At 42.0% G+C, this 72089-nt stretch overlaps 1 protein-coding gene and 1 long non-coding RNA gene across 2 annotated transcripts; one reads left to right on the top strand and one right to left on the bottom strand.

Moving 5' to 3' along the window:
• Nucleotides 1-17166: 17166 nt before the first annotated feature.
• Nucleotides 17167-38199, top strand: GLUL (glutamate-ammonia ligase). The gene is made up of 6 exons (XM_082265228.1): nucleotides 17167-17370; nucleotides 19994-20155; nucleotides 29350-29496; nucleotides 31392-31519; nucleotides 35139-35338; nucleotides 37663-38199. The coding sequence occupies exons 1-6, from the start codon at nucleotides 17205-17207 to the stop codon at nucleotides 37979-37981; spliced, it is 1122 nt and encodes a 373-aa protein (XP_082121354.1). The 5' UTR covers nucleotides 17167-17204; the 3' UTR covers nucleotides 37982-38199.
• On the bottom strand, nucleotides 37879-40128 carry LOC309561358. Its single transcript, XR_014225561.1, has 2 exons — nucleotides 38536-40128; nucleotides 37879-38493 (listed from the first exon to the last, which is right to left on the bottom strand). It is a non-coding gene; the product is annotated as an uncharacterized lncRNA (long non-coding RNA).
• Nucleotides 40129-72089: the final 31961 nt, after the last annotated feature.

Below are 72089 nucleotides of genomic sequence, written 5' to 3'. Positions count from 1 at the left end.
TAACTCATGGAAGAGGCCAGCAGAGTGCTGTAAATAACCTCCTTAATATATATTAAAAAAATCCTGTCTTAGCACTCTTCTCAACAACCCTCAACCCTGACATTAGCAGTGGGTTTGGCTTTTGGGAGGAGTTATCAAAATATCCAAATGCCTTAATGGATGGGTGTAATTCTTGAGGAGTGGACATTCCTAGGCAGGTTGTATTTGCATGTACACTGCCCTAGGTAATGCTGTATGTGATTTTGACCTTCCATTACGGAAATACAAAAAAAGAAAGGGGCAGGTCAGGAACAGTAGAGCTGGAGAGGAAAGGGCTAAACTAGGTGATGCTGGATGTTTTCTAACCAGGAAATGAGACGGGCTCTACCTGAATTTCTGCAGCTTACAATGAACATACAAATCAGACTAAGCAATTTCAGTACAGGAGAGGAGTCTGTACAAGTGTGCAAAACTAAACGCAAGGCTGGAGTTTAGCTTTCAAAACTTTAGGTGGGCTTTACTTGGGGGCTTGGCCAAACTGGGCTTTTTGTAAACCCTAACCCACAATGTCTACAGGCCAAATTCTGCTACCTACTGTACGAGTTCCTGCTTCTCCAACAAGCAGAATGGCACCCAAACAACTCAAGCAGGCCAAAGACGTTGCTGCTAAGTTAGGGCAATTTCCAAGACCCCAGCTAAGGATTCACCTTGAGACTCTTCTACTACTGTTTACATTGCGCAGCATTCTTGAACATTCTGCACTGAGTAGGAGGAAATACTGCACCAGCATCGCAATCCTCTAACCCCGGTGCTCTTGATTGCATTGAAAGTTAGAGGCATGGAAAACCCTCATAAGCTCTCTGATGTTCATCTTTTACAAAGATTTCAGCCTGTTATCTACTGTCTACAAAAAACTCAAATGATGTCAAAACATTCGCACTAACTGCAAAGACTGTGGATCAGTCATGTATACAGTGCTTTGAAAAAGTATTCATACCCCTTGAAATGTTCCACAATTTGGCAAGTTAAACCAAAAACTTATGTATTTTAATGGGACTTTTGATAGACCAACACAAAGTGGCACATAATTGTGAAGTTGAAGGAAAATGAGAAAGGTTTTCGAAATGTTTTACAAATAAATATCTTAAAAGTGTGGCGTGCATTTGTATTCAGCCTAGGGATCGACCGATTATCGTCGAAGCCGATATATCGAGGTCTCCCATCCCACAGGGAGACCCGGGCAACCAGCGCGCACGGCCGCTGAAGACCCGATCAAAGCTGCATTCGGCTCAGATCGGGTCTCCATGCAAAAACCCGGACGTGATGTCATAATTGACTTCACTTCCGGGTACTGGCGCCAGATTAAAAAAAAAAAAAATGACAACATTCAAAACAGCCAAACTTGGCGTTTTGGATGCTTTTAAGTGAAGAGGAGGGGTTTGGGGTCTTTTAGACCCCCAGATCCATCCACAAGAGTACCTGTCAAGAAAAAAACATAAATACATTTTTTAAATGTACAAAAATATCGGCGCATATCGGCCGATAACGATATGTATTGGCCAAAATATTGGTATCGGTATCGACAACGAAAAACCGATATCGGTCGATCACTAATTCAGCCCCCTTTACTCTGATACCCCTAACTAAAATCTAGTGGAACCAATTGCCCTCAGAAGTCACCTAATTAGTAAATAGAGTCTACATGTGTGTAATTTAATCACTGTAGATGCTATATTTAATTTAAATATATTTCTCGATAGCCACAATAGATACTGTATGAATCTACTGCAAATGCCTTTAAAGCGGTTCTTCAGTCATTCTGCTAAACCTTAAAGTCAGTAGCTACAAAAACTGTAGCTGCTGACTTTTAACCTCCCTGGCGGTATGATTCTTTTGGATTTTAGGTGCTGAAAGCGGTACCATTATTTTGCATGTAATTCTTGTGAATGAGCAGCCCAAACCAACTGTATACATTTATTATATATATTATATATATATATATGTAGCATATATTATGTATACATATATTATATATATATATATATATATATATATATACGTATATATATATATATATATATATATATATATATATATATATATATATATAATGTGTACAGTTGGTTTCGGCTGCTCATTCACGTATAAGAATTACGTATATATATATATATATATATATATATACGTATATATATATATATATATATATATATACATATGTATATATGTATATATATACTGTGTATATATATATATATATATATATATATATATATATATATATACATAAAAAGTACAGTAAAACTGCAGGAAAGGGCACTGGGGGGCAATGTAATGTGCTTTTATTTTGAATGGTATCAGTGTGTTTGGTGTGTTTAACATTTGAATTTGCCGCCGGTTCCACCCCCCTGCGAACGTCACGTCACCGGGGACGGAAGTCGGGGCTCGCAGACGATCATCAGGAGGAAGCTCCGCCGCCGCATACAGCCCGCATTCTTCGCTGGATCCCGGAGAAAAGGTAAGTAAAACCTCTACCAGGATCCAGCGATCTTCCTAGCGCTACCCCGAGTGTGGCTCGGGGTTACCGCTTTTGGCTCTAAAATCTAACCCCGAGTCACGCTCGGGAATACCGCTAGGAAGGTTAATAGACAAACACTCACCTTTGCAGCGATCCAGCGCTGTTTTCACCCGAGCCAGTTTTTTCACAGGCCTTCCGATCCAGGCTCCGGCATGTTAATTGTGGGCAGCTGTCTGTGACTCATTGAAAACCATTTATCATTTTCCTTCAACTTCACAATTATGTGCCACTTTGTGTTGGTCTATCACATAAAATTCCAATAAAATACATTTACGTTTTTGGTTGTAACATGACAAAATGTGGAAGATTTCAAGGGTTGTGAATACTTTTTCAAGGCACTGTACCATGCAGTAAAATCTAGGTACTCTTGTGCGGTATCAGTCCTAATACATAAATCCATTGATTTTGAATTGTATGATGCTCTTGCAGATAGTTTGATGCTTTGGGATCAACGGCTCTATGTCTGAAGTTGCCTGGCTCATAAAACACCAATGAGACCCCGACCAACAGGTACCCCATCATGCCTGATCCTTACACTGTAGAATATTTGAATAAAAATGTATATTGGCCGAAGTCCCCTTTCCTCCGCCTTTCTCTTTACGTATTTGGAAAAGGTTTTTGGCGTACCTCCTAAACAAACCAGACCTCCCATTTTTAGTCCTTTGAGACTTTATTAACCTCATAAATCCTGTCCTTGACAAATTTGCAAACACCACCCCCTACTTAGACATACAGTAAAACCACTCCTTTTAGTGACACTCCTAAGGGAGATGGCATGGACAGATATTTGGAGACATCTACGCCCTACTAAAGGCAGTTTTCATGTTTTTCCAAAACACGTGTATCACTATCCCGCATGGGTCTGGACGCGGTTTACTCTTTACTATTACCCTATGTTCTTATGGGAGAGTATTTTCAAGAACCTCTTGGAAACTTAATTCCCCAATTTTATTATATGTCAAGAAAATACTCAAACCAGGAACGCAGAGGTTTTTTTTTTTTTACCTATAATGCTAATTATAGGGCTTATGTGGAAACATGGAAAACCTCTAAAGTGACACTAAACTATATCCCTATTCTCCAAACATAATTCCTACACATCCACTACTTAATGGCTCTGTAATCATTTTTTTTTCTTAATATGTTTATCTGCCTCTTTGTAAGGAACTCCTGAACCTCTCCTTTTCTCTCTTACTTCCATTGGTTTAGAAAGAGCCGTGCACGTTAGTTTCGGTCATGTGCACTGCTCTATGCACACAACAAATCCCAAACTCCATAGTCCATTGCAGGAGTGAGCAAGAGAGGGATTTTATGTTCCTACATACTGTGGGACCATCGAGAATGAACATAGCCAATCTCTAACAGTAAGTTGGGCCACAACAGAAATAAAAATGTGTATATGAGTAGGCTGAGAGTAATAGAAGGTACTTTTTGAGCTCAAAATACATACTCCCGTTAAATTGCTTTTTAAACCCGAGTTTAGTGTCAGTTTAAGGGCTAATTTACAACAGCCACTGGTGTGCGATGTGATCTGGCGGAATCGATTTAGTGCCAATGTTCCGATCTCGCACGGATCACTTTATTTTTTAAACAAACTTTATTAAAAAATGTAACACACGTAACATTAGATTCAGTTGTGCAGTGCAAAGCAGTGGATTGCCTTGTACCACCTGAACCTGAGCCTTGAAACTGAAAAGTTAATGCTTAAAATGTCCAAAAAAAAGAGGCATACAGGATTCTCAGCATGACAGATAAGAGCGAAAGGGGAGACCTCACTGTCAGAATCAGGCTCAGAAAATTGTCCTGTAGAAAGTAGCAGCACACTGACAGCTAGCTCGGACAATGGTGAAGAGGTCCCTGCCTAAATCAGGTATATCCGACCCCATGTTGCGCTAGAACCACATGATTATGCTCAGATGCAGCAGGCGCAAGTACTAGTGCTGCACTATTTTTTGTGATCTGGCAAGAAACAGCAGCATAATACATCCGGGCCTTTTACAGCACTGCAGTATTTCATGGTGAGGTGGTGAGCACCAGCAGTGCTTACAAGCTGGTGAGGTGGCTAGATTTAAAAGAAGTATAAAAAAGAAAGTTGTTGTTTTATTGAGTTAAGGTTATATTATTTCTGTGTGTTATTGTACAGAAATGCCAGTCAGCTGCAGCATTAACCACTTGCCGACCGCTGCACGACTATTTACTGCGGCGGTCAGCCCCTCACAGGCAGAGTGACGTGGGTCTAGGGAGCGAGCGCGCGCCCCCGGAGGCGCGCTCTTGCTCCCGAGTGGTCACGGACCCCCCTGCGCGTGTGACCGGCGGACCTGATCGTCCGCCGGTCACTCGCGATCGTCGGGGGAGAGGGAGAAAGGCAGGCGGCTAGTGTAAACAAGCCGCCTGTCATTCTCCCCGGTGTATGAATGATGATCATACGGTTCTACTATGTAGAACCGTTGATCACTGTTCATACATCTGAAGCCACAGCCAATCACAGTTAGAATCACGCCCCTAGGGACACACATAGCCCCTCCCTCTCATAAAAAAGTTAACCCCTTCACTGCCCGTGTCATTTTACAGTAACAGTGCATATATATAGCACTGATTACTGTAGAAATGTCACTGGTAACCCCAAAAGTGTCAAAAATGTCAGTCAAGGGTCCGATCTGTCCGCCGCAATGTCGCAGTACCGCAAAAAAAAACGCAGATCGCCGCCATTACGTGTTAAAAAAAAAAACAACAAAAATTACAAAAATCTTTCCCTTTGTTAGTAAACGCGATAACTTTTGCGCAAACCAATCAAAATACGCTTTTTGCGATTTTTTTTACCAGACATATATAGCATAAAACAAATTGGCCGAAAATGTTAAAAAATTTTGATTTTTACATTTTTTTGGGGGGAATTTCATATAAAAAAATGTGAAAAATATTGTTATTTTTGCAAAATTGTCACTCTTTTTTTGTTTATAGCGCATGATCAAAAAATCGCACAGGTGATCAAATACCACCAAAAGAAAGCTCTGTTTGTGGGAAAAAAAGGACGTCAAATTCGTTTAGGTACAGCGTCGCACGACCGCGCAATTGTCCGTTAAAGTCACGCAGTGCCGAATCGCAAAATACCCCCTGGTCGGAATGGGGGTAAAATCTTCCGGGGCTTAAGTGGTTAACCTGTGTATTCTGACAGCAGTGGGGTCTTGCTCTCAGAATACATGATTCAGTCCCTGCAGCGCTGCAGGGGGTTATTTCTCCATCAGCAGTAAAGAAAAAAAAAAAATTAACAAGTATGCCCAGCATTAGGAGCGTGGGGTGGTCAGGTGGTGGCAGCTCCTATGCTTGGCATATACTTTCCTGGCAGAGATTTCTTTATCCCACATGGATGATCAGTGTGAATAGAGGAATCTGAAATGTTATTATTTTCAAATATTACATGTATGGCCAAAATTAGAAGCCCTGGGTGAATGTGTGGCAGAGGTTTCCAATATTGGGCATACATTTTTTCTGGCAGATATTTCTTCATTCACATCGATTACATGTATGCCCAACTCCTAATGCTGGCCATACTTGAAATATTTGTAGAAACAACCCCCATTTGGCCCTTTTTGGAAAATAGACACCCCAAGGTATTTGTTGAGAAGCATGTTATTTTGCAGATCTCATTTGTTGCCACAAGTTTTAAAAAAATGAAAATGGAATTGAAGGATGATGAGAGACACAAGACCCAACAATGCAGATGAGCTGAAAGCCGTTATCAAAGCAACCTGGGCTTCCATAACACCTCAGCAGTGCCACAGGCTGATCGCCTCCGTACCATGCCGCATTGATACAGTAATTAATGCAAAAGGAGCCCCGACCAAGTGTTAAATGCATACTATACTGTACTTGGACATACTTATAAGTAAGCCAACATTTCTGTATTAAAAAACATTTTTTGTATTGGTCTTATGTAATATTCTAATTTTCTGAGATACCAAATGTTGGATTTTCACTAGCTGTAAGCCATAATCATCAAAATTAAAAGATAGAAATGCTTGAAATATATCACTCTGTGTGTAACGCATCTATATAAAATATAGGAGTTTCACTTTTTGAATTAAATTACTGAAATAAAATAACTTTTTGATGATGTTCTAATTTTAGGAGATGCACCTGTATGCGTAGCTCCCTTTGCGCTGGCAGCGCGCCACACAGCATGCTCCCAGCATAGAGACCGGGGTCTCACCGAGAGCCTAAGACCCCGTACTAACTTTTGGGACCCAAAACTCCCCATTCTGGGTCACCTGATCACAGGGGTAACCTCTGATTGGTCACTGTGAATCCCTGTTTCTCTCTCTCTCTCTCTCTCTCTCTCTGTATGGAGAGGAAAGATACAATGTATCTTTTTCTTTCTTTGCAGAGAGAAAAAAAAAAATAAAGAAATAAATAAATAATAAAAAAATAAAGACATACTACCTAGATCAAAGTTTGATCTAGGTTAGTGCCAGGGTTAGTATTTGGGTCAAAGGTCAAGGTGGGTATATTTTGGACAGGATTTATTTACTTTTTTTAAATTAGTATCAGTGTCAGTGTGTTTTAGGTACGACAAAGAAAAAAAAAAGCAAAATGTGCACTATTGCTTCTGGGCTGTACTACGAGTACAAACAACAAACACATATGTGGTATTGCTGCGATTGTCAGGAGCAGGGGAATTTATTTTGGGTTTTCTTTTTTTTTTTACACAATATGTGCCAAATTTTTTTTAATAACAAAAAAAAATAAATCAGGAGATATTCATTAACATTTACCACCAAATTAAAGCCCAATTTGTGCTAAAAAAACAAAAAAAAAACAAGCTGTAATCCACCTGGAAGCAAAAAGTAGTTATGATGATTGAGTGCCAGTTCACACATATGCGATGTCAGAAAATCGCATGTGATTCACACTGCACTGCTCTGCAAATCACATGCAATGTCTGTGCAATGCAAATTCAGCCATGCAGATTGCATGGCAGAATTTGCATCGCATTCGGACCAAAGTCGCACAGGACCCTTTTTTTGGTCTGCACCAGAATCAGATCACATGGGTATTCACACCTATGCGATTCCTAACTCGGACTGACTGTGATATGTGAACTGATGTGGGGGTGTTGTTAACTTTGTATTGACACCCCCAGCAGTTCACATATGAACTGCCTGCGAGTCGGGTGCAATGTGGGAACCCGCAGTGGATTCGCATCGCACCAATGTGAACTGGCCCTCATAGGGTTTTACTAACACATGCCAAAGTTGCAAAACTATGCTTAGGCATTAAGATTGTTTTTACCCTTAGGCTTGAAGTAGCGCAGTGCGGAATAGCAAAAAATGATCCTGGTCATAAAGGGGGGAAAACTTTCCGGAGGTCAGGTGGTTAACAAAACTTTATAATGGCCACTACTTCAGCATGGCAGCCAGGCAACAAGCATTTTCATGAGAAATCAGCAGGTGCATCCTCCATATTCCTGTCCACATAGAAATGTGTAGTGCATAGAGGTGACAGGAGCCCTGATTATGTAATATGTTCTCACACAGACCAATGCCATGACTGAGCACTATTGTCACAGCACCTGACACCCAGCCCCTGCCCTCCATGTTCTCTGGATGTTTCCCTGTGCCCCCTCTTCTCCCTGGTGTGCCCCCTCTTCTCCCTGGTGTGCCCCCACCACCCTATGCCCCCTCTTCTCCTCGGTGTCCCCCTCTCCTTCGTCCCCCTCCTCCTCCTCTTCTTGTTTTTCTCAGTCTGCGAGAAGTGTGCGCCCCTTCCCCTCCACGGCCAATGGCATAGAGCCACGAGGGCGTGGCTAGCATGGCATGTAGCGATCACGTTTGCTCGAAGCCAATCAGCCTGCTGTGGGCGGTCCCTGCACGCCTCAATATATGTACAGGTCTAAGTAGCCAGCAGCAAAGCTGAGAATGGGAGCTTCTTAGTGACACCTAGCAACAGAACTGGGAACACCCACCGAGCCTGGACTGTCCTTGTCACCTCCATCCTCCTCTGACACAGGTAAGCACACATCTCCATACTTCATTATACCATACAATCTATATGTGTCCAGCTTTACTCCCCATCAGTGATTGGTCAGCTTCTATAGAACTACAGAGAGGATGCTGTGCCTGGATCAGTTATATGAGGCATCCAGAGAGCTCAGTGTGTTCTCTATTCTCAGGGATCAGGTCTGCTCACAAAAGGATACAATGTATACAATGCACAGTGTAGGGTCTGTTCACATTGGATGTATTTGTGATTGCTTTCCATGCATAGTCAGTCCACAATCCAGGTTATTCTATGGGCACAGTTCACATCATTACAGTGCAGTGAAGAAAAATCACAGCAAGCAGCATTTTTCCACAAAAACGCATCACAGGGCACAGAAAAGCCCAAAGAAGAAGGAAATTAGCTCAAAACACAAATGCTTAGGGACAATGTGCGTTAAAAAAAATGCATGCCAACGCACAAGCAAAAATGCGCAGTTTATGGTGTGAATGAGCCTGCAATGTCCAGGGAGGTATCATAGGTGCCAACATTTTGGAAGAATCACCGGGGACACTTTGTTACTGATCTGGGGACATCAAAGCCTGACCCCCCAAATATAGGAGAAAGGAACACGGTACAGGGCATTATTTTGGGAATATTTTATCTTATTTGTCTGATTTCTAAATGTCATGAGAGTGATGATGTGTGATAATGATTCACCCCAGTGTGTAGAAACGAGGGGTGTCATTAAATATCTGTAAGATTCACATTTCCACTGATTGTGCACGGAAATCTAGAATAGTTGGAGACAATAGGTTTATAAAATAGTTGACTGATAGAGAGAGAGTTAGAGAGAGAGAGAGTGAAAGAGAGTAAGATATATATATATATATAGAGAGGGAGAGCGAGATAGAGAGACTGATCAATGGAGAGAAAGATAGACAGTGTGAGAGAGAGAGAGATAAATAGAGAGAAAGAGAGAGAGTGATAGATAGAGAGTGGGATATATATATAGATACAGTATATAGATAGATAGATAGATAGATAGATAGATAGATAGATAGATAGATAGATAGATAGATAGATAGATAGATAGATAGATAGATAGATAGATAGATAGATAGATAGATAGATAGATAGATAGATAGATAGAAAAACTGATCATTCAATAGATAGATACACAGAAAGAGAGAGAGACTGATCAATCAATAAATAGAGGAAACTGATCAATAGATAGATAGATAGATAGATAGATAGATAGATAGATAGATAGACTGACCAATCAATAGATAAATACACAGAAAGATAGAGAGACGGATCAATCAATAAATTGATAGAGCGACTGATAGATTGATTGATTGATAGATACATCAATAGATCGATAAACAGATAAATAGGAAGGCTGTTCTTTTAATCTTCTGGTTATTGTATCGCCAAGACAATTACACTCAGCCCCCAATCACACCTGAGCTGAGCGTATTTCATGCGTTTTGGAAGCATTTTTTTTCAGGTTTTTGTGCGTTTTTAAATGTTTTACAAACATGTTTTGCATGTGTTTGCAAGCTCAGGTGTTTTTGTGTTGGGGAGGAGAAGAGAACAGGTGTTCAAGCGCAAAAACACAAAAAGCGCAATGTTTTTTACATTTATAGGCGCTTCTATTACAATAAAGGCTACGAGGCTAAAAACATGCAATACACCTCCACCAAAAAAAAGCAAAGGTACCTTCGGAGCTTGGAGAGGCTGAGTGCAGAGATGTGAACAGCCACAATAGAAAAGAATGGGATTCTTGATGTTGAGCGTTGTCGTGCTTTGGAAAAAAGCACAAGAGTGTTGCCATCATGCATGACAATGCACCTGTACTATGTGTGTGTGTGTGCTATGTATGTGTGTGTGTGTGTGCTATGTGTGTGTTATGTATGTTTGTGTGTTGTGTATGCTATGTATGTGTGTGTGTGTGGTGTGTCTGTGTGTGTGTGTGTGTGTGTGTGCTATGTATGTGTGTGTGTGTGTGTGTGTGTGTGCTATGTATGTGTGTGTGTGTGTGCTATGTGTGTGTGTTATGTATGTTTGTGTGTTGTGTATGCTATGTATGTGTGTGTGTGCTATGTATGTGTGTGTGTTGTGTGTGCTATGCATGTGTGTGTGTTGTGTGTGCTATGCATGTGTGTGTTGTGTGTGTGTGTGCTATGTGTGTGTGTGTGTGTGTGTGTGTGCTATGTATGTGTGTGTGTGTGTGTGCTATGTATGTGTGTGTTGTGTGTGTGCTATGTGTGTGTGTGTGCTATGTGTGTGTGTGTTGTGTGTGCTATGTGTGTGTGTGTGTGTGTGTGTGTGCTATGTATGTGTGTGTGTGTGTGTGTGTGTGTGCTATGTATGTATGTATGTGTGTGTGTGTGTGTGTGCTATGTATGTGTGTGTGTGCTATGTGTGTGTGTGTTGTGTGCTATGTGTGTGTGTGTGTGTGTGCTATGTGTGTGTGTGTGTTGTGTGCTATGTGTGTGTGTGTGTGTGTGTGTGTGTGTGTGCGTGCTATGTATGTGTGTGTGCGTGCTATGTATGTGTGTGTGTGTGTGCTATGTGTGTGTGTGTGTGTGTGTGCTATGTATGTGTGTGTGTTGTGTGTGCTATGTATGTGTGTGTGTGCTATGTATGTGTGTGTGTTGTGTGTGCTATGTATGTGTGTTGTGTGTGTGTGTTGTGTGTGTGTGTGTGTGTGTGTGTGTGTGTGATATGTGTGTGTGTGTTGTGTGTGCTATGTGTGTGTGTTGTGTGTGCTATGTATGTGTGTGTGTGTTGTGTGTGCTATGTATGTGTGTATGTGTGTGTTATGTATGTGTGTGTTGTGTTTGCTATGTGTGTGTGGGTTGGGGGGGGTGGTTGGGGTACCAACGCACATTACTGTAGAGTTCAGCGCATATTGTGCGTTGTGGTGCGCTGCGTTTTAAAAAAATGGTCAAGAACTTTTTTCTTGTCCATTGTGGATCTTTGGCACAATGAATGGGCAACACACATCACCACAGAAACATGTATTAATGTGAATGGGCCCTCAGACAGTGACACCTGTTTTGTTCTCGGACTGTGCGTTTTCGGACGCAGTGACTGACACGGTCCATCTGTTTGTCATATTATTGTCCTGCACCTGCTTCCTGGTGTTTATCTTTAGTCTGTGTATTTGCACGTTAATCTGACGGTACTTATTGAAGCTATTTTATTTTGCTGATACATTAAAACTGATTTGTCACAAGGTTGCATAAGTGGCCATAATTACGGCGGAATACGAAATCCTATAGCAACCAATCACAAACCAGCCACTGATTTGGTGTCAGTGCAAATCATGAGCCTTTGACTTTGGCTCCATACCTCTTATACATTGTATTGGGTAGGTATGGGGGGCGTTGCATCCCCCCGGGGATCTCTCCTGTATAGGTGAGCTCCTGCTCCTAAGCTCTGTTATGTAATGTTTATCGGTGTCTCCTGGTTGCTCCTTTTTTTTGCATGCCATGTTGTTTTTCTCATGTCTCCAGCCTCAATGTATTCTTCTGTATCTACGGAGTGTATCTCTCTATGGAAGTGTGCAGCTGCCGTACCTCATTCATTGTATGTTCCTGTGGTGGGGGCAGCCATTTTGAGCAATGTTTTCCTAACTTCGATTTGCAATTTAAAACAACACTAGCTGCATAAGCAGAATAAACATTTCCATATGTGCTTTTATTCAGTGCTATTTTTTCCCTAATTTTTGAGGGGATCTTTTATTATCAAGTGAGAGAATAGTCTTCTTTTGGACTTCTTTTGACGTTGGTAGCCAAAACATGTGACATGAAGATTGGCTTCACTAGTCCTTACTAACCCACAGTGATTCTACTAGTAATGTGTGGGCTGAAGGTTAGTTTAGTCCACCAAGTAGAATGCTCCTCTGTGTTCGAGTGACAGGTTCTCTTTGAAGGGACTCTGATGTGACTGATCATGTCTGACAAAAGCACCTTAAGTGGGCCTACAGTTGTAGCCACCCTCTAGTCCCCGGGCATTATAATAGTTAGGGGCATTCACCCTCAAACTCCTAGTATGCACCTCAGGGAAGGGGGAGGCAGAAAATGTCTGCCGCCATGGGGGAATGAGAGTGGCTTCTTCCTTTGGAACGTAGAAAAGTCACATATTTGGCAGAAGGGATGGTTAGCCTCCAGCTTTTCAACACAAAGGAACACCTGAAATAACATTCAGGTCTCATGGATCCCCTGACAATATTTATCATGGCCACAAATCACAGTACATTACCACAGTGGTCAGTGGGAACATTGCTCCTTACATTGGTGGTCTGTAAGAACATTGCTCCTTACATTGGTGGTCAGTGGGAACATTGCTCCTTACATTGGTGGTCAGTGGGAAGCTTGCTCCTTACATTGGTGGTCAATGGGAACATTGCTCCTTACATTGGTGGTCTGTGGAAACATTGATCCTTACATTGGTGGTCAGTGGGAAGATTGTCCCTTACGTTGATGGTCAATGGGAAGAATGTCCCTTACATTAGGTGTCAGTGGGAGGTATATCCTTATATTAGGTGTCAGTGGGAAGAATGTTCCTTACATTGGTGGTCAGTGGGAGGAATTTTCTATCATTGGGTGCCAGAGGGAAGAATGTCCTTTACATTAGATGTCAATGGGAAAAATGTCCTTACATTGGAGGCCAGTGGGAAGAATGTCCCTTACATTGGGGGTCAGTGTGAATAATGTCCCTTACATTTGGTGTCAGTGTGAAGAATGTCCCTTACATTTGGTGTCAGTGTGAAGAATGTCCCTTACATTAGGTGTCAGTAGGAAGAATGTCCCTCAAATTAGGTGTCAGTGGGAAGTATGTCCTTATATTGGATGTCAGAGGGAAGAATGTCCTTACATTGGTGGTCAGTGGGAAGAATGTCCCTCAAATTAGGTGTCAGTGGGAAGTATGTCCTTATATTGGATGTCAGAGGGAAGAATGTCCTTACATTGATGGTCAGTGGGAAGAATGTCCCTTAGATTATGTGTCAGTGAGAAGAATGTCCTTGAATTGGATGTCAGAGGGAAGAATGTCACTTACATTTGGTGTCAGTGGTAAAAATGCCCCTTACATTGGTGGTCAGTGGGAAGAATGTCCTTACATTGGGTGTTGGTGGGAAGAATGTTCTTTACATTAGTCCTCAGTGGGAAGAATATCCTTATATTGGGTTTTGGAGAAAAGAATGTCAGGTGTGAGTGTGAAGAATGCTCCTTACATTGGTTGTCAGTGGGAAGAATGTTCTTTACATTGGGGGAAAGAGGGAAAAATGTCCCATACATCAGGTGTCAGCGGGAAGAATGTCAATACATTGGATATCAGAAGGAAAATGTCTCTTCCTGTAGACTTCAGTGGGAAGAACATTGGTACTCGGTAGGGGCAATGTCCTTTTACAGATAGCTAAAATCATAATTGAAGTCATTGGTAACGTATCTGAGAGAAAGAAATTGCTCATTGCTCAAAGAACCCCTAGAAACCTTTGAAGGAACCCTTAAAGCGGTAGTATACCACTTTTTGAGACTTTTAACTACAGGTAAGCCTATAATAAGGCTTACCTGTAGGTACAATTAATACAGTGGGTACGGAAAGTATTCAGACCCCCTTAAATTTTTCACTCTTTGTTATATTGCAGCCATTTGCTAAAATCATTTAAGTTCATTCTTCTTCCTCATGAATGTACACATAGCACCCCATACTGACAGAAAAACACAGAATTGTTGACATTGTTGCAGATTTATTAAAAAAGAAAAACTGAAATATCACATGGTCCTAAGTATTCAGACCCTTTGCTGTGACACTCATATATTTAACTCAGGTGCTTTCCATTTCTTCTGATCATCCTTGAGATGGTTCTACACCTTCATTTGAGTCCAGCTTTGTTTGATTATACTGATTGGACTTGATTAGGAAAGCCACACACCTGTCTATATAAGACCTTCCAGATCACAATGCATGTCAGAGCAAATGAGAATCATGAGGTCAAAGGAACTGCCTGAAGAGCTCAGAGACAGAATTGTGGCAAGGCACAGATCTGGCCAAGGTTACAAAAAGATTTCTGCTGCACTTAAGGTTCCTAAGAGCACAGTGGCCTCCATAATCCTCAAATGGAAGATGTTTGGGACGACCAGAACCCTTCCTAGAGCTGGCCGTCCGGCCAAACTGAGCTATCGGGGGAGAAGAGCCTTGGTGAGAGAGGTAAAGAAGAACCCAAAGATCACTGTGGCTGAGCTCCAGAGATGCAGTCAGGAGATGGGAGAAAATTGTAGAAAGTCCACCATCACTGCAGCCCTCCACCAGTCGGGGCTTTATGGCAGACTGGCCCTAAGGAAGCCTCTCCTCAGTGTAAGACACATGAAAGCCCGCATTGAGTTTGCTAAAAAACACCTGAAGGACTCCAAGATGGTGAGAAATAAGATTCTCTGGTCTGATGAGACCAAAATAGAACTTTTTGGCCTTAATTCTAAGCGTTATGTGTGGAGAAAACCAGGCACTGCTCATCACCTGTCCAATACAGTCCCAACAGTGAAGCATGGTGGTGGCAGCATCATGCTGTGGGGGTGTTTTTCAGCTGCAGGGACAAGACGACTGGTTGCAATCGAGGGAAAGATGAATGCGGCCAAGTACAGGGATATCCTGGACAAAAACCTTCTCCAGAGTGCTCTGGACCTCAGACTGGGCCGAAGGTTTACCTTCCAACAAGACAATGACCCTAAGCACACAGCTAAAATAACGAAGGAGTGGCTTCACAACAACTCCGTGACTGTTCTTGAATGGCCCAGCCAGAGCCCTGACTTAAACCCGATTGAGCATCTCTGGAGAGACCTAAAAATGGCTGTCCACCAATGTTTACCATCCAACCTGACAGAACTGGAGAGGATCTGCAAGGAGGAATGGCAGAGGATCCCCAAATCCAGGTGTGAAAGAATTGTTGCACCTTTCCCAAAAAGACTCCTGGCTGTATTAGATCAAAAGGGGGCTTCTACTAAATACTGAGCAAAGGGTCTGAATACTTAGGACCATGTGATATTTCAGTTTTTCTTTTTTAATAAATCTGCAACAATGTCAACAATTCTGTGTTTTTCTGTCAGTATGGGGTGCTATGTGTACGTTCACGAGGAAGAAGAATGAACTTAAAGGATTTTAGCAAATGGCTGCAATATAACAAAGAGTGAAAAATTTAAGGGGGTCTGAATACTTTCCGTACCCACTGTATCTCCTAAACCTGCACGGTTTAGGAGATATTTGCACCGCATGCGCTCTTAAGGTCCGGGGGGACCTTCAGAGTTTCCTTGGCGAAAAGTGCCGGAAAGTGACGTCATCGCGGCTCTGGCCACTCACAGCGCCGGAGCCGCCGAACCCGGAAGAGACGCCGAGGGATCATGTCAGCTCCCACAGCGGTGCCTGGGGGTCCGTGTCGGGGCTTCGTTCTAAGGTAAGTGTTTCATAATGAGCTAGTATGCGATGCACACTAGCTCATTATGCCTTTGTCCTGCAGGGTTTTTTTTTTTTTTTAAGTATACAACCGCTTTAATGAGAAACACTGGTCTACAAGAGGAAACGCGTGTGTGTGTGTGTTGGCTATAGCAAGCATCATAGTCTTCTAGCCATGTCTTCAGTGCAATTTAATAATAATTAAATAAAAAAATATAATAAGAATAGATCTGGTTGCTATAGGCAATACAAAACAGTTTTTGCATATAGTGGTCATGTCTATCTCTCCATTGCACACCAAAAGTGGAGTTCATGAAGCAATGAGTGGATGTTGTCACAGCAGGCAGAAGGAAATATGCTGCCATAAACCGCCTTTATTGACGATAGTTGAGCTCGTCATACAGGAAACATGCAGATATGGAGTCAGCTAATCACCGTTGTGTGTTTGTCTTCATTGCTCACCAAACTGGATTCCCGGAGTGTGGAGTACATGAAGAAACCGGTGGATGATGCCACAGCAGGCAGAAGAAAACTTGTTGCCAGCCTAGCTCAGCACTTTTTTGTAAAACTAACTGAACAATCGGTAATACAGGTGGTTTATTGTGCTGTGCTGCCAGCATATTTTCTTCCTTATCATACAAAGGTGACAAAAGTGATTCATGAAGAATAGGACTAAGGAAATATAATACTGCTATTCAGGATGTACATAACATTCGGTAAACAAGGAACCTGACCGGTTGCCATGGCCAACATCCCTGCTTATCTTTGCTCTTTTTTTTTTTTTTTTTTTACAAAACTTGGATTTTTTTTTAACAATGTTAAAAAAAATTTAAAAAGGAATGCTTTTATGGGTAGCAGCTTCATTTTTTGCTCCAGCTGACTTCCAAATCTGATAATAGCTCCCGTCATTCAGTCAGTCTTACCATGCCAAATGCATCCATATAGTTGCTGGCTTTATCTGTGTAATAAAAAGAGCTGCCACACTATCAGCGATCTCTATCAGATTGTGGAGGAAAGCTGGAGCTTTAATTAATTCCACATTGCTTATTCTGCTCCTTCCCACTATGGACCTTTCTGGAAAGCCCTGCATTGTTCTTACAGAATCCGTGCTGCTCCGCTTGTCAGACTGTTAGAATACTAATACTTAGCTTCCACCAGCGTTAACTACTTGTTTGCTTTTATTCTCTTTGCAGTGTCTAATTAACCTGCGACCATGGCACTGTCAGCCAGCTCAAAGCTATGCAAGGAAGTGAAGAAGACCTACATGGAGCTGCCACAAGGGGATAAAGTCCAGGCTATGTATATATGGATAGATGGGACAGGAGAAGGTCTACGGTGCAAGACTAGAACACTGGACAGCGAACCCAAGTCTGTTGAAGGTATGCATTCTATCTATGAAGCTCTTGAAACAAAAACTTTCTGCCCTTCAATGCATTGCACCCCTACAGTCCAAATCTGGTACTACAACATGGATTGTCAACTGGCACTTTTCCACTGCAAGTACCGGCTCGGCTCTACTCGGCCCTGCTTGGCCCGGTTTGCTTTTCCACTGCTGGTACCGCATGGTACGGTGTTGGAACAGTTCGGTACGGTATGGTTTGCTTTTCCACTAAAGTAGTACTAAAGTTAAGTGGGTGGGATAACAACGGGGTGGGTGGGATTCTCTGACCAATCAGTGGCTAGTAGTGACTGCATGCAAAGGATTGTGGGATATGGTACCGGGTATGGTACCTGTTGGAACCACAATCGAGTAGGTACTGTTTTTGAGAGCCGTACCGTTCGGTTCCATGCAGTGGAAAAGCGCCACCATACTGTACCGAACCGTTCCTACACTATACCATGTGGTACCAGCAGTGGAAAAGCACAAAAGCGAGCCGAACCGTTCGGTTCCATGCAGTGGAAAGCGCCAAACGTGTACCAGCCATTGCCTGTTCAACAGTGGCAACAATTTTGTGGGCTTGGCCAATTTTTGATGAGAATGGAATTTGGGGACTCCACATAATATCAGTGATAGAAGTTGGGAATTGTTGATCTATTTAATCTCTGCACTGAAAGTCAAATACTGGTAGTTGTCAAGCCAGGTACAAATTTTGACCTAGCTTGGGGTGTTTGAGTTAAAGTGGTTCTAAACCCCAACAGTTTTTTCCCTAATGCATGCCCTGCTCTATAATAATTGTAAAGTCTCATTTATTATTTTTTCTATTAAACTAACAAACATGTTATACTTACCTGCTCTTTACAGTTGGTTTTGCACAGGGCAGCCCAGATCCTCCTCCTCATGTCCCTCTTTGGCTCTCCTGTTGATTGCCCCCACAGTAAGCAGTTTGCTATGGGGGCACCCAAGCTGAGCTGCAGGTCAGTGTATCCATTCAGACACTGAGCTGCCGTTCGGCCCTGCCCACTCTCTCTCCTGGTTGGCTAACTGAGTTTGATTGACAGCAGCGGGAGCCAATTGCTGTGCGAATCAGGAGAGAAAGTCTGAGGCACTCATGGACATCGCTGTATAGAGAGGGGGCTCAGGTAAGTATTAGGGGGGATGCTGCAAACAGAAGGTTTTTTTATCTTAATGCATAGAATGCATTAAGATAAAAAAACCTTCTGACTTTACACAAAGTTTACAATCCCTTTAAAGTAACGACCCCCCACTACCTGTTCTATTTCCCCTCTCATTTACCAGAGTGCTGTCACCCATCCAGCGCCATCCCAGCTTCAGCCCCGCTCTGCTCTTTTTCTGGTCTCACAGGAGAGACTAAGAACTAAAATGCCAGTGGGGGGGGGGGGGGGTGGCTTGCCAGCACTGTGTGTTTCTATGGACACACACAGCCTGGCTCCGGAGCGTGCCAGCACTGGTGCCCCCTTAGCACCTACTAAGGAGTCGACAGCGCCAACAAGGAAGAAGGGCAATATTGTCCCACAGAGCAGGTAAGTATAGCATCTTTTTTATTTTATTAAAAAAAAAAAATAGCCTTTAGAATCACTGTAACTAGAGATGCCAAAGAAGGAAACCATTGTATTTAATGTCTCCTTTACCACATGCCTCAAATTTAAGACAATGTTGGACATTGCTGATTTTCGCTACTCATATGCTGTATTCATTTGTCAGCTAGATTGGAAAGAAGATTGGGATATTGCAGTGAGTGAAATAGGAAAGGACGGGTCATTGTCAGGGAGAGATTGGCTTGTCTATGGGAACACCAACACATTCACAGCTAAAATATACATAAACTATACCCATAAAATGCTGATGTAAACTTAAAACCTATTACATACAGTATCACACAAAAGTGAGTACACCCCTCACATTTTTGTAAATTTTATTATATCTTTTCATGTGACAACGCTGAAGAAATGACACTTTGCTACAATGTAAAGTAGTGAGTGTACAGCTTGTATAAGGGTCCTTTCACATGGGCGTTCCGTTTTTTTTGTCCGTTTAGTCAATTTTTTTTTTACAGACACTTGTGTCATCCGGTCCATATGTCCGCATATCATCCCATCCATTTGTGGATGATATACGGACATAATGTATGTCTATGGGGATTGCGGATGTCAGCGGATGACATCCGATTTTGCGTCCTGTCCGTTTTTTTTAAACGGAAGAAAAATAGGGTTCTGTTCCGTTCCAAAAAACGGAACAGAACTGAAAGGACGAAAATCAGATGTCAGCGGATGGTCATCCGCTGACATCCGCAATCCCATTGACAAGCATTATGTCCGTATATCACCCACAAACGGATGGGGTGATATACGGACATACGGAACGCCCGTTTGAAAGAGGCCAAACAGTGTAAATTTGCAAGTTCACACAGTTATACAAGCTGTACACTCACTACTTTACATTATAGAAAAGTGTCATTTCTTCAGTGTTGTCACATGAAAAGAAAATAATAAAATATTTACAAAAATGTGAGGGGTGTACTCACTTTTGTGAGATGATGTAACTGTTCTTTAAGAAATTATTAGACTTTTTAAATGTGTTTCAATGGCTGTCATTATTTACAGATTTGCCAGAATGGAACTTTGATGGCTCTAGCACCCATCAGTCCGAGGGATCAAACAGTGACATGTTTCTGATCCCGGTGGCCATGTTTAGAGATCCTTTCCGGAAAGACCCCAACAAACTGGTGTTGTGCGAAGTGCTGAAATACAACAGGAAAATAGCAGGTAAGCTCAATATTTCGTCCTGACAATAAACTCGGATGCAGATTGTTTCAGACACCTAATTATGTAATAAATCTCATGATTGGATTATATATATATACTGTGTGTGTGTGTACATATATATATATATATATATATATATATATATATATATATATATGTTACTCTAGAAGGCATTGATATTATTATTATTATTTAGGATTTATATAACACCAAGAGTTTGCACAGCGCATTACAAAATAAAGGGAGACATGACTGCTGAGAAGCATAGGCGCGTTTTAACCAACTATTGTACTATTGTATCAAAACCTTGCCCCCCAAAAAAACGCAGAGGCTAATTTTGGTTGGAAATAGGGCAAGGCCACAGCTTTATTGAACTTACCAAATGTAACAACATTTAAAGTACCAAATAACAATGCCAGTTGCAGTTATACCTTTTGCATCCATAACAAAACACAGATAGTCCAGGGCTCCTTTCACACTTGTGCGACTTGTCATGCTACTTTGGACATCAAAGTCTCATGACAAGTTGTTCCCAATTTTTTTCAATGATAACCATTAATATATGTGCGACCTAATATCGCAACGAATTCAAAGTAGTTCATGCACTACTTTAGTAACTTGAGGGCCATAGACCTCAATGTTAACCCTCAAAAGTTGCATTAAAGTCATACCTGAATGTTATTCAGTGCAACAGTTGTCAATTATAATGAGTCAAAACCAAAGTCGTATCCAAGTCACACTCATCCAAAGTTGCACGCCACAATGGTGCAACTTAAGAATCGTACAAGTGTGAATGGAGCCTATGAGGCCTGTCTACACCATCAGTGCCAGACAGGCATTAAAGCGTTTGCTACCCCAACACTTCATATTCCTTATATGTGCCTGCTGTACCATATACTTGTATGAGAAAGTGTCATGATCTTTTTGTATTGCTTCCTTTATGTGAAATCACTGGTGCTCCTGCCAGTCCTTCTGCTTTCTTTTTCAAAAACTGACAACACTAAGCAGGAGAGCACACCATGGTCAGTTCTCTATCTATGCTGGCAACTCAGTGTACTCTCCTCCAATGATCAGACTTGTCCTGACACATCTCTCCTGCACAGCCATTCACTGGCAAGATCAGTGTGCTGCTGCTTCTCCTCCTCCAGCTTATGCAGCTGAGAAAAAGGGAATGTGTTCATTTATAAAAAAAAGGGGAAAAAAGCTATTTATAATGTTTTTTTTCTATACATAGATGTTTTGACTTTCATTTCTATTTTAAACTGAATGGGTTGTTTTACAAGGTGATCGTTTACAATCTCTTGAAACTGACCCCAGAATTAAACTTGAGGGCATAGCCCATAAAGCAATATCAATCGCTGGCAAGGTAAAAACCGCCAATAAAGCTGTGACAAAACTCACAACGGGCAGGTGGGTGGGACACTCTTGTGATGTCAGAATCTCCTTAGAGTAGTGGGACATGCCCCTGCTTAGCCTTTTCTAGAGTTCAGGCTCCAGTAAGTCACCTCATGCCTTAGTGACCAATCCCAACAGAGCCACTAGACCTCCCTGTTTTAGTTTGATGCCCACGTAGATGCCAAGCTTCCAGCAGTCAAGACTCCCTTTCCCTGGGGGGGGGTTCCAGGGGCCTTCAATACAAGTAGGATACAATCTACCTACAACCTAGAAGGAAGAACAGATGTTTACCAAGATGTTAACTGAAGGCATAGGTTACTCTGTACAACCTGCATCAGTGCTACTGCATGTCTGGTACCAAGAGCTTGTCTTTAGCAGTCCTGAGGTGCTTCACCTTGTCGTTTCCTTCTCTGTGCTACCTCTCCTTTTCTTTCTTTTCTCTTTTTCTTTTTTTTTTTTTCCTTTTTTTTTTTTTTCTTTCTTTTCTCTTTTTTTTTTGGGATGGATATTCTCATCTGTCCCTTGGTGATTTCTTGGGGATCCAATCACCCATATGGACCCCACATATGGCAGAGCCCTGCGACAAGTGGGGTGGGACTCCAAGAGGGTCTACATTGTGATGCTCATCGATTTTTGGCTATGGTTACACCCCCCCCCCCACCTTTGTATGGCCCTTCAATGCTTTTGAAGATAATTGGTTTTACCGATGTTATGGTTCCTTTTTCGGCTTGATTCATATTGCTCATATGTATGCTATGTTATGATATGAAAACTTTAATAAAAAATATTGAAAAACAAAAAGATATTAACAGTGGGGAGGGTGAGTTGTTAGAGAAAGTACAATTCAGTTGTTCGGTAAAGACGGCATAGGCTTCCCTGAAGAAATTATTTTTCAAGGATAACATAAAAGCAGCGTAGTGTAGGTGATAGCCATACAGGCTGGGGTAAGGTGTTCCAGAGGATGGGCGAGGTACTGGAAATATCCTAGAGGCGAGCATGGGAGGAGCTGACAAGAAAGCTAGAGAGCAGGGGGTCCTGCCTGGGAGGAGCAAAGAGGATAGTTTGGGTGATATTTTGAAATGAAGTTGGTGAATAGCTGGGGTAGAGTTGTGGTTGGCTTTGTAAGTCGTTGTAACTGTTTTAAATTTTCTTCATTGGGTGATCATGAGCCAGTGGAGTCATTGGCAGAGAGTCTTGGTAAACACAGTGCGTTTGGAAAAGTTGTTGAGTCTTGGGCCGATTTATAAAATGTTGAATCTAATATATTAAGCAAGCATTCTCTGCAGGGGAATCTTACAGGGTCCTGTGTTTTGATTCTCCACCAGAGAATGTTTGGTGAAGATCACATCCACTGCTTCATAAATAGACCTCCATCAAGCAGCAGGTTGGATAGATTATTAGGTAGTTGGAAATGAGAGGATTGACCGCCATTGCACCACTCTTCTTTGGTTCCGTAACCACGTTTTACAAGTCACCATTTTCTCATATTCTGCATTTATTGTCTTGGCTGTGTTTGAAATATTTAGTTTCATTACTGCAGAGTCTTAAAATCCCAGCTTTATCAGTTTTTGGACATCTGGCCGTCCAGATTGTGTTCTGTGCCACTAACCCAAGCGTTGTGTGTTGTCTGTTGTGCTCAACAGATGGGCTAAGCAACTCATAGAGGTGGAAGAGTATTACAGCTCAGAAAAAAGGATGTGAGCTTTTTAAATTACAGAGTACATAGCACAAAGAGAACTAGTGTACAGTAATGCAAAAGAACCAATCAGGAGTCAACTGTCTGTAGTCTCACCACTTTAAACATAAAATGTTGGTTTTGATTGGTTGCTACAGATCCATACCACTGCTTTTTGCACTGATTGTCACATAATCTGATTACTAATCCCAAAGGTGCCCTGGAAACATACTAACTGTCTGATATTCCTGATTCTCAAGAATAGCAGATATCTGCTCAGATGCAAAGTTTACAGATAAGGGCAAAACTCAGGCTAAAGCTAAATTGTTCAGATCAGGTTGTGTATGGATGGTCAACATAAAGGCAGAAATTAGAGGACGGTCAATTGCCATTTGACCACTTTAAGGCCTGTGTTGGCTTTCACATAAATTGGGTTTTGCATTCCAGTTGAAGTCTATAATAATGCAACATCCACTTGAAGAAGGTAATCTGCAGTCCAAAGTAAGTAAATAGCTGGTTAAAAGCAGCTGTTATTGAGTTCATGACCTCAAACTGATGTCATCAATGCAACCCCAAAGCCCATTCACACAGGTCTAGCAAATCACACATCTGAATCATATAGAGGGGTGGCACAGGCATACTGTTAGCATCTTCAGATAAAGCTTATCGGGAGGAAAAAAAGACAACTCCCGATAATTTTTTAAGCCGATCTATTTGCTTCTACCTTTACCAAGCCTGGGATGGCGGCATATTCTGGTGCCCAATAGACATTATATAGTACAGTGTTCATTTTAGATGATAAGGTCTGCCAGTGACAGTCGCTAATACATAAGTACCATAGAATAAAGTTGAACTTCTAGGCAATATCTAAATACACTGATGAAATACATACAGTATGGTGGAACCATTTTATCTGTAAAAGGCTTTTTACTATCCATCCAGTGCTTGATTTATACAGCTCTGCCACACAGAACAGCCCTATCTGACAGGGCAGGAGATCTGACTTTCCTCTGCAGTTTCTTAATTCCCTCAGGTCTTGTCCCTCTCCTAGCCTATGATAGGACAGTGAAAGGAAAAGGAGCAGACTGATAAGCACATCTTTTTTTTCTATCAACCTGCTCCCTGTACAGTGGATTGCAAGGCTGATATCAGGTCAAATTCTGGCACTTAGTCCTGGTTCACACTGGTGCGATGCAGGAAACCCTGGGAATCAGTGCCCATTCCCGCATCGCACCAGAATCGCACACTGGTTCACACTGAGATCTGCGAATCGCTGGGGGTGTCAGTGTAAAGTTGATGTCGCCTCCAGATTGGTTGGCAGATCGCAATGCGAACTGTGAAATAGTGCAGGAATTGGATAAAATAGGTGTGAACACCTATGCGATCTGATTCAAGTACTAATCAAAAAAAGGGTCCTGCTCCATTTTGGTGCGAATGCGATTTCAGCCATACATTTTGGTGTATGGTTGTAATTGCATCGCACAGACATCACAGGTGATCTGCACAGCAATGCAGTGCGATGCGATGTCTGGCATCGCACTAGTGTGAACCGGCACATGCACTGCTTGTGTTTTAAAAAAATACATTCTATGATAACAAGTTGCATTCCATTAAAGGATGAATTCACCTTTAAATAAATAAATAAATGCACATTTTTTTGCAAGTAAAAAAAGACGTGCATTTATTATTATTTTTTTTTTTCTAGGAGCCTGGGAAGCATTGCATTGCCATGCAGGACTCCTGCAGACTTGTCTGTGTATCTGTGTGATCATACCTCGTATGGGCAGGCAGTTATACAGTGACAGAAAGAGACAATGAACCACCAGAGTGCTCAACAATGCCATGGTCATCCATTGAGAACTACAATCTGACAGCCACAAAGGCTGCCGATACTTGTCATTTCCCATTCACTGAACTCTGTGAATGAACGACGCGGCAAGGCGGGCAGAGCCCCGCATGGCTGTTTTATTTTTTAAATAGTTACAGCAAGCAGGGGGAGAAGATCCCCCCACATACTGTCACTAGATGCAGCAGATTGGAGCAGAAGAGGGTGCTTTCTGTGCAACATCATTTTCAATCATTTTTTTTTTATTAGACATTACTATCACTTTTATATAAAGAGTGTGTTAATACAGATCCCTACAACAACATTATAGCTTGCAGGAACATTAATTACTAGAGGGAAAAGCTTGAATCATGTGATTCTTGATACAAAGTCATACTTTTAATGGGCAAACTTGGTAAAAAAGTGGGTTTCTTGCAGAAAGAGAAACAAGTTAGGCCTTTATTTATTTTTTTTTGCATAATTTTTTATTTTTTGTTCCTGGAAAATAAGAATAAAGAACTATTTATGACTTCTGCTTCTAGCAATTGAGACATATCCGCATAACCAGACATTGTCCTTGAGGCCAGCTGTGACCTTAATGTTTAAGGGGTAAACTAAAAAGAAGAAGACAGTCAATTAAATAGTATACATAAATGTTAAATAAAACATATAACTGTTATTCATGTTGTGCTCAGTAAAGACTTTATTTGCAAGTCTTATGCAGAAAATGCTCAAATGTAAGAACATATTTTTCAGCCATACTGTCTGCTCTGACCTAGATATCTTAGCCTTAGGTCAAAATAGGTGCTGTGTAGGCAATGTTGAATACTTAGAATTCTTTATACGAAGCAAAGAAGTCCGGGGCTTGACTCCCATCATGCTCTTTATATGAAGCACAGAAGTCCTGGGATTAACTCCCATCATGCTCTTTATATGAAGCACAGAAGTCCTGGGATTAACTCCCATCATGCTCTTTATATGAAGCACAGAAGTCCCTGGGCTTGACTCCCATCACGCTCTTTATATGAAGCACAGAAGTCCTGGGATTAACTCCCATCATGCTCTTTATATGAAGCACAGAAGTCCTGAGCTTGACTCCCATCACGCTCTTTATATGAAGCACAGAAGTCCTGGGATTAACTCCCATCATGCTCTTTATATGAAGCACAGAAGTCCTGGGCTTGACTCCCATCATGCTCTTTATATGAAGCACAGAAGTCCTGGGCTTGACTCCCATCATGCTCTTTATATGAAGCACAGAAGTCCTGGGTTTGAATCCCATCAAGCTCTTTATAGGAAGCACAGAAGTCCTGGGCTTGACTCCCATCACGCTATTTATACAAAGCACCAAAGTCCTGGACCTGACTCCCATCGTGCTCTTTATATGAAGCACAGAAGTCCTGGGCTTGACTCCCATCATGCTCTTTATATGAAGCACAGAAGTCCTGGGCTTGACTCCCATCATGCTCTTTATATGAAGCACAGAAGTCCTGGGCTTGACTCCCATCATGCTCTTTATACAAAGCACAGACATCCTGGGCTTGACTCCCATCATGCTCTTTATACAAAGCACAGACATCCTGGTCTTGACTCCCATCATGCTCTTTATATGAAGCACAGACATCCTGGGCTTGACTCCCATCATGCTCTTTATATGAAGCACAGAAGTCCTGGGCTTGACTCCCATCATGCTCTTTATATGAAGCACAGAAGTCCCGGAATTCACTCCCATCATGCTCTTTATATGAAGCACAGAAGTCCTGGGCTTGACTCCCATCATGCTCTTTATATGAAGCACAGAAGTCCTGGGCTTGACTCCCATCATGCTGTTTATATGAAGCACAGAAGTCCTGGGCTTGACTCCCATCACGCTCTTTATACAAAGCACCGAAGTCCTGGGCTTGACTCCCATCGCGCTATTTATACAAAGCACCGAAGTCCTGGACCTGACTCCCATCGTGCTCTTTATACAAAGCACAGACATCCTGGGCTTGACTCCCATCATGCTCTTTATACAAAGCACAGAAGTCCTGGTCTTGACTCCCATCATGCTCTTTATATGAAGCACAGAAGTCCTGGGCTTGACTCCCATCATGCTCTTTATACAAAGCACAGACATCCTGGGCTTGACTCCCATCATGCTCTTTATACAAAGCACAGAAGTCCTGGTCTTGACTCCCATCATGCTCTTTATACGAAGCACAGAAGTCCTGAGCTTGACTCCCATCACGCTCTTTATATGAAGCACAGAAGTCCTGGGATTAACTCCCATCATGCTCTTTATATGAAGCACAGAAGTCCTGGGCTTGACTCCCATCATGCTCTTTATATGAAGCACAGAAGTCCTGGGCTTGACTCCCATCATGCTCTTTATATGAAGCACAGAAGTCCTGGGTTTGAATCCCATCAAGCTCTTTATAGGAAGCACAGAAGTCCTGGGCTTGACTCCTATCACGCTATTTATACAAAGCACCGAAGTCCTGGACCTGACTCCCATCGTGCTCTTTATATGAAGCACAGAAGTCCTGGGCTTGACTCCCATCATGCTCTTTATATGAAGCACAGAAGTCCTGGGCTTGACTCCCATCATGCTCTTTATACAAAGCACAGACATCCTGGGCTTGACTCCCATCATGCTCTTTATACAAAGCACAGACATCCTGGTCTTGACTCCCATCATGCTCTTTATATGAAGCACAGACATCCTGGGCTTGACTCCCATCATGCTCTTTATATGAAGCACAGAAGTCCTGGGCTTGACTCCCATCATGCTCTTTATATGAAGCACAGAAGTCCCGGAATTCACTCCCATCATGCTCTTTATATGAAGCACAGAAGTCCTGGGCTTGACTCCCATCATGCTCTTTATATGAAGCACAGAAGTCCTGGGCTTGACTCCCATCATGCTGTTTATATGAAGCACAGAAGTCCTGGGCTTGACTCCCATCATGCTGTTTATATGAAGCACAGAAGTCCTGGGCTTGACTCCCATCACGCTCTTTATACAAAGCACCGAAGTCCTGGGCTTGACTCCCATCGCGCTATTTATACAAAGCACCGAAGTCCTGGACCTGACTCCCATCGTGCTCTTTATACAAAGCACAGACATCCTGGGCTTGACTCCCATCATGCTCTTTATACAAAGCACAGAAGTCCTGGTCTTGACTCCCATCATGCTCTTTATATGAAGCACAGAAGTCCTGGGCTTGACTCCCATCATGCTCTTTATACAAAGCACAGACATCCTGGGCTTGACTCCCATCATGCTCTTTATACAAAGCACAGAAGTCCTGGTCTTGACTCCCATCATGCTCTTTATACGAAGCACAGAAGTCCTGGGCTTGACTCCCATCATGCTCTTTATATGAAGCACAGAAGTCCTGGGCTTGACTCCCATCATGCTCTTTATATGAAGCACAGAAGTCCTGGGCTTGACTCCCATCACGCTCTTTACCTAATGGGCCTAATGGGATAATTTATGTCAAAGGATGTTTCATTTAACATTTCACATAAATTCTAACTTGGCAATCAGTTCTTCCTATTTTGACCATGAAAGCCCATTCATTTTTGTAATATTTTTTTGACATTTTGTTCTCCTTTGCTAAGTCTGACCACAAGGCTGAGTTTGTTCCTATTTCTTGCTCAGATTTCAGCCAGCGGGAAAATATCGTTTTCTGTGTAGAGTTTGCATTGCAGGTGTTTCTCAGAAATACTCAAGTTCGTATTGAAAGTCATGCTTATCTTTTTTAATGGCCTCTCAGCAGATATGAGAAATGTCAATCACAAGGCATAACATTAACCATTTGGCTTTCAGAAATACACATTGGGGGGGATTTACTAAAACTGGAGAGGGAACAATCTGGTGCGGCTTTACATAGAAACCAATCAGCTTCCAGGTTATTTTGTTCTAGCTTAGTTGAACAAGCTGAAATTAGAAGCTGATTGGCTACCATGCACAGCTGCACCTAATTTTGCACTCTCCAGTTCTAGTTAACCCCATAATGTATGTTCTGTAATGATGTGAATGTATAATAAATATGTGTAAAGCACTGCGTAAATTGATGGTCTATATAAGTACCTGTAATGAATAAATAAAGTAATTTATTAATAATAATGCAGAGTAATAAAAAAAACATGCAATCAGAAGTGTTTTTGCAATTATATCAAAAAACATCACCTGAATTATTTAGGAACCTTAGTCTTTGAGAATGGCTGTATTGTATGGTGGCTTGACCACAGAACATGACATGATTATTTCAGCTAACATGCCCTACTAACTCCTGACATTTCCCTCTGCAGAAACAAACCTGCGAAAAACATGTAAGCAGATCATGGATATGGTGACTGATGAACATCCATGGTTTGGCATGGAACAGGAATACACCTTGCTTGGAGTGGATGGACATCCCTTTGGCTGGCCCTCTAATGGCTTTCCAGGACCTCAAGGTAAAGTCATGTTTTTTTTTTTTTCAATTGCCGCGTATAGGTGCCCATATATAAGTGCGTATCAGTGCCCAACAGTGCCGCCTATCAGTGCCCATCATTGTTGCATATTATTGCCTGCTCATCATTGCCACCTCATCAGTGCCGTCTCATCAGTGCAGTCTATAATTGCCCATCAGTGCAACCTCATCAGCGCACATCAGTGAAGGGGAAACATTATTTACAACATTTTCTACCAGAAACTAAAAACGTATTTATTTATTTTTTTTTTTAAATTTAGCAAAAAATAAAAAACCTAGCTCTCAGAGGTCAGGGTTAAGGGCAGGAATTGCGAGGTACAAGAGGGACTGAGCCTAACGAGACCTAAATGTAGCAGAGAAGGATAGGAGGGGACTTGGTGCTGTTTTTTTTTTTTTTGAGGGGTCTTAATATAGGAAGTTTATTTGTAATGCTTATACATGTTTATTAATCTGTATAATGAGACTGGAAATAGGAGGGGACTTGGTGCTATTTTTTTTTTTTTTTGGGGGGGGGGGGGGGAGACAAGGGTTATTAATATAGGAAGTTTATTTGTAATGCTTATACATGTTATTCTGTATAATGAGACTGGAAATGGAAGGGGGACTTGGTGCTTTGTTTTTTTTTTATATATATTTTTTTGGGGGGGAGGGGAGGGAAGGGTTAATACTATAGGAAGTTTATTTGTAATGCTTATGCATGATTATTAATCTGTATAATGAGACTTGAAGTTTGATTATTATATGTTTATTGAAACTTGAATAAAATACTAATATTTATAAAAAAAAAAAAAACAGTGGCGGTTGAAGCACCCGTTCACATGCAAGCGACGCTACTTCGCACCGCGACCTCGGAGGTCGCGGTGCGAGCAGCGCGCCGCGACCTCGGAGCGGCCGCCACGGACTTCATAACATTGAAGTCTATGGCGGTCGCCTCCTGGTCGCCCCAAAGAAGCTCCGGACCCTTTTTCTAAGTCGGACAGGTCGCCTTAGTGTGAACGGGGGCTAATACTACCAAAAGAAAGCTCTATTTGTCACAGAAAAATGATAAAAAGTTTGTTTGGGTACAGCGTTACATGACCATGCAATTGTCACTGAAAGTGCGACAGCGCTAAAAGCTGAAAATTGGCCTGGGCAGGAAGGGGGTAAAAGTGCCTGGTATTGAAGTGGTTAAAGAAGAATGAGCAAGACAGGGGCCATGGGCAAAATTATAAAGTATTTAATGTAATTGTAACAGAAATGGCTGCAGCTGACTTTGTAGCAAATTGCAGTGTCTGCAGGAGGACACTGATCTGTAGATGACAAAATGGGGCCTCATTGGGGGGTGATTTACTAAAACTGGGGAGTGCAAAATCCGCTGCAAATCTGCACAGAAACCAATCAGCTTCCAGTTTTTTTTTTTTTTTTTCAAAGCCTAATTGAACAAGCTGATGTTAGAAGCTGATTGCCTCCATGCAGAGCTGCACTAGATTTTTCAATCTCCAGTTTTAGAAAATCAAACCCATTGTGTGCCATTTCAGTTAGTTGCTGTTGCTAACATTTGCTTAAAACAACAAAAAACGTATGTAGTTTTGGACTGCCAGTAAGGTTTAGCCTAGTTTTTTTTGTTCAGATATAGTAATATAATTTTATTTCCAGATACGCATATTTCTAAAAAAATTCTGTGTTAAAAGTGTTGTAAGCAAGTGGTTATGTAATGTATAATTACCATTAGAGCAGCTGTCTGGAAGCAGTTTTCCACTATTCAATCAGGATGATTCAGTTCAATGAGCTATGCCAATGCTATGGTCTCCTTTTCTTTGCATAAAAGACTTTTTCTTTATTAAAGAAGCCAGTGTGCTCCCTGAACCTAAATACCTAAATCATTCCACTTTTCTCCAGGTCCATATTACTGTGGAGTTGGGGCAGACAAAGCCTATGGACGGGATGTTGTGGAGGCTCATTATCGGGCATGTCTGTATGCCGGTGTGAAGATTGCCGGAACAAATGCAGAAGTGATGCCAGCACAGGTGAGACCCTCACAGGGTGGAGACTCTATACATGGCTGGATTCCCTGTTTTGGACGTTCGGTGGAAATAGCAGATATATCCCCTGAGGGGAGCTTACATTGGGGTTGATTGCAAAATCTAGTGCAGTTTTGCATAGAGACCAATAAGCTTCCAGGTTTATTGTCAAAACCTTAATGAAACAAGCTGCATTTTGCATCTGATTGCCTACCATGCATAGCTGCACTGAATTTTGCACTCTCCACTTTTAGTAAATCAACCCCATAGGGCGGGGATCCTCAAACTACGGCCTTCCAGCTGTTGCAGAACTACATGTCCCATGAGGCATTGTAAAACTCTGACATTCACAGACATGACTAGGCATGATGGGAATTGTAGTTCCTGAACAACAGTCTGAAGACCTCTGCCATAGAGTTTGAATTATCAAAATGTTATTAATAAGAATGATTTCCACATGGTAAAAGAAGAAGGATTTCCCTACGGCCAACAAATGGCGCTTTTCCACTGCATGGAACCGTACCGGTTCGGCACCCTTTTGTGCTTTTCCACTGCTGGTACCGCATGGTATAGGGTCGGAACGGTTCGGTACGGTACGGTATAGGTTTGCTTTTCCACTGCATGGAACCGAACGGTACGGTACGGTACGGCTCTGAAAAAACAGTACCTACTCGATTGTGGTTCCAACAGGTACCAAACTGGTACCATATCCCACAATCCTTTGCATGCAGTCACTACTAGCCACTGATTGGTCAGAGAATCCCACCCACCCCGTTGTTATCCCACCCACTTAACTTAGTACTACTTTAGTGGAAAAGGAAACCTATACCGTACCGTACCGAACCGTTCCGACCCTATACCATGCGGTACCAGCAGTGGAAAAGCAAACCGGGCCAAGCAGGGCCGAGTAGAGCCGAGCCGGTACTAGCTGGTACTTGCAGTGGAAAAGTGCCAAAAGTCAGATTTTCAGGGTAGGTTTCAGCCTGGTTGGGGGTTTAGGAGAAGTAACTCCAGTCCTTTATAGGAAAAGAATGATACAGAAAGCCAAACCTTTTTGGTTCCCTTATTTTATGAATATTGTATGGTAATAGAAAATAAATATTTAAAAGCCCACAAGGTAAACCAAAAAAAAAAAGTTATATATGCATTTTATGAAAGGAATACTAATTATTTTACAAATATATATCCATAGGTTCTCATACCGGTTTAAAAATGAGATATCTGACATTTTAGCTGTCCATTGCTATGTATAATCTGCCATTAGATGCCATTGGATGACTGTTTGTGTATTTTGTATTGGTGATCATTATCCCCATTCTCTTCTGATCTGATAATCTGAAGCGTTTCATCTCTCAAAAAGTGCAGCGCAACATATACAAATTACATCCCATGCTTATATCCTCCCTCTTAAATACCTCCTTCTATAGTAAACAAATGTACTATATACAGTAATTCAAACAATTTGGGTCTTATGCACACTGTTTGTGAAATGTATAATTCAATACTAATAAAGTCCTCCAAATCAAGTCCTTTGTGATCATAAAGTACATCCACCATAGCTCCTGCGCATGCAGTATTTTCCAAGTGAGTCCCACCACCATTCACAGTGCGCTCACCTCAATATATTGACCTATCAGATAAAATAGGGCACTGTGCGCATTCCCCTTCAAGGGGTCTCATTCAGCTCCTTAAAAGAGGAGAAGTTCTGGAATCTAAAAAAAAAAAATCCTACTCACCTAGATGGCTGCAGCACCGATCTGATGCTGGAGCTGTCCCCCGCCGCCTCTAAGACTGAGAACTGAGCGATCAAACACCGCTGATCACTCAGTTTTTTGACAAGTAGAAGGCAAATACATTCATTGCATATCAGGAGTTTGATATCTTGGACAAAATGGAATACTTAAAGCAAAACTAGAGGCACAAATACCTATGCTTCAATGATCCAATGCCCACAAGTTCTTCTTGGTGCCAGTCTTTGATCATTTTGATTGGTTGAGGCAGGATGACATCACTCCTGCGCATGTATGGGAGTGCAGTCATCCCAGCATACCAGAAGTGTGCCATAATGTAAACTCTGCTGTACATGTGCAGCTCAGTGTACATACTGTAAGGGAGTGAGAACAGGCAGGTAAGTGTATTTTATTGCAGAAGGGACATTGCATGCAATAAAGAGGCTGCCTATTCACTAAATTTTATTTTTTTGCCTTCAGTTCCACTTTAATATATGATGTGCCTAGGTAGGTACTGACTTGTGAGACAAACATCCCAATTAAAGAGCAGATTAGATACTATGACAAGCTAATTATTGGGTTATTTTAATATTGTTCCTTTACTGAACTTGATGAACCATTGAATAAATGGATAAAGTTAACGAGAGTTGGTAATTAGAACTTTAACCTTAAAGTGGAGCTCCACCCAAAAGGGGAAGCCCCGCTTATCTGCCTCCCCCCCCCCCCCCACCCCTCAGCTATGAGACAGGAAGTTAAGGTAATTCTCCCCAATAGGGCATACGGCATGACAAAAAATTTACCAACAGAAGTTATAACCCTCCCTTACTTTATCCAAAATGAAAAGAAAACGTTTTGCCTATAGTTCTACTTTAAAATAAACCTGTTATCTTTTTGGACATCACTGTCATAGTGAGTCTGTGGCACTGCCGCTATAACACTGCACAAACACATAAGTTAGGTTAACACTATTGCATTTTGTGTGGCTCGTGTTTGCACGGGCATTGAAGGACACGTGCAATTTACATGTTGTCCTGCAAAACCCAGGGATAATCATGATGGGAAAATTCAAAGATTGCAATGTATAAAAAGGAACTGAACTTTACTTAAACTCTACATTAAACAGAAAAAAGCTCTTTAAAGAGGTTGTAAACCTCAGAATTTTTTTTTTTTTTTAAAACTAACACCTGAAAGACAAACACATAATGAGCTAGTATGCATCAAATACTAGCTCATTATGAAATACTTACCTTAGAACGAAGCCTCGCAGTGCCGACCGCTCACCTGTCTCATAGGTGACATGTTCTGTCGACCTTCTTCCGGGTTTGCGGCATCCGGCCATCTGATTGCCAGGAGCCGCGATGACGTCACTCCCGCGCATGCGCGTGGGAGCCGACGGTCATGGCATGGGGCTCTGAAGGAACGGCACGAGCAGCCATTCCTTAAGAGCGCATGCTCCAGTGATGTCACTGGCTGCATGCAAAGAAAATATCTCCTAAACCGTACATGTTCTAGGAGATATTTACAGTACCTATAGGTAAGCCTTATTATAGGCTTACCTATAGGTACAAGTTGCAGAGGAGGGTTTACTTCCTCTTTAAAGGAGTGTTATAGACTAGTCACTGACAGATATAAAAACAGATTCTCCTAATTGCACACATTGTATCTGACATACTGTATTGTGTACTGAAGAGGACAAGACTGGGCAAATATAGTTTAATAGCTTTTAACAGTGCAAATGTACAGTTTTATTTTGCACTGACAAGTGTGTGCAGCATTATAGCTGCACTGCCTTATTAGGATATTTTTGGGAAAAGTGAAAGTTCCATTTGGAGGCATAATATCACAATATCACATGCCTATAAACGTAATAAAAAAAAAAACTTTTTTTGTTACAGTGGGAGTTCCAGGTTGGCCCATGTGAAGGAATTGATATGGGAGACCATCTGTGGATCGCTCGCTTTATTCTGCATCGAGTCTGTGAGGACTTTGGACTCGTAGTTTCATTTGACCCGAAACCCATTACAGGAAACTGGAATGGAGCTGGTTGCCATACCAATTACAGCACAAAGAAAATGCGAGAAGACGGAGGCCTCAAGTAAGTAAAGTCTTTGTAAAGGAGGGTGCATGTATAAAGCAGCTTGTACTTAGGTGTAAAGTAATTATAAGTGACATGGTAAAATAAGAAACAGAGGCGTGCATTTAGGGATGAATTTATTTTTTTGCTTTGTAGCAAGGATATTATTTTGTATTGCTCCCTATAGTAACCAAACAGCTGTTAGAGTGTATGGTTTAGCCACTACTAGAAAAATTACATTTGTATTGCATTAAAGCGGAGTTCCACCCATATTTGCATCTTTACATAAATTGCTGCAATCCCACAAGTAGAAACAACATTATGCATGTTTCTTGCTCTGTTTACCTTGTTGCTATGGTGTATGCTTTATTCTTCCTCTTTCGGCGCCTCGGCGAGGTACATCATATCCTGCGGCGCAGGGGCTCCCGGGAGATGTGTGTCTGGAACTCTGCTTTAAGAAGCATTGCTTCATTAGATGGCATATTGAAGAAGCAGTGCAAGTAGCAAAGACCAATATGCAAAGAGCAATATTTCATAGCAATCAATCAATCATAATTTATCTAAGTCAAGATAAATTCAGGGTATTGCATTTTGCACTTACACTGTAAGTCCACCCTAACACTAAAATCCCTGCATCTATAGATATACACGCTCTAAAACTAACCTATCTAGCCCTCTAAAGAATAAATCAGTATACATACCTTTTTTGAAGCTGATCCGACCCGATCTTCAGCTGCGGAATCTCTGCAGAGGACACGGTCGACAATGGCTGTGAAATGAATGGGAAGTGACATCACCCATAGACTTACTATGGGGCTTCCGTTGTGGGCTGTGCCTCCTGTAGCATGTAATTAAATGAAAAAGTATCCTGTTCGCTTTGTATTGCCAGTTTCTCTAGTTTACTATTAAAAACTGATCACGCTAGGCATGAGAGCAGAGCATGGTCCGTTTTCTTGCTGTGCTGGGAACTCGGCCTGCTCTCCTCCAATGATCAAACTTGTCCTGACACCCCCCACCTACACAGCCATTCACTGGGAAGTTTATTGTGCTGCTGTTTCTCCTCCCCCCACCTCCCTAAGCTTCTCTATGCAGCTGAGAACAGAGGTTATGTGATCACTTCTAAAACAGGAAAAAAAGTTATTTATAATGTGTTTATATGTATACACAAACGTTTTGCCTTTCATTTCTATTTTAAACTGAATGGGTTGTGTACATGGTGAGGGTTCACATATACTTTAACTCTTTGTGCCTTGATGCATTTTATATTTGTTCAAGGTAGTATTTGAAATGCCATGTTTTTGCTTCTATGTAGCAAAGATGCAGATTTTTCATTCACAATGTGCACAGCAGCAGAAGGCAACAGAAGGGATACCAGGCATATGTTAGCTGTAAAGGGTTTTCTTTTGCCCTATGGTAGAACTCATTTTATGGAATATAATTTGCTATACAAAATGAGGTAATGAAAGAAGGTCGGGCATTACTGTTATATCTACCATGCAGCGTTATTTCACATAAAACTACTTTGATGGGAACAGCAACATATCTTGTGTGAACTATGGGATTGCATTAGGGCCTGTGTTGATTGGCTTCTGGCTTGTGTCTGATGGCATCAGTTTGCCATGCTTATAGGCTTCATTGACAGGTGCATTAGACTTTCTGTCAATCTCCTTCTAAACCTGCATTTCACCTGTTTTGAAGCAGGACTTGCATTCTCATAGCCTTTGCAATGTAATGCAAAACCTGTGATAAGAACAAAAACATTTTTATACAGACCCCCCTTATATTGACTGTGTTGTACATAGTAACCTGTAGGCCCCTTTCACACTGACTTTCCGGTCCGCCTGTCAGTTTTTCAGGCGGACCTAATCGGATGCTCCATGTACCCCTATGAAGCAGCGGATGTCAGTGGACACATGTCCACTGACACCCGCGGCTATCCGATCTGATCCTGACCGTGAAATCCGTATGGAAACCCTATTTTCCATCTGTCTGGAGGATAGGATCGGATAAGATCGAATGAAAACGGACAGGCGGTCCGTTGTCATCCGATCTCCCACAGAGGAGAACATGGCTCTGACAGCTCCATCTCTGCACACAGAGCGGAAACGGAGCTGTCATCCGCTTGCTCAGTGGAGATCGGCGGATCAATCCCCGCTGAGAAAAACCAAGTCCGTTTTTCCCTTTTCAAAAGCTTCAGTCTCAAAGCCAACTGACCTGACTGCTTCACTGACATAGATCAGTATTTAGTGCGCAGCACACAAATGTTACAGTGAAATGATAGACTCAGGAAGTGTAATATGTTAGATACAAAGGACATGTCTCAATTTTTTATGCTTCTTCCACAGGCATATTGAAGAGGCCATTGAATTCCTTAGTAAGCGTCATGGTTACCACATTCGGATCTATGACCCCAAAGGAGGATCAGACAATGCACGCCGCTTAACAGGCCACCATGAAACTTCCAACATCAACGAGTTCTCTGCAGGAGTGGCAAACCGCTCTGCAAGTATCCGTATTCCACGTCAGGTCGGGCAAGACCAGAAGGGATATTTGGAGGACCGCCGTCCATCAGCCAACTGTGACCCCTATGCTGTGACAGAAGCCGTGGTTCGAACCACCATTCTGAAAGAAACTGGAGATGAGCCTGTGGACTATAAAAACTAAAGGAAGAAAGGAAGACAACGATCAAACCTTCTTTATTAGCCAGTTCTGTTTCTCGTCTCTACACCTATGCCTAAGGCATGTCTAACTCCATATACTGAGATCATCTAGACATATTTAGTAAAGGGGGTAGAGTAGGATGTAGGATTCTTATCAATTCTTTATAGTCTGATTCTGTCATGAACTACCTCAGTTCATTCTTAAAACATTGATCTTTGAAAAATGTTTTTTTTTTTTTTTAAAGTAGACCGAAAAACAAACGCATAGCAGGTACTTATGCCTTTTGCTCCCTCAAAAGTTGAAATGAATCAGACATAAGAAACAGGACTGGCCCTATCTCTTTCCTGCCAGTGGGGCCAAAACTTAAAAGCTAGTCAATACAAAATGTAGTGTAGAGTAGAAGTGCCACTATCTGGAAAAGGTTTTTACAGGTCAAACACATCCTAATGGGCTGTGCCCTATGTCAGGATCAACTAAAAGTTTGATCAAACTCAACGTCTGGAAAAAAAAAAACACTACTCTATGAACAAATAAAAATTAATTGTAAAAAAAAAAACACTACTCAAGACTAGGCATAGATCAAAAGAACCCCTTGTCTTACTAGTCTATTCAATAAAGCAGTGCAAAGTTCAGTAAACGATTGGCACCAATTAGATTTCAGTTTTCCGTCATCAGACCAGTAAAAGATTAATCTGATTGCTCATTATTGCTCTTGGTATTGCTTCACTGAATAAACCCAATGTGGACTTGTTTAATAAGGCAATACAAGGTGTAGAAATCTATAGCAGCCAATCAGACTTCCATTTACTGTAGTCACATTAGTAAATGAATTGCTTCTGATTGGTTGATTTGTCATTGCTCTTTGCAAATAATTGATGCTGTTGGCTTATTAAATAAGCCTTCTTTATCCCTTAAAGGTACAGTAAGGTGATAGGGGAAAGGAAAAGAGACAAAGTCGAATGAGCAACTGAACTTCGCCTCACTGTGCCCTATGATAACCACTGATCAAAAAAAAGGGAATATCCTTTTACCCTTAAACTTTAAATAGGTTGTCAGTCATTTGACATGTTCTAGGCGTATCCCGTTATCCTGTGTAAAGTATACATATAAAGCAGGATACAGTCTGATCCTTCAAGTGACCACAGGGTCATTGTATCTGTCTAGATGTCTTTGAGGCTGCTTTTACATGGATGTCTCCATCTTAGTAATGTTGTCATTTGGGTCCATTGGTGTAATATTTTTCTATTTACATGTAATTTTAATCTACAGATATGGAGAGAGGATGATCAGGAGATCTATCATATCTATAGTATCTTTCAAGGTGTTTGGAATATAATATAGTAATAATAATATAAAACTGTCAAGGTTTATGTCGGTGCTAATTAGAATTGTGGAGGAGAGTAATGCAAAAATTATAGAACACTATATTTAAGTAAGGCATCTCAGCGTGAAGTAGAGTGGTGGTCTTCTATAAACCTTGACAGATCAGTGTTCTGGAATCATCATTGGACTAACTGAAGAAGAGTCCTGCTAAAATTAACTTGAAGACTGTCTGGACGTAGATCATGTCTAGAGGACAGCTTGAACTTTCTCTCCTGTGGCATTCAGAATGGAAACGGGACATAAGCACCAACCTGTGATGTTTGCAGTCCTGTTTTGTGCATTTTTTGTCAGCCGAACTTTTATTGTCCTGTTTCCTTTGAATAAGGGATCTAACTTTTTTGAATTTGTGATAATTGTATGTCAGTTTCATATTGTACAATGATGGATCATGTTTCGATGTACTAAGAAACGCATCCAAAGGTTTTAGAGTGGTAAGAGCTGGGCTAATATTTAATCTTTGCTCTTAAGTTATGTATAGTAGGTCGCTAACTAATGTGCACTGATCACTTCTGTACCAGCAAATAATTATACTCAGTGCTCTGTGAAGAAAAAGAAGAATTTTATTTTTTGCCCCCCGTGAATCTCAGAATTTCTACGATTTGTACGCACACACAGAATAAACCACTTACTCGTCATTGGTGAATGGGTCTCGGGTGTTAATGGCAGGGTAGAATTTACTGCTTCTGACTCGCATCTCATTCTGACATAGTCTGGTTTTTAAAATAGATTTTGTTTTTTTCTTTTTGTAATAAAAAAAACTAAATCTGAATATGTATTCTGTGGATTTATTAGTTTAACTTTCTTGTTAGATTACTAAAGAAAAAAGCAAAGCAAAAACAGGGAAATATGTAGATGACATACATATATGGGAGCTGTTTTACTAGCCAAAGAATTTGTATTTCTGTCCATCCAGTCTTAAGATAAACACAGTTTTTGCACACAGCACAGCCCTGCCTGAAAGGGCAGAAGACCGGATTTTTCTCTGTTGCAGTTAAAGAGGAGCTCCAGTCTCTCCCAGAAAAATTAAGTCAGCAGCTACAAACGCTGTGTTGAAAAATCTGTGGATAAAGTGCTGCGCTCAAATATCAGTGGTTCAATGAAGGGAACCACAGAAGTGTGATCAAAATTAAGAACGTGCAAAATGTACATAAGTACTATTTGAGGTTACATGTATTACATATAAACCAATATAATGAACAAGTGTTACAATAAAATAGCTAAATAAACATGTGAAGAAAAACATCCACACTTGTGGACGTAAAGTGCAACATGCATGTACTCCAAGCAGGGGTGGTGTTAATCCCAAATTATACAGTGCAAATAGTCCAGTGCTGAATCACAAATATATACAAAAGGGTGTTCTTGTCAAACCAATCTGTTAACATTCTAAGAGGAGGTGAGCTGTGAGCTAGATAGGGGGAGACCTGTGGATGTGGTGTACCTGGATTTTGCTAAGGCGTTTGATACAGTCCCCCACAAACGCTTAATATATAAAATAAGGTCTGCAGGCATAGACCACAAGGTCTGCTCTTGGATTCAGAACTGGTTAAAGGGGCGTGTCCAAAGGGTGGCAATAAATAACGTATAGTTAGGCTGGGGTGGAAAGTGGGGTCCCCCAAGGCTCAGTCCTGGGACCAATATTATTCAATTTATTCATAAATAGCATTGAGGACGGGATCAGTAGCTCGATTTCAGTTTTTGCAGATGACACAAAATTAAGCAGGGCAATAACTTCACATCGTGAGGCAGGAATCTTAGAGTGACCTGAAAAAATCGTAGAGTGGGCAACTACATGGCAAATGAGGTTTAATGTGGAGAAGTGTAAGGTGTTGAATTTGGGGACAAAAAACATAAAAGCAAAATACACTTTAGGGGGGAAACCTCTGGGAGAATCAAAAATGGAGAAAGATCTGGGGATCTTAGTAGAAGATAGACTTAGCATTAGCATGCAATGTCAACCTGCAGCTGCCAAAGCCGGCAGAATATTGGCATGCATTAGGAAGGGGATGTATTCCAGAGATAAAACTATAATCCTACCACTTTATAAAACACTGGTCCGACCACATCTGGAGTATTCTGTACAATTCTGGTTGCCAGTCCTCAGAAGGGATGTGTTGGAGCTGGAGAGAGTCCAGTGAAGGGGAACTAAACTGATTAGGGGATTGGAGGACCTAAATTATGAAGAGCACTTACAAGGGCTTGATTTATTCTCCCTGGAGAAGAGACGCCTGAGAGGGGACATGATAACAATTTATAAATACCTCAATGGTGATATCAACATAGAAAAAAAACTATTCAGTCGCAAAGAATGTATGAGGACACGAGGCCATACAATGCGATTAGAGGAGAAGCGTTTTAACCTCAGGCTACACAGTGGGTTCTTTACAGTAAGGGCTACTAGACTGTGGAATTCTCTACCACAAATGGTTGTTACTGCAGGGAGTACGGCTACTTTTAAAAGACTCTTGGATGTACATCTCAAGGATCAAAACATTCGGGGGTATGGGAAATGAATACGTCCACACACACCTACACAGGTTGAACTGGATGGACTATTGTCTTTATTCAACCTCAACTACTATGTTACTATATATGAATCCTCATAAATTTGAAGAAATTCCATGATGGTAGAACGCCAGGGACAAGATATCCACCACCAAGAAATATATATACACTTACCAGAAAGCTTGGACTCAGAAACCTTCTGCCAAGCTGTAGTTGAAATTCCACTTTCTCTGTAATATATAATCCAAGCTTTCAAAACAACAAAATATCTCCACATAGTGTAAAACTAATATAACAGAATTTATTGAAGAAGTACAGAACACGTACATTCCATCAATAGATTTAGCGCTTTAAATAAAAAATCCATCAATCTGTCAAACATGTAGTTTGCAATGACCTGGCTGGGACTCAATTCGACACGTTTCATCTATCATCTGGAGTGAAAGTCCATGTTCAGTCATTGTGAATTTATAATTTCAATCACAGTGTTTCCTGTCAATACCGCAGCAACCAGACAATAGTTTTAGCTGTGACAAGCAAGATGGCGCTGAGACTTGCATTCCAAGCCTCACCCTCATTCCGGAAGTCACACTGAATTATGGCAGTAAGATAAGACCAAAATGGCATCAAGGCTTGCACCCCAAGCCTCGCCTCCATCTAAGGAATCATACTGACGTCATCTAGATGAGGACTCATCAACGACGACCGGCTATGCTCCCTGAAAGATGGAAGCGGTCCCACAATCAAGCCTCTTTACGGAAGCCATAAAAATACCTTTGCCAATTGAAAAAAGGCATGTATATTACATACATTAGACATTACATCAACCCATATTAAAAATAAATATTATTAGCAACCTTACATAATCTATAACGATATTAGCAAAATACATATAAAAAATGGAAAAATTCAGAGAAATAAAATTCCTGGGTTCAATTGAAAATTACATCCCCATTACAGAAAATGTATTACACATAACAAGGGGAAAACACTAATATATCTCTTATGTCTAACATGTCTCATATGCTAATGGAGATATTCAATTACCTAAAAAAATGTAGAAACCATATAATAAAATGTATATTAACAAAAATTGCCATTCCGTAGGTCTATATGGCCCAAATAAAAACTACAGAAAAAAACTAGGAATATTGCTATAGGTCCATATGAACGGTATAAATCCACAGAATAGCCTATATCCCAGTGTCCTAAGATGGCAATAAAGGAAATATATGTCGTAATTAGGGAACCACCATTACATGGACACCTCTATGTTGTCCATGAACAATCAATATGTATTTCTCAGCCCCCTATATAATAGTAATTCATGCTTTATTGATAAAAGAGTTGATGTCCGTCTCCACATTCATTCCATGTGGGAAGTAGGACTTCAACTCATCGATCCAAAAAGGTACAAGTCGTGAAACACCCTTTTTACATGATCCTCCTCTCCAAGGGGGAATATATTTGTCAATAATGAGGAATTATACACCTTTAGGATTTTTGTGATGTTGTAAATAGTGTTTCCGAACACTATGATTGGTTGCTTTCCCAAAATGTTTATTGATCCTCCAAGAGAAGGGGCGAATGGTCCTTCCAACATATTGCTTCCTGCAAGGGCAGGTCAGCAATTATACTATATTCATAGTGGCACAAGTAGTAAAGTACCTCATAGAATATGCACAATTGGTAACTGTAGATTTAATTTTCTCAGTTTTACTCTTGTTACAGGAATTATGACTACAGACATTACATCTGCGACAATGGTAGTAGCCCTTCAGATTGTGGAAAAATGGGGGTCTAACAGGGAATTAATAACATTAGTAGCAATCATACTCAGTAAGGAGGCTTCCCCCCTGTAAATTACCTTGGCTTTATCTGTCATGATTGGGCCTAGCATAGGATCATAGTACATCCCAATGTTTAACAAAGATGTTCCAAATCTGTCAGTTTTGGACAGAAAAGGAAGTAAAAAAAGACCACTTAAATGTATCTTTGTTCATTTGATGAGGTTTATCTGTCAAGAGTGAACTTCTCTCTATGTAAATGGCCTTTCATGTATGTATTTCATTGTCTACCTCTCTCTCAACGTAACCTTTCTCAAGGAACCTTTGTTACAAAGTTATAGCCTGTTCTTCAAAGTTGCATAAATTGTTGCAATTCCGCTGCAGTTTTAAAAATTGGCTGCAGGGAACTGAAAGCAACCATGCTCCGTGTTAGCTGCTTTCTATGGGAATAAATCCATTGTGGTCAGTGGGCTTAAAATAAGTTTTGGTCATAAGTTGTTATTTACTAAGTTCTATCTCTAGTTAAAATTAATTTGTCTTTGCTAACTTCATAGGATAAAGAAATACTCCTATCATTGTTGTTTAACTGTAGAAAATACAGATTAAGAGACTACTGATCCCCATTCCATAGGAGGAGGATGTCATCTATGTACCTAACCCAAAGGACAAATTCGGGTCTCTTCTGGGCATAGACAATATCCTGTTCTCATTTGGCCATTTGTAAGGTAAACTGGATTTCCTCCACCAGAAGGCCAGTACGGACCTTCGCTCACACCCATGCACATTGCACACCTGCACTCACCAATTAGCATTTGGCTCCCAGTGGCCTATTTAAACTGCTCTAGTACTGTGAGCAATTGCTGAATGGTCTTCAGCTTGTTCCCGTGGTTCTGAGACCTGATCTGTTGTTACTTCTCACCTGTGTATGACCCGGCCTGCCTTTGGACTTTGCCTCTGCCTGTGCTCCTGCTCTGTTGCTTACTACCCTGACCTTGGCTTGCTTAAACAGATCTGATCTGCCTGCTTACCCTGTACCACGCTGCTCGGCTGTTATCGACCTTGGCTTATATTCTGGACTTGCTTGCTTGCTGATTCTGTACCTCACTGCCCGGTTTCCGCTGGCTACTGCTCCCACGCTTTGGTGCCAAGCTGCCACTGCACCCTGTTCCAAGGACTGCAACTACCAGCTGTACCCACCTACGGAGTGAACACCACCAGATAGCCGCTACGGCACTCATGCCACTCCTTGCCTTACACTCTCTGTTCCCACCTTCAGGAGTGTCAGGCGGGAGGAGCAAGAAAGGCCTCCACAACATTCCAGTCTTCACCTGGTACGTGATAGTACCATTCAGACATGACTGAGACTGGAGGAGGCTCCTCTCTGCTTGAAGCGGTGTGCCAACAAATCACAGCCTTAGTCCAAGTGGGGACCGGACTCCAGGAGAATTACTTCCGGATTGAAGGTAATTTACGCTCCCTGCCCATTGTATCTCAAGCTTCTGTATCTGGCACTTCAGCTACTGTTCCTGCTCCAGCTCCTGCATCTACAGTAATGGTTCCTCCCCCGGAGCCTCGGGTACCTACCCTGGAACGCTTTTCAGGAAATCGCTATAAGTTTCGGGCCTTCCGCCATGCCTGCCAGTTGTATTTCGAGTTACAACCACAAACTTTCTCCCTTGAATTTACTAAGGTGGGCTTTGTCATTTCTCTCTTGCGTGAGGAACCACAGTCATGGGCTCATCAGCTTCTGGAAAAGGCCAGCCCAGTTCTTGCATCAGTCTCTTCCTTCTTTGAAGCCATGGCCCAGATCTATGATGATCCCCAACGGACCTCCACAGCAGAAGCTATTCTACATATACTCCAGCAAGGGCTTCAGCCTGTGGAGGATTATGTTGTTAAGTTCCGCAAATGGAGTTCTGACACTGCCTGGAACGATGCAGCCTTGCAGTACCAGTTTCGTTTGGGTCTTTCAGAGGCTCTTAAAGATGAACTTGCCAGACTAGATACACCAACTACGCTCTCAAACTTGATCCAGCTTGCTATTCAGCTTGATCGCAGAATCCGAGAGAGGAGGGCAGAAAAATCTGGCAACATTCCACCTACATGGACACCAGCACCTGTATCCCCAGCTCCGCCACCATCCTCTTTCAAGGTTGAGTCTGTTCAGTTGGGATTTTCTCGTTCACCTCTGTTAGCCAAGGAAAGACTTAGACACAAGCAGAACAACTTATGCCTTTACTGTGGGGGCATTGGTCACTTTCTGCGTGACTGCCTGATAAGACCTTGTTTCTGATACTTCCAGATATCCTCTGAAGAGCATCTGCTCTCACCTTTTGCTGACTCTCTCTCTGCAGCTACCTGGAGGGAGCATCCAAACTCAAGCCATTATTGACTCCGGGGCCTGCAGTTGTTTTATGGACTATTCATTTGCTGAACAACACAAGGTCCCACTGCAAGCTAAAATGCAGCATCTGAAGATTCATTTGGCGGATGGCTCGAATCTCAAGTCAGGTCCTATCACACAAGAAACTTGTCCGCTACTGGCAGTAACCTCCTCTAATCATTCAGAATACCTAACCCTGGACATTATCCCATCACCTTTGTTCCCCATCATCCTGGGCATTCCATGGTTCCAGGCACACAATCCCCAAATATACTGGGAGTCTGGAGCTGTTTCATTCCCTACCACCTACTGCCAGCAACACTGTTTTCCCAATACTGCAACCAGAGACTTCAGTTTCACAATATGTTCCATTAACTTACCATGATTTCTTAGATGTTTTTGATAGGAAGAATGCTGAGACCTTACCGCCCCATCTGCCATACGATTGCCCAATTGAACTGTTACCCGGGGCCAAGATTCCATTCGGACGTATTTTTCCCCTATCAGAACTTGAGCTCGAGACATTGCGCCTATACATTAATGAGAACCTAGAAAGGGGATTCATCCGTTCATCCACATCCCCCGCTGGGGCTGGAATATTTTTTGTTGAAAAGAAGGATCACACCCTGAGACCCTGTATGGACTATAGAGAGCTAAACAAAATAACAATTAAAAACATATACCCTCCTCTTGTTCCAGAACTTTTCCAGCGGTTCAGAACAGTGAAAGTGTTCACAAAGCTTGACCTTCGAGGTGCATATAACCTAGTAAGGATCCGTAAGGGGGATGAATGGAAAACAGCTTTCCGGTCCCGCTTTGGGCATTTTGAGTATTTAGTCTTGCCCTTTGGACTGTGTAATGCCCCAGCAACGTTCCAGCATTTCATCAATGATATCTTTAGGGACTTCCTTGACCTTTTCATGATTGTGTACCTTGATGACATACTCATATTCTCCCCTTCCATTGAAGAACACCGGCTGCACCTTAAAAAGATCCTCAACCGTCTCCCGGAACATCGGTTATACGCAAAGGCTGAGAAGTGTGAATTTGAGAAAGAAACAATCCAGTTTCTGGGGCTTATTATCGCAACATCAGGCATTGCAATGGACCCACAAAAAGTTAGTGCCATTCTTGAGTGGCCAGTGCCAGCAGATAGAAAAGGAGTCCAGAGATTTGTTGGATTTGCTAACTTTTATTGTAAATTTATCAAGAACTTCTCAGCTATCATCAGCCCCATCACACAGCTTACTAAACAAAACACCCGATTTCAGTGGACTCCGGCAGCGCAACTCACCTTTGATAAATTAAAAGCTCTCTTTACATAAGCACCAATTCTGCAACATCCTGATCCTGCATTACCTTATGTCCTGGAGGTCGATGCTTCGGAAAATGCAGTTGGTGCTATCGTATCTCAGCAACAAGGCGCTAAGTCTCTTCTACATACCGTGGCTTTCTTCTCAAGAAAACTCAGTCCATCAGAGAGAAATTATGATGTGGGAGACCGTGAGTTACTCGCCATCAAGTCCGCTCTGGAGGAATGGCGTTATCTGCTTGAGGGAGCAAGTCATCCAATCCTGATTTTCACGGATCACAAAAATTTAGAGTATCTCCGTACAGCTAAGCGTCTAAGACCCCGTCAGGCCAGGTGGGCCTTATTTTTTTCAAGATTCTCATTTCACATAACCTACAGACCTGGTTCTAAGAATGGGAAACCTGACGCCCTGTCACGTATGTTTATGGAAGAAAAGGAAGCTACTCAACCTGACACCATCCTATCCTCGCAAAATTTTCTGTTACTGCAAGGAGCTTTTGTGTCACAGCTCAAACAAGCATCAAAGGAGGAAGGTCCACCGTGTGATTCACAATTGCAAGAACGGGATGGATTGTTCATCCACGAGCAACAAGTTTTTATACCTTCAAGTCTTCGCCAGTCAGTCTTAAATTTGTGCCATGACCACCCTTTGGCAGGGCATTTTGGGATGCGCAAGACTCTGGAACTTTTACAACGGTCTTTTTGGTGGCCTAGCCTGAGGTCGGATTGCCAGGATTACATAAAGACTTGTGAAACCTGTATTTGAAGCAAAGGAGACAAGACTAAAGCTTGGGGCCTATTAAGGCCTTTGCCCATTCCTACCAAGCCCTAGGAGATGATTAATATGGACTTTATTGTTGAGCTCCCACTATCTGAAAACTTTATAAAAAAAAATAAAAACAGAATGGTGTAGCGCTAAATTATGAATGACAAACACTTATACTGAATCAAAGTATGATGTTAACATATGGACCAACCCCCAGAGGACATGAGTTATCACGAAACATGTAGTGGTTTATCCTGACGGCGCGAGAGTTCGTATTGGTCCCTGGTGTTTAGATGGATCAGTGTTACGACCCACGATCTGAGGAGGAATGTTCTGCAGGAACGCTGCGGCTGCATGTCATTGTTTGTTCCGCTGACATACAAAGTTTTTACATGTGAGTGCATCCCTTTTTATTTATTAAAGTTATACATTGGTAATGCACTATGGGAGTGTTTCCCCTTTTTATTTCCATGGTTATACACTGGATATCCCTGTGACCTTTGATTGGTTGTCCCCGGAGAGAGTGGCCTATGCTCCTGCCTGCCTGGATCTCTCTTTCATATCAGCGTTCAGCCACCTATAATCTAGTGGCAAGAGCTATTTGGTAAGGAGCCATCTCTCACTATATTGTCTGGTGGATTCATTTCTACTCCTGGGCACACCTGATCTTTACCTTTCTTCATTTGTTTGGAGCTTTTCCTTTCCTGGGAATCTGTTTCAGCCAGTACCTTCCTTTGTGGACTTCAGTGTTCATTTTTTGGACTGTATATGTTAACATCATACTTTGATTCAGTATAAGTGTTTGTCATTCATAATTTAGTACTACACCATTCTGTTTTTATTATTTTATTTGGAACTTGTACTATTGTTTCAGGTGTTAGCTGCTTCTCCTAAAGCGCAGTTTTTTTTCTGTTTTTATATATATCTGAAAACTTTACTTCTATTTTTGTGATCATTGATAGGCTATCAAAGATGGCACACTTTGTACCAATGATTGGAACACAATCTGCTCCGGAGACTGCAAAAGCATTTGTCAAAGAAATAGTGCGGTTGCATGGGGTTCCTTGGAGCATAACGTCTGACCGAGGGGTCCAGTTTATGTCCAAATTCTGGAAAGAACTTTGTAAGGCACTTAAGATTGAGACATGGTTTTCTTCAGCATATCATCCCCAGACGAATGGTCAGACGGAACGAACCAACCAGACCCTAGAGCAATACCTTCTGTGTTTTTCTTCTTTCTCGCAGGATGATTGGGCTTCGCTCCTTCCTCTAGAAGAGTTCGCTTACAATGATTCTGTCCACTTGGCTACTGGTCAAACTCCATTCTTTGCGAACTTCGGATTCAATCCTTCTTTTTTACCTGATGCAGTCTTTGATTTACCTGTTCCAGCGGTCCAGGAGCGACTGAGGTTTCTACAAAGCAACAATAAACTTCTGCAGGAAGCTATTGCCAAGGCTCAACAAGACAACAAGAAATTCTTTGATAAAAAGAGAAGGGGTGATCTGGATCTCAAGCCAGGGGACAGGGTTTGGTTATCAACCACTAATTTGAAGATGGCCTGTCTTGAATTTGAAGATGGCCAAGTACATCGGTCCATATGCTGTAAAAAGAATGATAAATCCGACAGCTTATGAACTTTTTCTACCTGAGAAGTACAAGATTCACCCAGTTTTTCATGTGTCCCTGCTAAAGCCTGCTGTACCAGATCCCTTTCCTGCCCGTAATCCGGACCCTCCAGCACCAATCATGATTGACGATGAAGAGGAGTATGAAATTGAGGCCATTGTGGATTGTAGGAGAGGGAGAGGAGGTACCCAATATTTAATCAAGTGGAAAGGTTATGGTCCTGAGGAAAACTCGTGGGAGACTGAAGCTAATGTTCATGCCCCAAGACTGGTGAAAACTTTTTTCCAAGCTCATCCTGGAAGATGTCTCAGATGGGCATCTGGAGGCTGCCCATTGGGGGGGGGGGGCAATGTAAGGTAAACTGGATTTCCTCCACCAGAAGGCCAGTACGGACTTTCGCTCACACCCGTGCACATTGCACATCTGCACTCACCAATTAGCATTTTGCTCCCAGTGGCCTATTTAAACTGCTCTAGTACTGTGAGCAGTTGCTGAATGGTCTTCAGCTTATTCCCGTGGTTCTGAGACCTGATCTGTTGTTACTTCTCACCTGTGTATGACCCGGCCTGCCTTTGGACTTTGCCTCTGCCCGTGCTCCTGCTCTGTTGCTTACTACCCTGACCTTGGCTTGCTTAAACGGATCTGATCTGCCTGCTTACCCTGTACCGCGCTGCCCGGCTGTTATCGACCTTGGCTTATCTTCTGGACTTGCTTGCTTGCTGATTCTGTACCTCACTGCCCAGTTTCCGCTGGCTACTGCTTCCACGCTTTGGTGCCAAGCTGCCACTGCACCCTGTTGCAAGGACTGCAACTACCAGCTGTACCCACCTACGGAGTGAACACCACCAGCTAGCCGCTACGGCACTTGCGCCACTCCTTGCCTTACACTCTCTGTTCCCACCTTCAGGAGTGTCAGGCGGGAGGAGCAAGAGAGGCCTCCACAACATTCCAGTCTTCACCAGGTACGTGATACCATTAATAGGTTGGCTAAACTGGGGGCGAACATCGCCCCCATAGCAACACCCTTTTGTTGCAAATATAATTTGTTATCAAACCAGAAAAAATTGTGTCTGGTGGCAAATTGCAAAAGGTCCATAATAATATTCTGTTGTAGAGGAGGTATAGAATCATCCTGAGAAAGGAAATATTCAACCGCCTCACTCTATACATGCATGGGGAATGCACGTATAGAGTGAAGCCACATCTGTTGCAGCTAGCAGGTAACTATCCTGTACCTCTATGTTCTCCAATAATTTAATCGTATCTTTAGTGTCCTTCAAAAAGGATGGCATATCCTCACCAGGGGTTGTAGATAGAAATCTATATAGAATCAGAGAGGTTATTGAGTCAATACTGTGCACGATTGGAGGACCCGGGGGATGTACAGGATCTTTATGTACTTTTGGAAAATAGTACATCACAGGAATTCTGGGGGCTATAGGGATATGTTAAGCTTTTTCTTTTTTATCTAGATTGTGGTCTTTGAAACCCCTCTCTATCATTTTATTAAGGTCCTTTTTGAACGACAAATACAGTAGCTACTGTCTTTTAATATAAGTACACTTACCTATCCAGGGATCCAGTGTTGTCCTCACCTGAACTGATTCATCAACCGGCTTCGGGTCCTGGCACCGGCATCTTAAGTAAGGAAAACCGGTAGTGAAGCCTTGCAGCTTTACAACCAGTTTTCCACTGCACATGCGTGAGCCACTATGCGCTTTTTAAATGGTCCTGCAGTCTTCTGGAATCTGTGATGTGTCCCAGAAAACTGCAGGGAAAGGAGAGGGGAGCCTAACTTTTGCTCAAATTGCCACAGCGATCTGACCAGAAGTGGGAGTGGGTGCCTGTCAAAACCAGGTACCTACACCTCACTCCCCAGAGAGTATCAATAATTAAAGGGGGGATGCAAAGAAATGGAACTTCCCCTTTTGGGTGAAGTTCCACTTTAAGTAACACTAAACTGACAGGTCTTGTCCCTCCCCTACCTTGTGACTGTACAGTGAAAGGAGAAGCAGCAGACTGATGGGCGCACCTCTGTCATTCTGCTTTCCCCACAACTGTGAAAAAACAAAAAGGAGAAGCAAAAGTGCAAACTCCATAGTGTAGCATAAAAAATGAACAGCTATATATTAAATAATTAAAATGCTCTCACAAAAGTGACATATACTGTAACAGCAGGGGTTGTCTGAGGACCAGAAAAAGCAGGATAGTGGCCAGAAACCTTAGCCTTGGCCACTAGCATAGGGATAGAGTGTGCTGTGATGGAAGGGAGCCTCTGTCACTGAGCTGTGTGGAACAGGTGCTTGAACCACAAATGGAAGCTGCCCAATGTCCCTGGTTAGAACATGCGCAGTACAGTACAGGAATGTGTTTCAAATCCGTCAAGCTTCTTCCTCAGCCTGAGCCAGAGGCTGAGGAAGAATCTTGACAGCTTTGAAATGCATTCCTATACCATACTGTGCATGTGCTATCCAGTGGCTACGTATGTCATTTCATTGCAAAGATTGTATCTACCTAGTTTGAGACAATAATTGTCCTATCAGCATGTTATTTTCTGGTAAAAGAAATGCAGCATAAACAATTGTCTCCTCATGCTGCTTCTCCCACCCCCAGCCTGAGCTCTGCTGTATAGGTGATTGCAAAAAGCTGATACAGATTTCAAAGTAGGTATTTACACCACTTTAAAAATATATTAATTGTATTACTGAATATAGAGCTGCATCCATTTGTGTATTTTATAGTTGTGCTTTGAAGGAGGATCCAGCCACTGTGGAAAGCCATAAAACACAGATTACATAATGAAGTATAAAAAATACAGATCACTTCATAAAGTATCCATTTTTTTTTTTTTTTTTTTTTGCAATAAAAAGCTTTATTGAGAAAATTCAAGCAACAATATCCATTTTTATGAACTGTAGGTAAGAAAGCTAAAAACATTTTTTTGAAATAAGTTCCTGTAAGATGTTGTTTCATTTCATATTATTAGAAGTAAAACATATTGCACTAATATAAAATGGCCATGCTTTATTATCAGCAGCCTAACAACCTCCAGTCTATAGGCCTACCATTCATCTTTTGGTGTTTTCAATGGTCCCTTCTCTACTGTTCATTATATCTTTAACCACTTCTGGACTGGAAGGTTTTACCCCCCTAATAACCAGGCCATTTTTTGCGATACAGCACTGCGTTACTTTAACTGACAATTGCGCGGTTGTGCTACGCTGTACCCAAAAAATTGATGTCCTTTTTTTCCCCTCAAATAGAGCTTTCTTTTGGTGGTATTTGATCACCTCTGCGATTTTTATTTTTTGCGCTATAAATAAAAAAATAGCGACAATTCTGAAAAAAAAAAAACAATATTTTTTACTTTCTGCTATATAATATTCCCAATAAAAAACAATGTTAAAATCAATTTTTTTTTTCATAATTTTAGGCCAATTTGTATTCTGCCACATATTTTTGTTAAAAAAATCCCAATAAGTGTATACTGATTGGTTTGCACAAAAGTTATCACGTCTACAAACTAGGGGAAAGATTCATGTAACTTTTTTTACTAGTTATGGCAGCGATCAGCAATTTTTAGCGGAACTGCGACACTGCGGAGGACAGATCGGACACCTAACTAACATTTTTGACACTTTTGGGGGGACCATTTTTATCAATCAGTGCTAAAAATATGCACTGTTACTGTACTAATGACACTGGCAGGGAAAGGGTTAACACCAGGGGCAATCAAAGGGTAAATTTGTCCCTAGGGGGTGCTTTATTTACTGTGGAGGGGATGCTTTCTGCATAAACAAAGAGACCTGTGTACCTAAATAAGAGGAACACGGGATCCCTGTGTTCATAACTGACAGAACAGCGGTCTGCCATGTTTACAACGGCACTGCCGTTCTGTCTCCACAGGGAGCAAACACGGCTGCCCGGACCCACTGATCGTCTTACCCTGTGGCGAATGGGCGCACACGCTCCCCTGCTCCGCCGCTAGCAGCCCTGCGAAGCAACGTACAGTTACATCGTCTCGCGGGACAGAGCCGACCTGCGGCAGCGGTCTTTAACCACTTAAGCCCCGGAAGATTTTACCCCCATTCCGACCAGGGGGTATTTTGCGATTCGGCACTGCGTGACTTTAACGGACAATTGCGCGGTCGTGCGACGCTGTACCTAAACGAATTTGACGTCCTTTTTTTCCCACAAACAGAGCTTTCTTTTGGTGGTATTTGATCACCTGTGCGATTTTTTGATCACGCGCTATAAACAAAAAAAGAGGGTCAATTTTGCAAAAATAGCAATATTTTTCACATTTTTTTATATGAAATTCCCCAAAAAAAAAATTTAAAAATCAAAATTTTTTTACTTTTTCGGCCAATTTGTTTTATGCTACCTATGTTTGGTAAAAAAAATCGCAAAAAGCGTATTTTGATTGGTTTGCGCAAAAGTTATCGCGTTTACTAACAAAGGGAAAGATTTCTGTCATTTTTGTAGTTTTTTTTTTAACGTGTAATGGCGGCGATCTGCGATTTTTTTTGCGGCACTGCGACATTGGGGCGGACAGATCGGACCCTTGACTGACATTTTTGACACTTTTGGGGTTACCAGTGACATTTCTACAGTAATCAGTGCTATATATATGCACTGTTACTGTAAAAATACACTGGTAGTGAAGGGGTTAACTTTATTTGGGAGGGAGGGGCTGTGTGTATCCCTAGGGGCGTGCTTTCTACTGTGATTGGCTGGGGCTTGAGCTGTATGGACACTGATCAACGGATCTACATACTAGATCCGAGTGATCAGTATCCTAACAGCAAGGAGAATGACAGGTGGCTTGTTTACACAGGCTGCCTGACATTCTCCCTCTCCCCCGCCGATCGCCGAGTGACCGGCGGACATCGGGTCCGCCGGTCACACGCGCGGGGGGGTCCGTGACCACGCGGGAGCGGGAGCGCGCCTCCGGGGGCGCGCGCTCGCTCCCTAGACCCTCACAAGCTAGTGACGTAGCCCTACGTCACTTTGCCTGTGAGGGGCTGACTGCCGACGTAGATCGGCGTTAGGCAGTCGGCAAGTGGTTAAGTGGTTAAAGGGTAAATATCCTATAGTTTGTAGATGTGATACCTTTTGCGCAAACCAATCAACATACGCCTGTTGGGATTTTTTTAACCAAAAATATGTAGCAGAATACACATTGGCCTAAATTGATGAAGAAATTCGATTTTTTCAATTTCTTTTATTGGATATGTTTTATAGCAGAAAGTAAAAAATATATATATTTTTAAAATTGTCTGTATTTTTTGTTTATAGCGCAAAAAAATAAAAACTGCAGAGGTGATCAAATACCACCAAAAGAAAGCTCCATTTGTGAGAAAAAAAGGACGTACATTTTGTTTAGGTACAGTGTCGCACGGACGCGCAATTGTCAGGTAACGCAGTGCCGTATCGGAAAAAATGGCCTGGTCATGAAGGGGGGTAAACCCTCCGGAGGTCAAGTGGTTAAATTCACTTTGCACATGGACACAGACAAAAAAATAGCAATTTTTTTCAGAACAACAAAACAAAGGAATCTGCAACAAAGTTTGTTAAAATAACCCAGAGGGGAATGTTTTTTTTTTTTCAACAAAAGTGGAGTTAGGCTACATTTCCACTAATCCGACTAAAAAGTTGCGCGATTTCAAGTGCGACTTTGTAATGCGACTTGTGTGCGACTTTACAAAAACTTCTTGCCTTCTATGAGGGACAAGTCGCACTGAAGTCATCAAAAAGTAGTGCAAAAACCTTTTCTGGAGTCGCTGCGTCTTGAGTCGCAACAGTTAGAACGGTCCTGATTGAAATGCATAGGTTTTGACTTGTCATGTGACTTGACATGTATCAAGACGCACAACAAGTCGCACCAGTGGAAACGGGGCCTTACTCTTTCGCCCGAACCCAAGCAGGGATGTATTGAAGCAACCACTTCTTTCATTTATTTCTCCTTGACTCTTAAGGGGTTGATTTACTATAGACAAATAGACTGTGCACTTAGCAAAGTGCAGTTGCCCCCTGTAAGAGCAGTTGCTCCAGAGCTTAGTAAATAAGTAGAAGCTCTGCTGACTTCCATCATTCAATCAAGTGCATGCAAAAATGTTGTTTTTAAAATTTTCCTTGCACGTGATTGGGTATTCTTTCAAAGTAAAGCTTTACTTCATTTACTAAGCTCAGGAGCAACTCTACTTTGCAAAGTACACAGCCTATTTGCATTTTGTAAATATGTACTCTCCTAGTTGGCATCCTTGGCTCCAATAAAACTATTCCTCCAAAGAACACAACCATTTCAGTAGGAGAAAAAACAACTTACTAATTAAAGAAGACCCATGGTTTCTACAATCATTCACATGTAGAATAATTTAAAAAGTTTAAATGTGTGGTCATAAGAATCCTAAAATAAATTCAAAGACAAAAAAATGCTCCTGTGCTTACTTCCACGTCCTGCCTCATGCAGTGCTAAAAGTGACACTTACCCATAATGACAGGCAAGACTAAATACACAGAGCTTAGCTCAAAGACATAAAAAAGCCTGTGAATCATTAAATCTCTCAGTACTCAAAATAACTAAAATATTACTTCCAAATGAGCTTCTCCTAATGGCACATTCATACTGTTGCACTGAATTAGTGGATGGGTGTTATGTTAAAGTATAACTAAAGGCAAAACTTTTTTTTAGCTTTGGATAGAGTGGAGATGAATTAGAATACCTGTCTGTTTTGCTGTGCTCAAGGCTCATCGCCAAAACGCGTAAACTACCTTGTCTTTTTACTCACTGAGGCATGACAATAAAGAATTAGAAGATTTACAGAGTTGCCGGCTGTCCTTTTGTTTGATACCTGTCTGTTTTTATTGTTATCTGTTTCCTCGTTAAGGAGATTCCCCCTCTCCATTTGTCCTGTTTACCATTATCATTAAAAGTGAAAGCAAAAGAAAGTCATAGATTTTGAGTTGCCCCTATAAAAGTAATAGAGGGGAATCTTCCAATAGGGACAATAGTTCTGGTGACCTGGGGGTCCCCAAGGAATTCCCTTAATTTGCTGGGATTTCCTCCCACTTCCTGTTTGGCTATAGATCAGGAAGTGTAGGGAAATTTCCGCAATCCGATACAGATGCCGAAAAATAATCTGACAGGGGTTATAACCTTCCCTTGCTCTATCCAATTTAAAAAACAAGTTTTTCCCATAGTTCTACTTTAAGCCAGTCCATTCATTTGAATGTGTTGCCTACCACACTAAAAATGTTGCATATTTGGCAGTGCAACACACCCTAGTGCATTGCTGTACATTGAATTGTTTTGAAACCCACCACCTTTAGCAAGGTGCACTGGGGTGCCATTCAGAAAGAAGGCATCGCATTTCTCCAACATAATTAATGTGCATTACCAAGTGTGTTCCTGCAGTGCAATTACATGATTGGACCCTAAAATGTGAGCACTAGATCAGAGGTTCTCAATCCTATTGGTGGCAGGGCCAAGTAAATTCCTCGGAAACCTTCCATGCCCCAACAGTAACAAATAGTTTATAATCTCACAATAAAATTATTGGAATAGAAAATATGCATTGAAATGTTGAAAGGCTCTGGATGGGACTAGGTGTCACTGGGGGCGAAAGGAGGGTTCTGGAAGGTGTTGCAGGACTCAGCAGTCCCCTAGCAGCCTAATGGTTCTGCAGCAGATTTGCGGGCCCTGTAGGGAATGAAGTTTCTGGAGGAAGCTGGCTGCTTTACATGAGCACTGTGGGAGACTGGAGGGCATTGCATGGGCTATGAGACACTGTTGGAGGTTAGGAGCACTATGGGGGGGTGGACAATCTGTAGCAAGCTGAGGGGCAAAGAGGGCTGCGGGGTCCCATGGGGCCTGGGGGCACTGTGGGGATTTGGGGGACCCTGTGGACAATGATGGGGAGTTGTTGGCACCATAGGAGTTGAGAGGTACTGTGGTATGTTAGGGCATCTGCAGCTGGCAAGAAGCCTAAGAGGAGGGAGGCTGTGATGCAGCACTGGGCCACGGCTTGGAGCTTGAGAACCACTACTAATAGATAAACCTATTCTGGGGGTTTGATATTAGTTTTCATGGACCTAAACTCTAACTGAGTGTTGTTTCACTTGAAGATCCTCTGTAAAGGAGAAGTACAGCCAAAGCTTGTTTGGTTGTATTCCTGTGGATCACAGGAGTGCAGTTCGTTTTGTTCTCCTGTGACCCTTTTTCAGAAGACAGCGGGCTGAGGCCGGCTGTCGGCTGATGTCACTGAGCTGGTCAAGGCTTGGGAAAGATCGTTACCATATGGTCTGGGTCTGCCCATATGTCTAGACTGGCACCCGGATCAGCCTCTCAGCAGGTTGCTGAGAGATGACCTGGGTGCTCCAGCCCCCTCCACAGCCCAGTGCTCCAATGAGTGAGGGGGGGCAGAGAACTGAGCAGTCGGCAGTGCTTGATCGCCCAGTTCTCAATCTTAGAGCCGGCCGGGACAGATGCAGCATTGGGCCAATGCTGCATCCACCTAAGTAAGTGTGATTCTAAAAAAAAAAAAACATTCCCACACTTCTCTTTTAAATAAATCACCCTTGGGTAACCAGTAAGCCTATTAATGGACATCATTACTTCTTCTAAACTCACGTAAAAACTACAATGGTGTAAAATAGGCTAATTGAAATACATTTATTTTTCTTGTATATGCATAATTTGTTTAAAAGCATACCCCCACTGCACATGGTATAAATGAGCCCTAACAAAAGTGATAGCATGCTGCATTTTGTTGTACCAGAATGCGCATTAACGCACCACAAATGCATGTAAATGGCAAGAAATGAACAGCAAATGCTGCAAATGCATTACAAGTGCATGAAAACACACATGAAGAACTACACTGAACACTGAGACATGAGGTGTAAACGAGCCTCAAATGTTACCTTGTTTAATTCTTCACCTTTAAAACAAATAGCTAGTATGATGTTAAAGGTTAATTCCAAAAACACCGCTGACAGGTGATATTGGCATTAGATCTCCTTTTTGATAGGATCCCTTCAGGCCCTGTAAGCTTTTTTGCCCGCGCTCAGCCTAAAGCCTGCCATAGATTGAACAATTTTCTTTCATGCAGCCCATGGTTGCAGGAAAAAAAATAGCTTGATTACTGTGTTGATGGGGTAATCCCTTGGTGGAACTATTGTCTACTTGCAGCGGGGGGGGGGGGGGGGGTGCAAGGAGTCATCCCGGCCTGAGAGAACACACAATGATTATTGCTAGCAGCTATAGCCACTGGCAATAATCACATGCAAAATCCGACATGCTGGCTGTACCCAAGTTAATTGATCTATCAACTTGAGAACAACTAGCCTGCCCATATATGGTTCAAATCTCAGCTTCTCCCTGCTGAACCGGCCAAGATTCGAACTGTCTATGGCCGGCTTCAAAATGTTTTGACTCCAGTGAGGAAAACCTGCTTGGGTTGATACAAATAAGATGCTTTTATATCACATTGACAGATTACCACCATATGGAAGTTGATAGATATCACCGTATTGTACTGTATGTACCTTGGTCCTCAGAAAGCATTAGCTTATGCAAAAGGCGTTGGCCAATTCATAGAGGGAAAATAGTGCTATATAAGTGTTGGTGGTTATTGATGGATAGGTTGTGATATTCACTTTATTGTACCAAACAAAATCATTTTAATTATGTTTTATATACATATATGTAATGATATATGTCTGTTTTTTTTTTTTGTATCAGTAAATTATGTTTTTATATTTTTGGGTTGTTCTGTCTAAAGGTTCCAGGGTACTGTATTTTAATGTCCTACTCAATATTGGAAGACATGCTTCTTCTCTTATTTGATGACAGGGTGGATTTGATTTAAATCATGATTTTAATCACTAGTAAAAAGGCTTGATTTAAATCAACTTGATTTAAATCATAATTTTTAGCAAACTATTATCTCTATCCCGCAGTGACTCCTCCTCTGACCTGCTGTTGACTCACCAACAGTCCCATTCATTTTAATGCGGCAGTAACACAACAAGTTGAGGGACGTGGTAGCAGCAGGTGAGTGAATGCCCGCTGACAAGGCGCTGCCATGATGGATCTGAAATGACAGGTGCTCTTTAAGTCCCCGTTCACACTGGGGCGACCTGTGAGGCGACCTGGTCGCCTCACAGGTCGCCATAGGTCGCCTTCCATAGGGAAGCTGCGGACCCGTTCTAATAGGAGTGACACAAGTCGCTCCGACTTAGAAAAAGGGTCCGGAGCTTCTTTGGGGCGACCCGGAGCGACCGTCATAGACTTCAATGTTATGAAGTCCGTGCCGGCCGCTCCGAGGTCGCGGCGCGCTGCTCGCACCGCGACCTCGGAGGTCGCCTGGGGAAGTCGGATCGCCCCAGTGTGAACGGGGCCAAAATGTAAAGACTTATTCTCGCTGGTAGTTAGAATCTTTAATATTTGCAAACAAAAATGAAGGTTTCCTGTTTAATAAGCTGCCAGGATAGTAAAACAGCGATATCAGAACCTATTCAATCATACAGTTTGTAGTGTACATGGATTTGCAAAACAATGGGAAAAGGGAATATTCCTGAGTTTTGTTTTATCTCATGGTTACTGTGAAATTGTGTAAATGCAGCAATGCAGCAATGCAGTGCATGTTAGCTTAGCTTGCAGAGCTTAGATTCATTGAATGAGCTTACCAAAATGTAAATATTGAAGAATATACAGCCTCATGCTACATAACTAAGCTCCATTTTATGCTGAAAAAACTAAATGATTAATGTATCTTAAATAGAAAACTATCTTTACATAGATTTTAACTCCAAAAGCATTTTATTAACATGAATTTGATAAATAAGTTCATGTTAATAAATTAAAAGAAAATCAAACAAATCCGATTTAAATGAAAAAAAAAATCTGATTTAAATTTAAAAAAATCAGATTTTTTAATAAAAAAAAAAAAAATCATTGATTTTTATCCACCCTGTTTAAAAGGTATCAGAGAGAAGAGGAATTGAAGGAAAATGCGAAAACCTGAAAGAGTTTCTAACATTTTCATCTCTATTCAAGACTATAAAAAAGGTTTGGCTGGAATTGGGATTCAATTAACAGTTTTCTCTCTTTAAATACATTTCTGAGAAAGGATGTAACTCTGTTCCTTAATTCTCAGCCAGCTGAGAGCGTTTGGGCTCTTACAGTCATTTGTAATGAGAAACTTCATCTGAATCATCACTAACAAGTCAGCCAGTCAGAGAAAACAACATCGTCTACGTAGAAGAGAAGTTGTGAAACAGTCTTTAGGAAATATGTTTTTGATTCTAGAATTACATCCACATTGCTTAGTAACCAGACTTCTGTTAGTCAGCTCACAGTACAACTCCTGCCCAGCTGAATAGGGAAGTACACATTTTTTAAATCTCTCTATATTTATAAGAATAATATTTAAAATGTGACACTATACAGATGAGTAGTAAATTGTGACATTATGAGGATGAGTAACTGAACTTTCCTAGCCCCCAATGAAAATTGCAAACTCCAGCAATGACATTTTTCTTTTATTTTTTTATTTTTTTTAATTTTTATTTTTTTTAGTAGTATGTGAAATATACCATAAAAATTCAACTTTACAGATCATCAGAACATGTAAGCCATAAGAATAAGCAGTCACAAAAAAGTGGAGTGCTCTCCTTCAATAAAGTGGATTCAAATTATATAATATCTGAAAACAGTGTAAAAATCATCTATGTATAATAAATTAATTAATAACGTGAGTCCATCTTTTCTTTTAAAAATATATATACAATCCAGCAATAATTGATTCAATGTCCGTGAAAAAAAATTGGTGCAGTCCCATACATCAGAAACTCTTCAGTAATTGCCTCTGATCACCACAGTGCCCTTCACCCCACCTATGGGTGTCTTCTCACCTGCTTGACTGGACCTCATTAATTAAAGGAGGTCTATATGCACTTTGGAGTGTTATAAGTGGCACCGCTCCCACAGGCTGTACACTCCCAATCTGTGGCTCTCAGCAACTCTCAGCATGGTGTCAATCATTAGGGAGAGGAAAGAACTATAGTGCTAATCACTAATAAAAAGTATACAGTGGGTACGCAAAGTATTCAGACCCCCTTAAATTTTTCACTCTTTGTTATATTGCAGCCATTTGCTAAAATCATTTAAGTTCATTCTTCTTCCTCATGAATGTACACACAGCTCCCCATATTGACGGAAAAACACAGAATTGTTGACATTGTTGCAGATTTATTAAAAAAGAAAAACTGAAATATCACATGGTCCTAAGTATTCAGACCCTTTGCTGTGACACTCATATATTTAACTCAGGTGCTTTCCATTTCTTCTGATCATCCTTGAGATGGTTCTACACCTTCATTTGAGTACAGCTGTGTTTGATTATACTGATTGGACTTGATTAGGAAAGCCACACACCTGTCTATATAAGACCTTCCAGATGACAATGCATGTCAGAGCAAATGAGAATCATGAGGTCAAAGGAACTGCCTGAAGAGCTCAGAGACAGAATTGTGGCAAGGCACAGATCTGGCCAAGGTTACAAAAAGATTTCTGCTGCACTTAAGGTTCCTAAGAGCACAGTGGCCTCCATAATCCTCAAATGGAAGATGTTTGGGACGACCAGAACCCTTCCTACAGCTGGCCGTCCGGCCAAACTGAGCTATCGGGGGAGAAGAGCCTTGGTGAGAGAGGTAAAGAAGAACCCAAAGATCACTGTGGGTGAGCTCCAGAGATGCAGTCAGGAGATGGGAGAAAGTTGTAGAAAGTCACTGCAGCCCTCCACCAGTCGGGGCTTTATGGCAGAGTGGCCCGACGACAGCCTCTGCTCAGTGTAAGACACATGAAAACCCACATGGAGTTTGCTAAAAAACACCTGAAGGACTCCAAGATGGTGAGAAATAAGATTCTCTGGTTTGATGAGACCAAAATAGAACTTTTTGGCCTTAATTCTAAGCGGTATGTGTGGAGAAAACCAGGCACTGCTCATCACCTGTCCAATACAGTCCCAACAGTGAAGCATGGTGGTGGCAGCATCATGCTGTGGGGGTGTTTTTCAGCTGCAGGGACAGGACGACTGGTTGTAATCGAGGGAAAGATGAATGCGGCCAAGTACAGGGATATCCTGGACAAAAACCTTCTCCAGAGTGCTCTGGACCTCAGACTGGGCCGAAGGTTTACCTTCCAACAAGATAATGACCCTAAGCACACAGCTAAAATAATGAAGGAGTGGCTTCACAACAACTCCGTGACTGTTCTTGAATGGCCCAGCCAGAGCCCTGACTTAAACCCAATTTAGCATCTCTGGAGAGACCTAAAAATGGCTGTCCACCAACGTTTACCATCCAACCTGACAGAACTGGAGAGGATCTGCAAGGAGGAATGGCAGAGGATCCCCAAATCCAGGTGTGAAAGACTTGTTGCATCTTTCCCAAAAAGACTCCTGGCTGTATTAGATCAAAAGGGGGCTTCTACTAAATACTGAGCAAAGGGTCTGAATACTTAGGACCATGTGATATTTCAGTTTTTCTTTTTTAATAAATCTGCAACAATGTCAACAATTCTGTGTTTTTCTGTCAGTATGGGGTGCTATGTGTACATTCATGAGGAAGTAGAATGAACCTAAATGATTTTAGCAAATGGCTGCAATATAACAAAGAGTGAAAAATGTAAGGGGGTCTGAATACTTTCCGTACCCACTGTATATTTCCATAAAGAAATCCACTCACATTTCAGAAGTAGAAAACAAGCCTTTCACAATCCTCTGCATACAGAGCTCCACCTAGTCCCAGCATAATTACATCACCGCCCACCTCACGGGTAGCCCCCAATGGGCTTTCTTAAAGGTCCAGGCTCTGAAAGCTTCAGAACCTCTCTGGATGGGTTGTGTAAACGCCTACCCTGCAGTGGAGGGGAATCCCACCAACTTCCAAAAGAAGTTACTGGTAAATGGGGGAAGACTAATGTGGGCCGTCCAACTAGGGTCTGACCAAACCAGTTTTTAGCTAGTTGACATGAAAGAAAGAGAAACAGAAATAGAAGAAAGGGAGAAAAAAGGGGGTTGAGAAAAGGGAAGGGAAAAAAGGGGATGGTGAGGGGAAGGAAGGGGGAAAAGGGGGAGGTTGTATAGTAGGAAAAGTTCCACTCGGAGGGGGAGTAAAGAATGTCCATGCACATTGCTCCACCTGGTTTTATCTTCCTCCTTTTCACCCTTGCGAGCCATTGGGCACTGTACATGGAGACTGTTGTTATCTTTCTTTTATGTAATGCTGGAGTCCAGCCAAGTAGCTAAATCCTCAATTCAAATACACCTACAGTATGTTAATTGTCTGAACTGAGTAAGAAGGATGATGAGTCATGCTGAACTTAGTGGCACCTTTATTTTTTTTTTAAATCTGCAAGTCTGTGATAAGCCATCACTTAATGACCAGCTACGTGCCTGGAATGTCGCTGGACTTTGAGTTGATATACTGGAATCATCCTGGTATTGTTTTTTTTTTAAGCCGGCGGTCAGAAATTGCTTGTACAAGCAGCAGGACATCTCCCCCCCCATTTATAAAGCCTTCTGCAGCTCTCCCGGGCTCTCCCGTCTCACCAGGAGACCCATGTGTTCAGCTGGCTGACCATAGAGCTGATTGGAGACCGGAATGGCTCTGATAAGCTCTATGGTCTAGGAAACCGGAAGCGATGAGCATTTCATCACCATTGCCTTGAGTGTCAAAGCGGGAGCAATAATTATAGCACCAGACCTCCTGTTTAACTCTAAACTGGTAACCTGTAAAGGATTTTAAAGCATTGCCTATGGAGAATTTTAAGAACCATAGTTTAATGCCATTCCACGAGCGACATAATGTCAGGATCCACCCAGATGCCTGACTGGCAGCTGGCCCAATGACTGACAGTAATCCCATTCTGCTTAGTGAAGGCCAAGTACTGAGTGATCAGCAGTCATGCAATCACTTTGTTCTTGGTCTTTGAGCCAGCAGGAAAGAGCTGCAGCATTGGATCAATGCTGCAGCCACATAGGTGAGTGTGAATTTAATTTTTTTTTATTATTCCGCATGTAAGGGGGGGTAGGTAGGTGGTTGGTAGTTGTTTGTCACATCCTCCATGTTTCCCTGCTCATTGGGCGCCAAGCAAGGGTCACAAGACCCTTGCTTGGCGCCCAATGAGCAGGGAACATAAAACTTAGTGTGTGTCGGTTACTTGCATTACACCCCTTTCAGTACCTTCAGACCAGGCAGGGACAACATTTCAAATGCTTTACTTAGAAAAGTGCAAAGGCAATTACAAAGTCTAACATTCAAAGGCATAATTCTTCCTTAACTCCCTAATTCTAACTACAGGCTGTGTGCTGCCCTGGCATACCTGCAAAGCTAGTGTAACACAAGGTCCAACAGAGGCATTCCTCCAGAGCTGGCGTTTTCAGGAAAAAACCCAGATTCTGATGGCTTTACATCCAGGCAATAATGAGCAACATTCTTCTGCTCCTCGTGGGTGCTGTTGGGTGGTCCTAACTCTCCACTATGCCTTTCTCGGGAACATGCTGTTGGAGATAACTCAAATCCAAACCAACCTTAGTCGGCTCCCTCAGGGGACTCTGGCTTCACACTTGCGAGCTCTCTGTACTGGAACACTGTCCTAATTTATATCACAGGCTTAGTGGGTCAGACCCACAGAAGAACCAAGCAAAAGGATCAAAGAACCAGGAAAGGCATTAACTCCTTCCCCCCTGGACGGGACAACCGGGACAGCACCTCTCCATATATTGTTTACAGAAACATAAGCGTGGATTATAGGGATGCACCGAAATGAAAATTTTGGGCCGAAACCAAAAATGCAGGATGCCCTTGGCCGAAAACCGAAACCGAAACCGAAACCGAAAATTACTTTTTCCCCAAAAAAAATGTAAAATGGATAGAACAGGGGCATACACCAAAAACAGGTAGTGACGTACACCTGTCACTGCCACCCTGTCACAGTATAGGTACTGTGATGGGTTGGCAAGAAGTTAATTTAATTACCAATGGTATTTGTATTATGAAGCATGAGGGGTTAATGTATTGTCACTGCTGGTCACTCATCTATTAGTGATCGACCAGTGGCAGGTAATTAACCCCTTTGTGCTGCATTAGTGCAACCAGTATCAGTGCAACCAGTGTTAATTAACACTGATACTGGTTGCACTAATGCAGCACAAAAGGGTTAATTACCTGCCACTGGTCGATCACTAATAGATGAGTGACCTGCAGTGACAATACATTAACCCCTCATGCTTCATAATACAAATACCATTGGTAAGCTGCCTCAGCTTCCCCCCCCATCTCCCCCCCCCACCCCCACTGCCTCAGCATCCCCCTCCTCGGGTGTCCTTCATTCAAAAGTCCCGCCTCTGGCCGGCGGCACCGCCTCTCAATGACGTCCCTACTACGATCTGTGCATTATGAATGGACATACCAGGCGGGGGGCAGGGCGAGCGGCCGCTATAGATAGAACTAATGTGATCCTTCACTGTCAGCTCAGCACGACTATGTGTGAATGAGAATAGAACTGACCTGACACTGGGCGGGGGGGCGGGCGGAGCGGCCGCTATTAGCTGTAACTATGTGAGAGCTTCACTTCCCTGTCAGCAGAGATACATGCCTGTCAGGGAAGTGAAGCGCTCACATAGTTACAGCTAATAGCGGCCGCTCTCCCCGCCCCCCCCGCCCGGTGTCAGGTCAGTTCTGTTCTCATTCACACATAGTCGCGCTGAGCTGACAGGGATAATTCACATAGTTCTATCTATAGCGGCCGCTCGCCCCCCCCCCCCCCGCCTGGTATGTCCATTCATAATGCACAGATCGTAGTAGGGACGTCATTAACAGGCGGACGGCCGGCCAGAGGCGGGACTTTTAAAACCTGCCCTGCGCTGCGCCCTCCTCCTTCCCCATGACGGCCATATTTATTTTCGGCAATGTTAACCCATTATCGGCCGAAATGAGATAGGCTCATTTTCGGCCGATAATTTTGGTGGCCGAAATTTCGGTGCATCCCTAGTGGATTATTCTTCTGAACTGTGTATTCTCTGAGAATATAATCCACTTTCATAGTTGAGGGCAAGCTGTAAAATGTGGATATTTATATAACTTCAGTGGTGCTTCCCTACTTAATTGTGAAGTCAATGTAACATCTATTGTTATCTTACATTATTCTAGCACTCAACACGGGAATCTATTCAAAAGTAAACTAAAAAAGCTATTAGATACACTTTGTGACTAAACCGACCCACACTAAGCTTGAGTGCTTTCGTCAGTATACCGCTTCCTCCAGTCTTGAACATAGATATCAGATATTATAGTGGCATAACATACAAGACTAGCTGACAACTTAGCTTGTATGAGTTCTAGGAACATTTATTTGACAAACTCACACGGAAGATATACCACACAAGAGGACATCCCCCCTCCTGATCATATTACCCCAACAATACAAACTGTAACTAGAAAAATAATTAACATGGGCTAATTAACTAGTCACTTAACCCAGCCTGGATGACTAGACTATTCGGCCCCTACAACAGTGAATGCACACATTATTACAAGTATAAACACATCCCACAAGGGTTTGCTAATTAACAATTACCATCCATGGCATCCACATCTAAGCAATGCCTTGATTAATTAGGAATTGCATATGGCATGGCAACGGTCGACAACAGGCTATATGGTAAAGCTCATACAATGTTCCATAATTCTGATACAGTGGAATTATTGTATCATAGATTTCTTGAGGGATATTGTGGATACATATTACTGTCCCATTTGAAGCAATCCAAACCATATTCTCAGTGTCCATTAAGTATTTGTCCATCATTTTCTTAGTCACCCTGTGCCCCTAATAGACACAGGGTGACTTACACATAAGAAGGACCTGGGGAGCTGAGACAGGGATTTCCCAACCTCTCTACGGTAAGCTGGGTTCCACGGACCCCCAACCATAGTGACTCCACCTTTCACTTTTAGTTCTTTAAAATTAATTGGGGGTTTCATTAATAAGCCTTTTTGTAAATTCATTTTCTGCTCTTCCCAGCGTGTGACTGGCTGAGTACCAATATGATACAATAATCACTGGCTCAGGTATAAAGTTAATGAAGTAATGGCAGGCAGGTTAAGAACTAGAGGACTCTTAGTTTTCTTTTTAGGTACGGAGCATGAAGGGAGCGGACGGAAGTAAACATATTTTCTGTGTTTAGATCTGTTTTTTGCAGAATGCCTTTAAATATTGTAAGAGGGATTTGTTCAACATAATGGCATGCATGCAACAAAGACACCCAGTAACAGTCCAAACAGGTTTGTCCTGCACTTATTATTCAGCAAGACAGCAAACAAGCACAGTATCTATATAGAATGTCCATAGCATGAAAAAATCAAAACATCTGCTTGTGCAAGCTACTAACTAAACTCAGATCAGTTTCTGACTGATAGGGAGCCCCCTAATGGGTGCCCCCCCCCCCTCGCAAAAAAAACAAAAAAAACTAAAAAAAACAAGCAGCACTTATTTAATTTTTAGTGTTCTGTCAGCACTTTGGCTTTCATCAAGCAGCAGGCTGCTACAGCAGAGAGAGTGAGAGAGCCCTGAGGATCGGCCTATATATATATATATATATATATATATACACTAGGGATCGACCTAATATCAGCAAGGCCGATATATCCATGGCCGATATTGACTTTTGCCAATATATCCATTTCGGCCCCGGAATTGGCCAATATTGCCGGTATTCCAAATATTGCTCATGTAAGGGTAAAATGATGTCACATAGCGTAATTCCGTTTACAAATGCTATATATGTACAAATTAAAGACATAAGCAATTCCACATTAGCCAATCTGCTGGCAGATCAGTATCTCTCACCCACTTGCCGTAACTGACACCCGGGTGATACCGTTCCATCCGGCATACGATGACGCCGGGTGTGACCACGTACGTGACCTCCGAGATCGTATGCCGGATGGAGCGGTATCACCCGGGTGTCACTTACGGCAAGTGGGTGAGACAGATCGGTATCGGGTGGGTGGGTGATGGAGCTCTGCATGTTTCGTCCTTCCTCTGCCTATGTGGAGGGGGGGGGGGTGCTTTTCCTCCAATCAACTCACACACATTGTATGCCAAGTCTCCACACACAGTGATGTAACAGGAAGAAAAAATTCTAACACGATGTGCATTTTCTAAACAGTGTAGAAATCTGAAGACATTAGCTATACAAATAAAACTTATGAGCTTTGTTTCATCTCTGTGTATCATCTGAGGCTGTTCACTTCACTGGGTACATGTAACGGTTTACATCCACTTTAAGGCAGTTCTGAAAGCAAAAGGGAATCCAATCCGGTACTAGCAAGGTATCCCTAATAAAGTGGCTGGTGAGTATATATACGGTATATATACAGTTGACAGCTGAGATTAATAATGAGGTCTAGCTACCAAGTAAGTTTCCCACCTAGGAATGGAGACTTTATTGCACCGAAACATCTACAAAGCCATCTCCTTCAGGCCCCAGCACTTCAGAATGGGCTCTATTAAGATTTTGAGAAAAAAAAACAAATTTGTTTTCTCCATATCATTTATAAATCCAGGAGTCCCTCACCATGTGTATGTGAAAAACCTAGTTGACACATGAAAACCTTTTACAATCCTGCCAGCCCGTGCCTCACAATATATATAATAATACCATTTGTATCATTTTGAAGATGGGTATCTATTGCCAGGTTTGAGGCACAAGTATCTCTTGTATTTTTGGCATGAATTTGCCTAGAAGATGAGATTCCATCCTGAGTTGCACAATACTGGAAAAATGAAACTGTCTTAGTAAGCATTCACTTCATCCCCATATTAAAATAATTACTGTATACATCTGAATAATTAGAACACATATTTCGCATCACTGTAATTTTGGTTAGGAAGCATAATTGGCATCTCAAACAATATCGGTTAACTGAACCATATTACGTAAAATAAATGGGGCAGTTAATTGCCTATCCTGACCTATCAGCCTTCATCTTGCACATTTTCATTTCTTCTTTTTTCACTCTTGATTTCTTTCCTTATTATAGAATCTGTTTTGGCAGTACTACTAAAGTACTACATGGACTAGAAGGAAGTGTCTCAAAAACCAGACTTGAGTCACAGGGTCAGTCTAAATTTCCCTTGCTAGTTTAACTACTTCAATACAGGGCACTTTCACCGCCTTCCTGCCCAGGCCAGTTTGCAGCTTTCAGTGCTGTCGCACTTTGAATCACAATTGCACGGTCATACAACAATGTACTAAAATTGATTTTTTATCATTTTCTTTGCACAAATATTTCTTTCTTTTGGTGGTATTTAATCAATTATTTTTTGTTAATGAAATGAAAAAATACCAAAAGTTTTTCTTAGTTTCTGTCAGAAAACGTTGTTAATAAATAACTTTTCTCCTTCACTGATGTGCGCTAATAAGGCTGCATTGATGGGCACTGATAGGTGGCACTGATGAGGTGGCACTGAAGGGCACTGATAGGGTGGCAATGATGAGGAGGCACTAATATGCAGCACTGATGGGTGGCACTGATATGCAGCACTGATGAGCACTGATGGGCACAGATAGGCAGCACTGATGGGCACTGATAGGCGGCACGTCTAGGCAATGATAGGTGGCACTGATGGGCGGCACTGATGGGCACTGATAGGCGTCACTGATGGGAACTAATAGGCGGGTCTGATTGCAGGCACTGAAAGGCAGCACTGATTGGAATAACTGATGGGCACAGATTGGCCTCTCTTTTGGGCACAGACTGGTGTCACGATGAGCAAAGACTGGTGTCACTGATGGGAACAGAGTGGCATCACTGATGGACACTTTTGGGGCTGGATTTTAATCAGAGCACTGATGATCAGGATAAGGAGAGCGCAGGGTTGGGCCCAAGCCACGGCTCTATGTGTTTTTTGGATGCACAGAGCGTGGCTCGGGAGTGAACATGCACCAGTGCCCCTAGAGCAAGTGGCTTGCTTGCTGGTGGAAGAGGAGGAGCTCCGGTGGGGGACCCAAAAAGAGGAGAATCAGGGCGGCTCTGTGCAAAACCACTGCACAGAGCAGGTAAGTATAACGTGTTTTTTTCTTTTTTTAAAGAGCCTTCAATTCCACTTTCAATTTACAGTGCTCCCTTTCCTATACATCTTCCACGGCTGCCACTAAAAACTACCTGGTACTTCCAGGTATGGGGGAGCATGTGACCTACTATTATGATGCAGCGTCTGGTTCTGGCAGGTAATTGAATGATGTTACAGCTTCCTCTAAGTACTGTCTAAGCTTACAGCTTAAGTATTTTACAGCAGCTTTGACTAAGATAGGAGCTCTTCCCTGAATGAGCAAGATGACAGCAGTGGCGTAGCGTGGGGGGTGCAGAGGGGGCCACTGGCACCGGGCACAACATTTAGGGGGGCGCATCCCACGCCCGCCATCCGCGGGATCATAGTGTCCCTTTACAGACATCTCAAGTCTCCCGCATTTCGCCCTGCACTCACGGACACCCGCGAGGTAGGTTAGTGTAGGTGTCAGTGTAGTGGTCTAGTAGGTTTGTGTAGGGGGCGCAAATTACTTACCTTGCCCCGGGCGCTGACAACCCACGCTACACCACTGGATGACAGGGTCTCTTTAAAATACATATCTTTTTTATTCTCACATTATACCCCCCCCCCCCCATCCCCCATTTTAGTACTCTTTATTATTTGAAATGGTTATTTGGATTTCTCATTGTAAAATGTACTCAGATTGTTTTATACTGTTGTGATTAAGAGTTCTGAGTTGATATTCTTTCATTCTTACATCCAAAAATTATGCAAACCCACCTTTTCTTGTACGTTTCCTACCCTTTTTTCATTTGTACCATTTTGTTACTGATTTAAATGAAGGATGACAGACAACTATCTTTTATATAGTAAGTCTTACTGTAATGTCTTTTTAAGAAAACCCAAGCACGTGTCAAAAATGATCTCCCGCAGCCTGCAGGCTTCAGATAAAGCCTGCTGCTCTCTGTGTTAGAGCAGCAATCTGTCAGCCGAAACACCCTGTTCCTCCCCCTAGATAGAGTTCTCCAATCAGGAGGAAGTACAGATTGGGGACCCCTAGTTTTTAACCCTAGTACCCACAATGAGATTATGGGACGAATGATCGTCCTTTTTTTTTTTGCATGCTAGTCTTCATATCAAAAATGAATAGGGTATTAAAATACTAAAATTATCATACGACAGAATACAAATTCGGAAGTTATTTAATGTATTCGTATTGTATTTTCAGATGAAAACTGTGCT

The sequence above is a fragment of the Pelophylax lessonae genome, assembly GCF_965119305.1.
Source record: "Pelophylax lessonae genome assembly, chromosome: 8".
Lineage (NCBI taxonomy): Eukaryota > Metazoa > Chordata > Amphibia > Anura > Ranidae > Pelophylax > Pelophylax lessonae.
The sequence above is the reverse complement of the archived record's forward strand: the minus strand, read 5'-3'. Positions and strand labels throughout refer to the sequence as shown.

Bases quoted from the DNA above. Each gene is read 5' to 3' on its own strand.
- GLUL (XM_082265228.1), top strand. From the start codon at position 17,205: ATGGCACTGTCAGCCAGCTCAAAGCTATGCAAGGAAGTGAAGAAGACC. The intron at 17,371-19,993 runs GTATGCATTCTA...CATTATTTACAG, and splicing joins CGAACCCAAGTCTGTTGAAG to ATTTGCCAGAATGGAACTTT. The intron at 29,497-31,391 runs GTAAAGTCATGT...ACTTTTCTCCAG, and splicing joins TGGCTTTCCAGGACCTCAAG to GTCCATATTACTGTGGAGTT.